The sequence below is a fragment of the Emydura macquarii genome, unplaced genomic scaffold (assembly GCF_026122565.2).
Source record: "Emydura macquarii macquarii isolate MOO-44397 ecotype Brisbane River unplaced genomic scaffold, CSIRO-AGI_Emac_v2 contig_670, whole genome shotgun sequence".
Taxonomy (NCBI): domain Eukaryota; kingdom Metazoa; phylum Chordata; order Testudines; family Chelidae; genus Emydura; species Emydura macquarii.
In genome coordinates this window covers 1505633-1561235 of record NW_027130807.1, presented here as the reverse complement: position 1 = coordinate 1561235, position 55603 = coordinate 1505633, and the positions used below count along the sequence as shown (strand labels likewise).

At 49.6% G+C, this 55603-nt stretch overlaps 2 protein-coding genes and 1 long non-coding RNA gene across 4 annotated transcripts; 2 read left to right on the top strand and 1 right to left on the bottom strand.

Moving 5' to 3' along the window:
• Nucleotides 1-9273: 9273 nt before the first annotated feature.
• LOC137148595 (uncharacterized) lies at nt 9274-11913 on the bottom strand. 2 transcript variants are annotated; one of them, XR_010918538.1, is made up of 3 exons: nt 11848-11913; nt 11217-11331; nt 9274-9457 (listed from the first exon to the last, which is right to left on the bottom strand). It is a non-coding gene; the product is annotated as an uncharacterized lncRNA (long non-coding RNA). The 2 variants fall into 2 exon arrangements; XR_010918537.1 differs by lacking the exon at nt 9274-9457 and adding an exon at nt 10479-10600.
• A 16601-nt stretch (nt 11914-28514) lies between these two features.
• Nucleotides 28515-31976, top strand: LOC137148637 (membrane-spanning 4-domains subfamily A member 4A-like). The gene is made up of 6 exons (XM_067541559.1): nt 28515-28602; nt 28926-29040; nt 29620-29730; nt 30008-30064; nt 30160-30309; nt 31782-31976. The coding sequence occupies exons 2-6, from the start codon at nt 28981-28983 to the stop codon at nt 31974-31976; spliced, it is 573 nt and encodes a 190-aa protein (XP_067397660.1). The 5' UTR covers nt 28515-28602; nt 28926-28980.
• A 5507-nt stretch (nt 31977-37483) lies between these two features.
• Nucleotides 37484-54226, top strand: LOC137148636 (membrane-spanning 4-domains subfamily A member 4D-like). Its single transcript, XM_067541558.1, has 10 exons — nt 37484-37630; nt 41924-42029; nt 43266-43383; nt 50516-50630; nt 50881-50991; nt 51475-51531; nt 52190-52345; nt 52724-52846; nt 53173-53255; nt 53990-54226. Exons 1-10 carry the CDS (start codon nt 37484-37486, stop codon nt 54045-54047), a joined length of 1074 nt encoding a protein of 357 aa, XP_067397659.1. The 3' UTR covers nt 54048-54226.
• The last annotated feature ends 1377 nt before the right edge of the window (nt 54227-55603 follow it).

The following is a 55603-nucleotide window of genomic DNA, read 5'->3' as shown; positions in this document are numbered from 1 at the left end:
TTGGAAGAAACTCCTGCCCTGAAAAACGTGTGGTTAAAAAATGTGCAAATTGGAAAGTTTTGCTTTTTCAAGTAGAATTGACGTTTCATTCAGAAATTTCAGTAAATTTACACAGTAAAAGGTGGTGGTGGTGGGGGGGAAGTGTGAAGTTGAAATACTTCAAAGTTATCAAAAGGAAATATGTTGATTGATCCAAATTGTGTTTTGTGTTTGTAAAAATTTTTGACTCTTCAGCCTCCGTTGGGACAGGAAAAATTTTTAAACGTAGAAAATTCCCCTGGAACGGCAAAACCATTTCCCCCACCCCCAACCCTTCCTACATGTGCTTCTGTCTGCCTAAGGTGCTTCAGATGGCCCTGATCACCATCCTTAACACCACCCTGGGGAGGCAGGGCAGTGCTAGTATCCACATCATACAGATGGGAAACTGAGACAGAGAGAGACACACGGGGGACATCTAGACAGCAGGGGAAAAGCTACCCTTTGACAGCGAGTCTCAGAGCCTGGGTCAGTGGATGTGGGCTTATGCTGCAGGATTAAAAATAGCAGGGTAGCCACTGGGGCTTGGCCTGGAGCCTGAGCTCTGAGACCTGACCTCCTCACCTGACCCCCCTACCCACCTCTCCCTGGCACTGTCGCTATGCAGAGATGCCCTGGACAGGCTGGTTCTCCCTGGCAAAAGGAGGGCAGGGTCTCTGCAGCCTCCATAGGTGGATGGAGCATGACTCTGGCACTTGAGCCAGCCAGCATCTCCAGTGCCCAATGCTGGCACAGCCCCACACTGCAGGTCACCTGTGTCTTGGCCCAGAGACAGCTGCATCCTTCATCTCCCCTCTCCTCCTCCGTCCCGGGTGCAATGTGTGAAATTTCCCAGGCCAGGCACAAGAGGCAGGAGAGATGGGAGGTGAGCAGCGGCCAGACCTGAATGGCAGGGACAATGAGACTATTGCAGTTCAGCCTTTGACGGGGCATCAGGAAGAGAAACTCCTCCTGAGTTCTCTGGGCGGCATCCACACTGCACACCGGTGTTAGCGGTAGGGAGGCAGGTGCAGCTGGTGCCACGGTGAAAAGAAGGCTGTGCTCACACTGCGGTGTGTGGCTACACATGTCAGGGAAGGTCCCGGCAGCTCCCCACTGCAGGAGCCTTTCACTGGGGTGGGGGAAAGCTCTGGTAGGGGAGAGCTGGTGGAGCCTTTTGCCTCTACAGGAGTCTTTCCTTGTGGTGGGGAAAGGCTCTAGCAGTGGAGAGGCAGCAGCACACTACACTGCTAAAGATCACTGTGTAGATGGGAGGGCTCTGCTTGGGTGAGTAGAGACCCGGTTATGGTGTGTTCTCACCTACATACCCACGCTCTTCAGCTGCGTCATTACTCTGCTTACCTAAGGCACCAGGTGGCCACTCACACATTCGGGGAATATCGGACGTTGCGTTACTTCAGGGAACGGCACGGGCCTGCCCCAGTGGGCATGGTGGTGCGTGCAAAGTCATGCCAGGGGGGTGCCATTTTTAAGAACTGGAGGGGCAGAGAGGGTTCCCCCATCTGATATCACGCAGAGCACGTCCAGTTCTGTCCGTACCAGATGGGGAACAAAGTTCTCATAAAGAGGATTGTCTGGTTTTATATTGGACAAGAGTCCTCCATATTAAGCCAGGCCGGCTCAGCTCCAGTGCTATTTATATCTGTGCTGGGAGGCTGCTCATGATTGTATTCTACATGCCCCCAAAAGAAGCACGCAGTGTAGATGCACTTATAGACTCAACCTTGCTTCCCAGCAGGGGGTGTCTCTTCAAATCACCATGAGCTGAGCTGGGATGGGGCTCAGCAGGGGTCAGACCTCCACCCTCCAACCCCCAAAGTGACACTGTTATGGCTGAGTCTGTATCATGCTACAAAGCTGGGACGAGGGGAGGAGGAGTATGAGGGAAACTGTATCCCATGGAGCGTGCAGGGGGCTGTGTGAGCTGGAAGGGCCTCAGTTTCCCCAAGTCAGAGGACTACTGGATTCAGTAGGGGTGTGTGTGTGTGGAGGGAGGGGGTCCCCCTGCTGGATCAGCCCACTGCTCTGTGCCTCAGTTTCCCCATGCATATGAAGAGCTCGGCAGAGGAAGGATTACTGTCACCCTGCAGCAGGCCCGTCGCTCTCCACATTCTCTCCCCTCCGCCTGCCACCCCAGAAGTCACGCCACAGAGGGGAGGGGTACGTGGCACGTGGCCATTTGACTCACCACAGCCCTGGCACAGCCCTCCGGGGGCGAGGGACAGGAGCAGGAGCCCTGCCAACATTATCACCAAATGCCTCATCATCCCTCCGTCTCCAGTCACTCCTGGCTGTGCTGGGACCTGGACTAGGAGCTGGTATTTATCAGCTGGAAGGAGGCGGGGATGCCGGGGTGCTCTGCCCACCTCCCCTGGCTTGCCTCACCCTGCTGCTTCCCTATAGCTGTCAGAGACATTGAGCAATGCCAAGCAGTATGGGCAGGTCCGTGCCCGACCTAGATGGACCTTTCCCAGTCACAATTCATACCCACTGTCTCCCAATGCCCTTGTTGACTTGGTGTCACTGGCCCCAGGTCACATCTCGCTGGAGGGCCATAGGACGGCGAGATCACAGCTGGCTGACACCTCTGCCCAGACACACTGAAGCCATGAGCTGCCCAGTGAAGTGACACACCAGTGTAACGGAGAGGGAATTTGGGCTTCTCACTTTTATCCCTTCCTGGTTTCCCAGCTCATTGTGTGCAGGTGGTCCTGGCTGCAGGTGGGGTTGAGGGGCATCAGCAGAGCTGTAGTGGGTAGCTCAGGGCTGGCGTGGCAGGGGTGACGGGTCAGGTTTAATGGGCATTGTCAGAGTTGGGTGGGGGCTCAGGATGGCAACGGGGTGGGCGGTTCTGTGGTCCAGGAATCCATTGCTTTCAACTGGGTTACCAGCACCTGTGAAATGCAGGCCCTAGGAGTCTCAAATGAAGCACCCATAACTAGTGGATGTTTGAAAAATTAGCTCTTGACCTTTCAGTGCCTCAGTTTCTGATCCGTAAAATGGGTGTAATAATCCCTTCCTCACCCACCAAATGTGAGCGGGAGAACTGATTCATCCATCTGTGCATAGCACTTTCAGAGCCTTGCCTGGGAGGTGGGGTCCAATGGTGTTGCCCATATAGTGCTGGCGGGATGCAGGGAAACAATGGGCAGCAAGTTTGCAAATAAACAAACTCCGTCTTATCACAAGGGGGTTGTGAACAGACATGAAGTCTCTTATGAAAGTGAGTAGGTTGTTTTTAATATTACCTGCAGTGGGAGTTGAGCCTACAACAACAAGGGCCCAGCGTATCACAGGCATACCAGCAAAACCCCTCCTGGCCTGAGTTAGCTTCTGTAGAAGCTGCAGAGGATGGGCCTGGAGCTGTGGCCGATGCTGGTAATGGAGACATCGTGGACAGCTGAGTGCTGCTGCCCCAGGTATAAAAGCAGCCAGTTGGAGCAACTTTTCCTCATGTAGCTATTTGCTGAGTGGGGAGTGGATGATGGAAGCTCCTGGGGGGCCATGGGCTTTCCTCCTCTTAGTCACTGGTGCTTGGGCTCAAAATGCTTCAGGTAAAGAGGCGGGTATGGGGGAAGTTAGGTGCAAAATGAGCTGCTTGCTGTGGTTAATCCTCCAGCTTTGTGGGGCCTTCCTGCTCTGTGCTTCAGCCTCACAGAGGGCTTGGTGTGGGGCAGAGCCAGATCCAGGTCCTGATCATGTGTCTCCTCAGAACTCTGTTGTGGGAAAGCAGGGCCTTGGGGTCTCCTGATAGAAATGTGTTCTGGGCACCTGCTCTGTGACTTATCTGCTGCCAGGGGCCTACAAAGCTTCACTTCTCCCTGGCTCATGTGGGAAACTCCCGGCTCCCTGCAGGTGCTGTGTGTGGAAGTTCCTCCATCTGACAGTCTATTGCTGTAGAACTCCCTCCCTGTACAACTACCATAGGGGTTAAATGGCCAGTCTCCTGTTGTGTAAAAGAGTGGAGGCTGCTGCTTAAGCCATCTGTGGAACAGAAGGGGCTCCAGCGGGCTGGTGATGGGAGTTGGGGAAACCGATATCAAGATACAAGCTGCAGAAAGGTGAGGTGATGTGGCAGGGGGTCTACACTGACAAATCAACTGAACCGCCAACCCCTTGACTTTGTCCCAGGCAGGATGAATAAGAGCGGTTCTTGGGCTAACGGACCTGCCCGCTCAAACAACAAGATCCAGCACGGCTTCCCCCAAGACACAGGAAGACTGCCACCAAAAATGCAATGAGACAATGCTGGACATCCCCTCTTGTGGTGGCCTGCTTGGAGAAGCGTCTTGCCCTCGAAGCTGAAAAGAGAGAGCAGGAAGGAAAAAGAACTTTCTACCAGCAGACAACTAACCCCCTAGGAAATGTCTGTACATATTGCAGGCACATCTGTGGTTCCGGGATTGAACTCCTGAGTCGTCTCCGGACCCATATGTAAATCCATTGCAGAGCTCATCCTTGAATTGAGGGATTGCTGGCGGCAGCTAACTTGGTGCCTCTGGTCGCATCAGGCATGTAATATATAAACTGCTACAGCTACTGCTGTAGAGCTTCCTGGTCCCTCCTCCACGATCAGGCGTAGATGACAAAAAGCAGCTGTCTGGAATTTCTGCTCTGGTGTTGGTAGACCCTAGTACTGCTGTGGCTCCAGTTTCCAAGCTCCTGAAACATTCTCCGGACTGTGGATTTATGACTAAAAGGAGCATCTGGGACTATGGGCTGAGGGCCTGCCGATCTTTTGGAAGTTACCACTGAGACTTTTGCAAGCCAACAGTCCATTCCATCACTGCTACCAACCTGGTCTATTAACCAATTATAACTTGCTGCTTTTCTTTTCTTAATAAATATTTGCATGGTTTACTCAAGGTTGCTTGACAGTGTGGTAGTTGGGTAAGTGTCTGATCCTTTGGGATTAGTAAGAACCTCCTATAGGGTGAATTGGGTTTTTAATAACCTCTCACTATATTAGACCTGTGTGCGTGGATAGGAGCCACAGGCTGATGTGCCTGAAGGTGGACTGGGTTTGGCTTCTGGTTAACCAGGGTGGTGCTGCAGGAGCTCTTTTGTTACTGGCTTGGTGAATCTAATTTTAGAATAAACCTCCAGCTTTTGGGGATTGTCTGCCCTATTTCTTGCAGTCTGCCCTGAGTGTGGCGTTCTCAGTGTCCAACCCAGTCACACAGCGTACTAGTGCCCCAGAGACTTTACAGGTACACAAACACATGTAAACCCATTCCACGGGACCAGTTCAGTCCAGCAGTGGGACTTCCTACTGCCCCATTGGCCGGACAAAGGGTTCAGGTGAGGTACCCTGACACTGACAGACTGGGATAAAGAACTTACATACCACCTTGCATGTCTCCTGATGTCAGCTGTTTGTTACCTCCCCTTGTTCCTGATATCTTGAACAAAACATCCCTCTTCATTATCTTGTCAAACCAGCCTATCTTGTATTAGCTGGGATATATTTACGTAAATAGCGAGTGCCTAGCACACTAGCAACAATGGGGCTAAGGTCATGTACGTGACAGTGAACTTGTAAGCATCTGCTTTAATACATGACCTGATGTTGGTTCACAGCCTCTGGTTCAAGCTTCAGCTCTTGCACAAGGCTCAGTGCTCCAAGCTTTCTCTATTACAGGGGCAATGTTGCACAGTCTCGAGTGCACTGCCAAGGTTCTGGAGGGCTTCATCAGTGGTGCAGTAACTCTACCCAGGGCTGGGCGCAGCACAAGTGCTGAAGCAGCTCTGTAAACGCTGGCTTGTGACAGGGCTTGGGTAACTCCTGCCTTCCTCAGCTGCCCACAAGTTCCTGCATTCACAAGAGAAGTGGGTACATGGGCTGGTCTAAGACAGAAAGTTACAGGCCATGGGAACTTGTGGAGCTGGAAGCAGTAACCAAGGCACACCATGCACTCGCTGTGCCCCAATGAGAAGGGACTCTCCTATCTCTGTCTCCATTTCCCACATCTGAAAAATTACAGACTATCTGCCTTCCACAGTGGGGAGCGGTCCTAGGCCTTTATTATTATTTTTCATATATGGTGAGAAGCTCAGGCCTGAACCACGAATGCATCAGGGCTCATGAATGTCTCAGCTGGCTTCCTCACCTCAGCTCTGCTGTCACCCCACAGCCAGTGGATGGGGGTGGCTCTAGATGCTATAACATGGAACTGGAGGATTCTGCTGGGGTTAACCCCACAAGTATGGGGGCATGGGGAAGAGGGAAGGGGCTACAAAATGGCTGCCTGCATAGGTCCAAAGGAGAGAGCTACATGCTGCCAAAGAGTGGGTGATCCTGGGAGTGGGGGAAGAGCCTAGGTAATGACTGTCCCTGCTCTGTTCCAGGACTGGGAATGTCTCCTCCTTGGGCCTCCAGCCCACCTGGGCCCCCTTCAGCTCCACCCTAATGCACAGACAGCGCCTGGACTTTGCCCTGGATGTCTATGACAGGGATTGCAGGTGTATTTAGGGGGCCTCTGGAATCTCCTGGGGAGTGTGCCTCCTTGGCTCCCCCCAGTCTAGTTAAATGGCATTCTAGGGGGCTCCTGGATGCAGGCCAGGCTTGTCAGCATTGCAAAGGAAGAAAACAGGACCAAGATTTTATGGGACAGATGTTTACTTTTAAGTCACTGCTGTGGTGTTCCCCAAATCCTTTTCTCTGAAGTTTTCTCTTATACACAGACTCAGTGCTTCCAAGTGGGCAAGTATTGCCTCTGAGGAAGGGGTTGTCACTAGTTTTCCCACATTTCTGGCTGCTGGCTCAAGCTGATGCTCTAATGTTAAGAGGAACCATGGCCCTTGTGGGTGGCTGACGACACCGCCTGCCAGAAAGGTTGCAGATGTAAGCAAGGTCTGAGTGTCTGAGTAAAGGGGGGCACATTATTTGCATGGGCTTTGTATCTGCATGAGTACAATTAAGTACTTAGCATAATTTACCTAGGTGCGGAGCATAATGGGAAATGGTTAGCAGGGCTGGGTTTGGGTTAGAAACCACTTTTGTGTTAACTGCTGAGGTAATGAAATGTTGTCCTTCAATTGTATGAAGAGATGTCAGCAAAACTGTGCTTAGTCTGTTATGATAGAACCCTAAACTAGACAGAGCTCCCCAAGAGTGGCAGGCCGATGTTTCAGCCTGGTGGAGGTGGAGGAGTCAGAGTCTCCTATTGGGATTGCAGGGGCCAAGTGAGAGGGCTGCCCCCAGGCAGGGAGTGACTCTGACCTCCCATTGTTAAAAGGTAGACTTAATGACTCACTTTGGAGTCTTTTGTTTCTTGAAAGCAGGGACATTTCCTGTATGACAGCAGAAAGTTTACCTATGAGCTGAAATCACTAAGAGCTGAAATCATTAGGAGCTGAACCAGTAGAGGATCTGGAAAACTTTGCCTGACCACTAACAGAGCTGAGTGGGCAACAGGCAACTCTGGTGGGAGGCTAGCACAGTCGGTGCCAGCCCAGTCAACAGGGGGGCCGGCACAGTCGGTGCCAGCCCAGGTCGGCGGAGGGGCCGGCGGGAGCCAGGCACGGTTGGTGCCAGCTCGGCCAGCAGTTGGCGGGAGCCAGGTGCGGTTGGTGCCAGCAGTCAGTGGGAGATCGGCGTGGTCGGTGCCAGCGGTGGGGGACTCAGTGAGGCCCACAGGCGATAGGAGACAGCAGCAGAGGGGGCCTGGACAAGCCTGTGTTGGACCGGTGCGGCATTCGGGGCGGAGCCACACCTGAGAGGTGGATATTGCAACTACAACAGTCAGTACAGGGGCAAGAAGGAAGGGAGAGGCGAAGGACATGGCCTGCACTCTGGGATGGGTTTGAGCTCAATGAGTTCATGAACTCTGTTTGCACTGTTTCCCAAACCAGTGCGGTGTCATCTCTGTTTTGCTATTAAAAGGTTTCTTTCTACACTCAGACTCCGTGCTTGCGAGAGGGGAAGTATTGCCCTTTGGAGGGCGCCCAGGGGATAGTGTGTAATTTCCCAGGTGACTGGGTGGGGGCTCGAGCCAGTTTGGTGTTGTATCATTTACAGGGACCCCTACATATAGAATCCGGCCCTTGCTGCTGCCGACTTGGTCTGGCAGAAGGGTTACACATATGGCACTCAGTGTAAATTCCTCCATCCTCCTCTGGCAGTAAATACCCTGAGCCATAGTGTGGGGAAGCTGTGTTCTAAACGTGCTCAGGCCTTCAGGACTGTCTAGCCTCACCTCCTAGTGAGTGGAGTGGGAAGCAATTCAGTGTGTGGATAAGCCTGGCTCAGCATTCCTTCTTTCTCCCCTTTCCATGTTGTCCTGGCCTAATGTCAGCTCCCTCATGACAGCATTGAGAGCGTTCAAGTGCTTGGAAAGCAAAGCCTTGGAGCAGTGGAGGAAACAGGCTAGTCTGAACTAAGGCCCCCTGCTGGACACCTATGGGAAATGACAGCGCTGGTTGGAATTTCATTCCTTTGTAACCAAATGTTACAGTGGGCAGGGTAGGGTGGGGGAAGTTGTTTTCCTAGGACCTTTAAACTAGAATTGGTGAAAACTCTCCTAGAAAATGGGGTGGTTAAATATTTTTGTGGGAAAAGTGTCACTTTAGCCAACTTCCAAACAAGCTTGTGATGAAAATGAAATACTTTGCTTTTCAAAAACCTAAAGCAAAACATTCAGCTTAGTGTGGCGGAAGGGAAGAAGTGTGGGGTTCTCATTTCCCTCCCTTTCTTCTAATTTTGGTAGGGGAGACTGGAGAATGCCTCAATTAACTGCTGGGGGGAGTGCTGCTCTTAAAATATTTGTTTTAAAAAACTCCCCTCTCTCACTGAAACACTTTAATGAAAATTTTTTTTTTAAAAATCTCATTCAACCTTGTGAAAAAGGTTGACTCCTTATCAGAATGGCCCTATTGGGTCAAACCTATGGTCCCTTTGGCCCTGTATCCTGTCATTTGACAGTTGCTAGGGGCCGATGCTTCAGAGAATGAACAGAACAGGGCACTTTAGCGCTGAGCCATCTCCTGTCGCCCAGTCTCAGCTTCTGGCAGTCAAAGATTTAGAGACACCCAGGGCAGCGGGTTGCATCCCTGACCATCTGGGCTAATAGTCTTTGATGGACCTAGCCTCCAGGAACTCTCTAATTCTTTGTTGAACCAAGTTACACTTATAGTTGTTTTAAACCTGCTGCCTATTAATTACATTGGGTGACCCCCTGCTTCCTGTGTTATGTGAAGGGGTAAATAATAGTTCCTTTTTCACTTTCTCCACAGCAATTGTGATTTTATAGCCTGCCATCTCTCTCCTTGTTCTTCTCTTTTCTAAGGTAAACCGTCCCAGTCTTTTGAATCTCTCTTCAATCCAGTCTCCATTTACATCTGCTCTCAGATGCCTGCTGTCTCCAGGCATGGACGCTTGTTTCAAACAGGCCCTGGTGCTCAAACCCCAAACGCAGTCCTAGAAGAAGGTTGATAAATTGGAGGGGGTCAGAGAAGAGCCCCAAGGATGATTAAAGGTTTGGAAAATACCTTGGAGTGGTAGACTGGAGGAGCTCAGTTTACTTCGTATGGCTACTGCAACCCATAGGTACAGTTTAGTCTCCCTCTAGTGGTGGCTAAGCTAACTTGAGCTTCAGCCTGCTGCAGCTTTGGCAAGGAGCTGGCTCATTTAGCACGGCCTGTAGACGTTCAGGTATTAAGAGCCAGAGATGACAAATTCAATCCCTTCTGCCAACAACTGCACCCAGGGGCAGCGCGGCGATAGTAGCTTGAAGAGAAGGTGATGGGGTGACTCAATAGAATGTGTAACCAGCTTATTGGGTCTGATGAGAAAGGGAGCCATGTTGGTTAAGAGGTAGATGAGAGATGGGGCAAGACTGAGGGGTGCTCCCCCTCGCTGAGCAGGTTGAGCTTATAATTGGGTGAATCCTGGGGGATGGTTGCTTGCAGCTCAGCTGGCTACCTCCCACTCCTTGCAGAGGCTAAAGCGGGATGCAGCACCAGCTCGTTTGACCTGTCCGCCTTGCCATAGTTGCAGACGGACCGGGCCAAAGCAGAGTGACACTGCAACCCCGTGAGCCCTGTCACAATGCTAATGTGGTTTGGGGGCCCTCTGCCATGGGGCCCAGGGCAAATTTCCCCTTCCCCGCGTTGTTGGGGAAAATTATTTCTGATTGTTTATGCGTTGTAAATAGGTTTAAATAGCCCTTTGTTAATGGATAAGAGGGCAACCAGGCCAGACTCCATGTTGGATCTCAAATCCAACATGGAGTCAGACGATAGAGATACTAAGACACTAATGCTTGGCAGGTTGCCAGCAAACCAAATCTGCCTGGAGACAAGACAAAAAGGCTGGAAGCCTATGATTTTGGTGCCAGGTGCCCAAGATTGGTGCTGTGTGCACCACCCAGAGAGCGGGAAAGATCCCAGCCCATGATTGGCTGATAGAAAGGCAGACCAAACTGACATAAGGCAGTGAGTGCCCAAACTCGGGGCTGTCCATCTGAGTGACAGTGTGGTGAAGGTACGTTTGGTGTGTGCGGGCATCGTGATTCAAGGATGAGAAGCAGACAACTGACCAGATCGGAAGGAACCAACACTCCTGGGAAGGAGCGAAGAACCAATAGTAAATATCTAGACTGAGGGGACTCAGGGGTTGCGTTATTGGTAGTTGGGCCAGGAGTTTACCCCCATTGAAGTTCTTGACTTCAGTGGCTTTGTGTTATTGGGTGTCATCACAATAAGTTACCCCTTTTGATTGGATACCAGTGGTGTGATTTGCAGTCTGACCCCGGTGATAGATCTGGAAGCCAGGGTAAAGAACATTCCCTGTAACAGCGGGATGCGAGAAATAATCTGCTTCCGACAGGACAGGGGATTTTGGGGCATTAACATGGGACAGCCCTTCTAACTTGAGAACTTGTTGGGCACTGATTTAATGTGCGAATGGCACCAAAATGGGAGAGTGCTTCACATGCACAGGTGGTGTACATGTCAGAAAGCAGGATGTGGGATGACTGGAGCAGGGGGGATTCAGGAACTATGTAGCACAGATTCACCAGGGGACAACACAGCAGAGCAGCTGCCCCCATTGGGCTAAAGTTAGAGTGTAATTAGTTTGGGGGCAGAGAACATCTTTTTGTCCTCTCTGTACAGGGCCCAGCACAGGGGGGTCCTAGATAAATAATTAAAGCCAATTGTAATGGCATGGGATTCACCTCTCGAAAGCACCCCCACCTCCAGCAGAGTGCATGTGCCCGCACACACTCACTGTCTCTAGTTGTGGTAAGTCTTCAGCCACTCAGCCCTCTGGCTGAGTCTCGCACAGTCTGTCTGCGAAGCAACACAAGCAAAACAAAGTCCTTCTGGGGCATGCAGTCCAACAGGTGCCTATCCCACTACCCCATGGTTGGAACATCTCTTCCTGCAGCCCTCCCTGCACTCAGTCCTTCAGACAGTCCCACCCCTAGCAAAGGGCCATACCCGTAGGGCTTTTTCACTGGAGCCGACACCTTCAGCATTTCTGGGCCTTTCTGGTCCCAGCTCACTAGCCAGGCTAGTGAACAGTTCAGGTCTCTTTCCTGGGGTATGTCACAGTTCAGTATTCAAGCCACTTCTCCAGTGGCTAATGGGTAATCCTAGGCCCACCCACTACTCTAGGTCCTAGCCCAGGAATCCTACAAATAGCAGCCACTTGCTGCTGTTCCTTTAACTAACCTGCATTGCTATTAAAATTCCCTGGGCCACTTCCGTGCAGCCCCTTCACCTTCTACAGCCTCACCTCAGGGCTTATAACTACCAAGTCCCAGCAGCCACCCAGGATCTCCCTCTTGCATGCTCAAGGCCTACCAGCAACTGCTCTGTCCAAGATACTTCACTCCCTACAGCCACCTTCACTCCTGTGGCTCTAGGTAGCAGCAACTACCTTCTGCTAGCCACTACGACCCCTTTTATATGGGCCTTCAGAGGCGGCGCCCAGATTGGCTGTTTTCCTGATTGGCTGTTTCCCACGCAGCCTTTCTAGGCCATTTGGAGGACTCATCTCCACTGCTTCTTTCTAGGTGGGGGTGTGATAGGACCACAAAGCCTCCAGCAGACAGTCTCTGAGCTTGGTATGCCCTGCGACACAGATTCATTCCCTTCACCAGAGGAAGGAGAAAGGCAAGCAGATTTTGCAAAAATACTCCTAATACTAATAGTCAGAAAGAAACAAACATTTCCCCTGCCTCCTCATGTGCTACTTTTAGGGGTTTTCAGTGTTTCAAAAATATTGCTTTGTTAGGCTGAGGAAAGGTTAAAAAAGGGAGCAAAGGCAGTGGTGGGGAATACTTTCTCAGTTCCCCTCCCCTTCAGTGCGGGCAAAAAAAAAAGGGGGCGGCGGGGAGGAAACTAGGGATTTTTTTCTTCTAAAATGAGATCAAAAATAGAATTTTTTTTTGGTACCCATGAACATTTTGGGATTAAAAGCCATATTTTAATTGAAAAGGAACTTTTTCACTAGCAAGTTTGACTGGCTCTGAGTCCCATTGCTCCCCCTAGCCTCCTCTCCATAACTTTTTTCCATCTCCCTAGGCTGTAATCTCAGAGTGGCTTAGGGTGGCAGGAGTGGGGATGCTTGGAGGGCAGGTGCCTATGGGAAGAGCCATTTCCAAAGACACAGCTCACAGTGTGGAGTCTCCTCTAACCCAGGTCCATGATCCAGGACTCTGACCCGTCTGGGTTCTTTCTGTGAGGAGCTGGTGGATACCACAGTCAGTAGGGCCCACAGCTCTAGCCTCTTTCCCTGCAGGCCCAGAGCAGTTTCCACCCAGAGCCAGAAGGAGAACACCCCATCCGCACTTGTGGCTGACTGGAGTGGGTTCGAATCTGGAACCTTCTGCACTATAAGCTGGGGCCATTACTGCTATGGTAAAGGACTATGTGTACAGGTTGTCCAGCTGTCGGAAATTCATCACCCTCCCCTGCCAACCAGCCACTATTGGGGGGCTCAGACCCAACTTCCCCTCAAGCAGTTTTAATATAATATAATATAAATTTTAATATATAGTGCTAAAACGGCTAATCCTAAAACGTGGAGAGATGAAGAGTTTTTAAAATGGAGTAATTTAAGATGTCAGGGAATTGGTATTAAATATTTTAAAAATGATGGTATTAGTAATTCGTTTTTAAAATATCCTTGCTTGGCCAAGTCCTCCTCTCTGATTGCGGCATTGCAAACGAGAGCGAATGTTTTTCCCACCAGGGAAGCTCTAGCAAGAGGACGGAAGATGGAGGAAGGGTTATGTAGATGGTGTGGTAAGGTCAAAGAGACAATTCCTCATATCTCTGGTCAGTGCATAAAAATGAAAGAAGCAAGAATTAAAAGACATAATAGGATAGTTAAAGCACTAATTGATAAAGTAGGAAACAAAGGATGTAAAATTTGGATTGAACCTTACCTTCATAATAAAGAAGGGAAGTTGAGAAAACCCGACCTCATTATTGAAAAGGAAGGAGTGGTAGCCGTTGTGGATGTCACAGTTAGATGGGAAGACAACGCTGACAGTGTGGAGGCAGCCCACATTGAGAAGGAGGCATACTACTCTGAGTTGGAGGAGGAGGTGCTGCAGCTCACTGGTGGGAAGATCATCCACTTCTTTGGATTTGTGGTTGGGGCGAGAGGTAAATGGAGTGAAAGAAATGATGAAATTTTTAAAATTTTAGGTATTGATAAATTTAAAAGTTTTAAAGAAAGTGTGTGCAGACTTGCTATGTATGCTACGACGGATATGTTGGCTCTTTTTAGCGATAAACAGTGAACCCGAACATTCATTTCGTGTATCCTGTGGATTTTAGATATATTTTAGATATAGATATATTTATTCTCCATATTTTACATTTTATCAATGGGCTTTAGTTTTCATACTATTGACCTGTTGACTATGTTTAACTGTCCTTTCATGTAATTTAATTTAATTTTAAAATTAATTGAATAATAAATATTACTTATAGGTTAGATCTTGATTTTAGATTATCTTAGCTACTGAATACTAGATTGGACGGCGGACTGGCCGCATAGTAACCAGGAAAGGGCAGGTATTTACGCCTGTACAAATCTATAAGAAGCCCAGGCGGCACTGCTGATGTGATCCAGGCAGAAGGAGTGGTTAGCTGGGTTGTTAACACCAATGGACTCCAATTCTCCACCAGCAGCGCTCTCCAGCCTGCCCTGCTACACCAACAGCCCTAACAACCTGCCACTAACGATGCTACGGCCAGTCCCTAGCCACGGAGATTCCAGGCCTGGGGACCGACTACCCAGTGCCCCACTGGCCAGAGCCCCAGAGGGACTGGTGACTCAAGGATCCCAGTGACTAGCACCACAGAGTAAAGGGAGGCTCCATGGTGAGGTGTTATCTGTGGTGGGGGTATGTGGCTATTGCGTGAGGCCGCCCTGTTGCTGTGCTGTGTGTCCAGATGGTTGGTGCCTGTCAGAGCCCCCCTTACTCACATTCCCAGTTTCTCTTTGCCTGGAATAACCTTCAAGGCACAGCCGTCTGTTGTAAAGGGTTTATTGCAGGAGCCAGGGACAGAGAATGGCAGCGTTTGGGAAACAGTCATAGGGACGTGAACACAAGACACGTTGCACGTTCATGACAGCCACTCCCACGCCAGCCCAGGCTGGCCAGGGCCTGGAGCTCAGTACCTGGAGAATCTGACCTCCAGCCTCTCCCCGTGGGAGACGGCGTAGCACCCAGCGCCTGCAACAAGAGGAGAGGAAAGAAGATAAAGGAAGCAAATGGGGTCAGTGGCCCCTCAGCCCCGGCCCCACAGCTCCACGCCAGCGCCTCCCTGGGTTGGTCTGTCTTCTCCTGCTTCTCCTCCCCTCTTTCTCTTGCGCCTCTCACCTTCTTATTCCTCCCTCTGTCCTGCCCCCAGCTCCTTCCCCCGTCACGCTGCCCCCCAGCCCCTGCTCTCCCCTGCCGTCCCACCTAGTTTCAGCGGGCTGCCATTGCTCAGGAGCTGCCAGTAGGTGCGCTGGGTGTCATTGGCCACCAGGCCCTGCACGGAGGTTATGTATGCGCCCCACACGCTCAGCGTGTAATTGAACCTGAGGAGAGAGAGAGAGTCCTGAAGGAGGCCTGGTTACCCTGCTTCATAGTCCCCCACGTCCCACTCCCGAAAGGTGTGCAACCCAGGACACAATGGGGCTGAACCCCCATGCTGTTTGGGGGGGGAACTGAGAAGCATCCATGTTGGCCTCTGCCTGAGCTGCGATCTCCCTACTCCCCTGAGACATAGTCCAGTTGAATGAGGTAGAAGAACCAGCCTTGATCCTCCTCCCCAGCCCCTGATGCATTAACCTGCCTCCAGCAAATTGCTGGCTATGGGAGCCATGCAGGATGAAGGTAATAGGGCCATTTCCTCCCTGTGATCCTAGGGATCCCTCCGTTCTTTCCATCTTTCTTGCCCTAGGAGGGCTGTGCTACCATCCAGCCTGCAATCCTCCACTGCCACCTACGCCAGTGATGGGTGCAGAGTTGCCAGACTGAGCAGGTACCTGAATCTGGTGGAGTCTTCATTCATGGCGTTTTCCATCACATTGAAGAAGAAGGAATCTCGGGGCACGGTGACACAGATGGAGTCACTGAAGGAGCGGTTTACGCCATCAACTATGGTGTAGGTGACGCTGATGTTGTGGAGGTGCCTAAGGGGCAGAGCGGCCATGGAGGGGGAGCTGTTGTCTGTGGGGGGAGGAGAAAGAGTGAAGAGCAGCCCCTAAACCTTTGATGGGGGTGAGTCGCCCACTGCAGGGACTCCACTCCCATGGGAGTCAAGCAGAAATCTAAAGGGAATGAGGAAGAGGCATAAAAGTGCAAGGGGAGAAAAAGAGACAGAAGCGAAGATAGAAATGATCTAGCTGATGGCCCTCTGCTCAGAAGATTAGCGTGATTTGAATGCTCAGGGCCTCTGGATCTATCACTCTCTACTGCTTGAGTTAAAGGCCATGGATCATTAGTTTGAGAGCTGTAGGTGACCGTAAATCTGGGTCATCCAGTCATTAGAAGCAGTCATGTTGCGTAGCATGGATTATGTGTAGAGCTGGTCAGGATATTTCAATGAACAATTTTTTCACTGAAAAATGCCGATTCCGTGTTGGGCCTGTTCAGGAAGCAGTGCTGGGTTGGAAGAAACTCCTGCCCTGAAAAACATGTGGTTAAAAAATGTCCAAATTGGAAAGTAGTGCTTTTTCAAGTAGAATTGACGTTTCATTCAGAAATTTCAGTAAATTTACACAGAAAAAAGAGGCGGGGGGCACAAGTGTGAAGTTGAAATACTTCAAAGTTATCAAAAGGAAACATTTTGATTGATACAAATTGTGTTTTGTGTTCGTGAAAATGTTCAATATTTTTGACTCTTCAGCCTCCGTTGGGACAGGAAAAAATTTTAAAATATAGAAAATTTTCCTATCATGGGAAAACCATTTCCCCCACCCCCAACCCTTCCTACATGTGCTTCTGTCAGCCTGAAGTGCTTTAGATGGCCCCGATCACCATCCTTAACACCACCCTGGGGAGGCAGGGCAGTGCTAGTATCCACATCATACAGATGGGAAACTGAGACAGAGAGAGACACTGGGGACATCTACACAGCAGGGGAAAAACCACCCTTTGACAGCGAGTCTCAGAGCCTGGGTCAGTGGATGTGGGCTCACACTGCAGGATTAAAAATAGCAGGGTAGCCACTGGGGCTTGGGCTGGAGCCTGAGCTCTGAGACCCTACCTTCTTGCCAGACCCCCCTACCCATCTCTCCCTGGCACTGTCACTACGCAGAGATGCTCTACACAGGCTGGTTCTCCCTGACAAAAGGAGGGCAGGGTCTCTGCAGCTTCCGTAGGTGGATGGAGCATGACTCTGGCACTTGAGCCAGCCAGCATCTCCAGTGCCCAATGCTGGCACAGTCCCACACTGCAGGTCACCTGTGTCTTGGCCCAGAGACAGCTGCATCCTTAATCTCCCCTCTCCTCCTCCATCCCGGGTGCCATGTGTGAAATTTCCCAGGCCAGGCGCAAGAGACGGGAGAGATGGGAGGCGAGCAGCTGCCAGGCCTCGATGTCAGGGACAATGAGGCTATTACAGTTCAGCCTTTGACGGGGAGTCAGGAAGGGAAACTCCTCCTGAGTTCTCTGGGCGGCGTCCACACTGCACACGGGTTTTAGCGGTAGGGAGGCAGGTGCAGCTGGTGCCACGGTGAAAAGAAGGCTGTGCTCACACTGTGGTGTGTGGCTACACGTCAGGGAAGGTCCCGGCAGCTCCCCACTGCAGGAGCCTTTCGCTGCGGTGGGGGAAAGCTCTGGTAGGAGGGAGCTGGCGGAGCCTTTTGCCTCTACAGGAATCTTTCCTTGTGATGGGGAAAGGCTCTAGCAGTGGAGAGGCAGCAGCACACTACACTGCTAAACATCACTGTGTAGATGGGAGGGCCCTGCGTGGGTGAGTAGAGACCCGGTTATGGTGTGTTCTCACCTACATACCCATGCTCTTCAGCTTACTCTGCTTACCTAGGGCACCAGGTGGCCACTCACACATTCGGGGACTATCGGACGTTACGTTACTTCAGGGAACGGCACGGGCCTGCCCCAGTGGGCATGGTGGTGCGTGCCAAGAAATGCCATGGTGGGTGCCATTTTTAAGAACTGGAGGGGCAGAGCGGGGTTCCCCCATCTGATATCACGCAGAGCCACGTCCAGTTCTGTCCTCGTAGCAGATGGGGAATAAAGCTCTCACAAAGAGGATGGTCTGGTTTAATATGGGACAAGAATCCTCCCTATTAAGCCAGGCGTGCTCAGCTCCAGTGCTAGTTATACCTGTGCTGCGAGGCTGCTCATGTTTGTATTCTACATGCCCCCAAAAGAAGCACGCAGTGTAGATGCACTTATAGACTCAACCCTGATTCCCAGCAGGGGGCATCTCTTCAAATCACCATGAGTTGAGCTGGGATGGGGCTCAGCAGGGGTCAAATCTCCACCCTCCAACCCCCAAAGTGATGCTGCTATGGCTGAGTCTGTATCATGCTACAAAGCTGGAACGAGGGGAGGAGGAGTATGAGGGAAACTGTATCCCATGGAGCGTGCAGGGGGCTGTGTGAGCTGGAAGGGGAAGTCAGGACTACTGGATTCATCCCCCCTGCTGGGTCACCCACTGCTCTGTGCCTCAGTTTCCCCATGCATATGAAGAGCTCTGAAGAGGAAGGGTTACTGTCACCCTGCAGCAGGCCCGTCGCTCTCCACATTTTCTCCATTCTCCCTGCCACCCCAGAAGTCACGCCACAGAAGGGAGGGGTACGTGGCACGCGGCCATTTGACTCACCACAGCCCTGGCACAGCCCTCCGGAGGCAAGGGACAGGAGCAGGAGCCCTGCTAACATTATCACCAAATGCCTCGTCATCCCTCCGTCTCCAGTCACTCCTGGCTGTGCTGGGACCTGGACTAGGAGCTGGTATTTATCAGCTGGAAGGAGGTGGGGACGCCGGAGTGCTCTGCCTACCTCCCCTGGCTTGCCTCACCCTGCTGCTTCTCTATAGCTGTCAGAGGCATTGAGCAATGCCAAGCAGTATGGGAAGGTCCGTGCCCCAGAGGAAGGCACAGACGGAGATGGCCAGGGTTGTCAGACCACTGCTCCCTCCACATGGCCTCGGGGTGCTGTGAGGAGTCAACTGGCACCACTGACCTAGATGGACCTTTCCCGGTCACAATTCATACCCCCCGTCTCCCAATGCCCTTGTTGACTTGGTGTCACTGGCCCCAGGTCACATCTCGCTGGAGGGCCATAGGACTGTGAGATCACAGCTGGCTGACACCTCTGCCCAGACACACTGAAGCCATGAGCTGCCCAGTGAAGTGACACACCAGTGTAACGGAGAGGGAATTTGGGCTTCTCAGTTTTATCCCTTCCTAGTTTCCCAGCTCATTGTGTGCAGGTGGTCCTGGCTGCAGGTGGGGTTGAGGGGCATCAGCAGAGCTGTAGTGGGTAGCTCAGGGCTGGCGTGGCAGGGGTGACGGGTCAGGTTTAATGGGCATTGTCAGAGTTGGGTGGGGGCTCAGGTGGGCAAGGGGGTGGGTGGTTCTGTGGTCCAGGAATCCATTGCTTTCAACTGGGTTACCAGCATCTCTGAAATGCAGGCCCTAGGAGTCTCAAGTGAAGCACCCATAACTAGTGGATGTTTGAAAAATTAGCTCTTGACCTTTCAGTGCCTCTGTTTCTGATCCATAAAAGGGGTGTAATAATCCCTTCCTCACCCACCAAATGTGAGCAGGAGAACTGATTCGTCCATCTCTGCATAGCACTTTCAGAGCCTTGCCTGGGAGGTGGGGTCCAATGGTCTTGCCCATATAGTGCTGGCGGGATGCAGGGAAACAATGGGCAGCAAGTTTGCAAATAAACAAACTCCATCTTATCACAAGGGGGTTGTGAACAGACATGAAGTCTCTTACGAAAGTGAGTAGGTTGTTTTTAATATTACCTGCAGTGGGAGTTGAGCCTACAACAACAAGGGCCCAGCGTATCACAGGCGTACCAGCAAAACCCCTCCTGGCCTGAGCTAGCTTCTGTAGAAGCTGCAGAGGATGGGCCTGGAGCTGTAGCTGATGCTGGTAATGGAGACTTCGTGGACAGCTGAGTGCTGCTGCCCCAGGTATAAAAGCAGCCAATGGGAGCAACTTTTCCTCATGTAGCTATTTGCTGAGTGGGGAGTGGAAGATGGAAGCTCCTGGGGGGCAATGGGCTTTCCTCCTCTTAGTCACTAGTGCTTGGGCTCAAAATGCTTCAGGTAAAGAGGGGGGTATGGGGGAGGTTAGGTGCAAAATGAGCTGCTTGCTGTGGTTATTCCTCCAGCTTTGTGGGGCCTTCCTGCTCTGTGCTTCAGCCTCACAGAGGGCTTGGTGTGGGGCAGAGCCAGATCCAGGTCCTGCTGATCATGTGTCTCCTCAGAACTCTGTGTTGTGGGCAAGCAGGGCCTTGGGGTCTCCTGATAGAAATGTGTTCTGGGCACCTGCTCTGTGACTTATCTGCTGCCAGGGGCCTACAAAGCTTCACTTCTCCCTGGCTCATGTGGGAAACTCCCGGCTCCCTGCAGGTGCTGTGTGTGGAAGTTCCTCCATCTGACAGTCTATTGCTGTAAAACTCCCTCCCTGTACAACTACCATAGGGGTTAAATGGCCAGTCTCCTGGTGTGTAAAAGAGTGGAGGCTGCTGCTTAAGCCATCTATGGAACAGAAGGGGCTCCAGCGGGCTGGTGATGGGAGTTGGGGAAACCGGTATCAAGATACAAGCTGCAGAAAGGTGAGGTGATATGGCAGGGGTCTACACTGACAAATCAACTGAACCGCCAACCCCTTGACTTTGTCCCAGGCAGGATGGATATGAGCGGTTCTTGGGCTAACGGACCTGCCCGCTCAAACAACAAAATCCAGCACTGCTTCCCCCAAGACACAGGAAGACTGCCTCCAAAAATGCAAGGAGACAATGCTGGACATCCCTCCTGTGGTGGCCTGCTTGGAGAAGCGTCTTGCCCTTGAAGCTGAAAAGAGAGAACAGGAAGGAAAAAGAACTTTCTACCAGCAGACAGCTAACCCCCTAGGAAATGTCTGTACCTATTGCAGGCACATCTGTGGTTCCAGGATTGAACTCCTGAGTCGTCTCCGGACCCATATGTAAATCCATGGTAGAGCTCATCCTTGAATTGAGGGATTGCTGGCGGCAGCTAACTTGGTGCCTCTGGTCACATCAGGCATGTGATATAAACTGCTACAGCTACTGCTGTAGAGCTTCCTGGTCCCTCCTCCACGATCAGGCGTAGATGACAAAAAGCAGCTGTCTGGAATTTCTGCTCTGGTGTTGGTAGACCCTAGCACTGCTGTGGCTCCAGTTTCCAAGCTCCTGAAACAGCTAGGATTCCTAGTGGCCCGTATGTGTGAATAGGGGGAGATGTGAGTGGCTGAGGACTGTTGAAAACCTAATGTGGGCCAGGTCGAGGGGTGGGGGAGCAAGGGAATTCACATCCCTTAGCCAGGTGTGCTGGCAAATCCCCAAGTGTGGACACAGCTATGATAACAGAAGAGAGCTCCTTTCAGCTTAGCAAATGTCATTGGGAGGGGAAGGTGCCAAATCCTCTTCTGTTGGCATAAACGCAACCCACACTAGCTGTACTGGGTGATATAGCTGTACTGGCAGAGCATTTGTAATGTAAATGGGGCCTGAGTCTCCATAGACCCTACATGTCTCCAGTGGACCATTGCAACTCAGAAAGCCTTTTAATCGCAGTTCAGACATACCCTGAGTGACCAAACATCTGTGGCAGGTCTGTGGCAGCTCTTTTAGGCTTGTAAAACTGCAGTGTAATGTTCAGGCTGGAGCACTGGCTCTAGGACCTGATGCTGTAGCTCCAGGCTGAATGTCTACACTGCAGTTTTACAACCCCACAGACTATGTACTGCATGCCTAATTTAGCTGACACGAGCAAGCCATGGTGTCTAATTGCGGTGCAGACAGACCACAGGGGCTCCAGGGACTCAGCAGCTGCTATGAATCTGCCAGGACTGTCTGGCTCAGTCTAATGAGATGGAAAGGACACATCGACCTCCATTATGGATTCTCTAACCCCATCACTGTTGCTCACCCATTCTTCTGCTGGCACTGGGCTGGTCTGTCTTGCCACGTTGTCACTGGCTGCTGCTCCCAGGGGTGATATCCGTGCACCCGCCTGGGCAGCAATAACCAGGAATGATCAGTTGGGCTTGGTGGGCACTTCCCCTCTCCTGCTAGCACAGATGTGGTAACGGGACCCTGGGAGGTGCCATGGCTAGAGGACGGCCTGTCAGGCACAGCGCAAGCTTTTGTAATGGAGTGGAAGGAGCACACTGGGTGACAGCTACTGGGAGCAACTGGAATTATGGCCCTGAGCCTTGTAGCGATGTATGTAAATATCCAGCGACGCTGATCGTGTCTGGGCTGCCGGGGTATCTACCCAGCCCTTCCTGAATCGCTGAACTCCTGCTCCGTGCCCTGGGCGTGGTGTAAATCCTGGGACAGGGTCTCTGGGCTGTCATGTCTGGAGGATGCTGTAGCTGTGAGTCTGTTAACCCCTCTCTGCCCCATCTACAGTGTCAGTGGTGTGTGGCAGCTCACGGCTACAGGTCATGGTGCCGGCGGATCTCTTTGGGAACGGCGTGCCCATCAGTGCCAGGGAGCTGACGCTGGGGGCTGGCTGTGCCGTGACTGCTGTTCGGCCGGATAGATTCCAGCTAGACTACCTGCTGTCAGCGTGTGGGGCCACCATGGAGGTGAGAGCAGAGACCAGTGGGAGATGAGGGGGTGGGAGGGTGTCAATCTCTTCCTGCTGAGTAAAGCCTGGTTTCAATCTCTGGAGGGCCCCCCAAGCCCTCTTACCCTGAGCATCACCCAACTTTCTGGGCAATGGAAATCCAGGTGTCCACATTCAATCACTCCACAGCTGGATGCTGAGCAGACTCACTGCAATGATGCTCCCCTTCAAATTTGGATACACCCTGTCCCATGTAGGAGAGGACTAACGGGATCTGTATTGGAGCAAGTCCTTGGCTCCTGGGAAGCCCAGGGCATTGGGCCTTTTGGTACCTGATGGGTAACCCACAGCATCTCGTATTCTGGGTGCAGCTAAACTGGGGGATGTCGGTTGGCTTGTGAATGTGTTCTCTCCATGTGCTGTCCCAGCTCTGCACAGGTAGCTGACCCAGCAAACCCTGATAGAACTACCCAGAAAGACCACAGACTTGGTTCAGCAGCGAAGGTACTCGACCAGGTTTATTGTCACTGAAGCACAGTGTGGTGCTATGTATAAGAAAGGGGACTATTTATATCACTGTTACTTTGTACAAAGTGTTTATATTGATTGTGTATGTCATGGAAGGTGCCAATGAAAAGCTTTTGAATTGCTAAGTATGATTATCTTGATTATATGCATGTATCATCTTGGTCTCTGAAGTTATGAATATTGCCTATGTACTTGTATTTTAAACATGTATTATAGTCCTGGGTGACACCCCTCAGATTTACATCAGGGCTAAACAGCTATGTGTTGATGGCTTAGTAAGGACACTCCACTCTCTCAATGGGCCACTGAAGAATCTCATCCTGCCCGGCATGCCTTTCCTGTGGACGCCTCAGACGGCGAGGAGCCAATGGCTACCCCTGTGATACAGCAAAACATGTAGGAGCATGTGATATGTTCTTGTGAGCTTGGAGTCCATCTTGGGCCAGTAACTTTGCATAAACCAGGGCTGTGTGCTTTGTTTGGGACAGTAAAGTCCCATGCACATGGCAAAGGCTATAAAAGATCCCTGAGACATCCCCATTCTGCCTCTTCCCTGCTCTCATTTTCTGGACTGTGGATTTACGACTAAAAGGAGCATCTGGGACTATGGGCTGAGGGCCTGCCGATCTTTTGGAAGTTACCAGTGAGACTTTTGCAAGCCAACAGTCTATTCCATCACTGCTACCAACCTGGTCTATTAACCAATTATAACTTGCTGCTTTTCTTTTCTTAATAAATATTTGCATGGTTTTCTCAAGGTTGCTTGACACTGTGGTATTTGGGTAAGTGTTTGATCCTTTGGGATTAGTAAGAACCTCCTATAGGGTGAATTGGGTTTTTAATAACCTCTCACTATATTAGACCTGTTTGTGTGGATAGGAGCCACAGGCTGATGTGCCTGAAGGTGGACTGGGTTTGACTTCTGGTTAACCAGGGTGGTGCTGCAGGAGCTCTTTTGTTACTGGCTTGGTGAATCTAATTAGAATAAACATCCAGCTTTTGGGGATTGTCTGCCCTATTTCTTGCAGTCTGCCCTGAGTGTGGCGTTCTCAGTGTCCAACCCAGTCACACAGAGTACTAGTGCCCCAGAGACTTTACAGTTACACAAACACATGTATACCCATTCCATGGGACCAGTTCAGTCAGCAGTGGGACTTCCTACTGCCCCATCGGCCGGACAAAGGGTTAAGGTGAGGTACCCTCACGCTTACGGACTGGGATAAAGAACTTACATACCACCTTGCATGTCTCCTGATGTCAGCTTTGTTACCTCTCCTTGTTCCTGATATCTTGAACAAAACGTCCCTCTTCATTTTCTTGTCAAACCAGCCTATCTTGTACTAGCTGGGATATATTTATGTAAATAGTGAGTGCCTAGCACACTAGCAACAATGGGGCTAAGTTCATGTATGTGACAGTGAACTTGTAAGCATCTGCTTGAATACATGACCTGATGTTGGTTCACAGCCTCTGGTTCAAGCCTCAGCTCTTGCACAAGGCTCAGTGCTCCAAGCTTTCTCTATTACAGGGGCAATGTTGCACAGTCTCGAGTGCGCTGCCAAGGCTCTGGAGGGCTTCATCAGCGGTGCAGTAACACTACGCAGGGCTGGGCACAGCACAAGTGCTGAAGCAGCTCTGTAAACGCTGGCTTGTGACAGCGCTTGGGTAACTCCTGCCTTCCTCAGCTGCCCACAAGTTCCTGCATTCGCAAGAGAAGTGGGTACATGGGCTGGTCTAAGACAGAAAGTTACAGGCCATGGAACTTGTGGAGCTGGAAGCAGTAACCAAGGCACACGATGTACTCGCTGTGCCCCAATGAGAAGGGACTCTCCCATCTCTGTCTCCATTTCCCCCATCTGGAAAATTACAGACTAGCCACCTTCCATGATGGGGAAGGGTCCTGGGCCTTAATTGTTTTTATTCACATATGATGAGAAGCTCAGGTGCAACGTACCATTGTAACCCCCCCCCCCCTCTTCTCAGAGCACTGCATTTCTCCTCTAGTGGCTGATCCACAGGGGCTTGCATCTGTTGCAGCTCCTTGCGGGGAGATGGATTCCTCTAGATATTAGATTCCTCTGTTCCTCCCTACTGCAGGGCTCCCTCACTGAACTTTGCTAATGGCCCGGGTGTCCTGTGTCCTGTATTGTCCTGCTGAGGAAGGGATGTGGCCGCTGGGTCTATCACACCGAGACTGAGTGTTCAAGCAAAGACCTGGGCAGCTGTAGCTAATACACATGGTTCAGCTGTGGGGATGAGCAACAGAGCAGAGCCTGCGTGGGGCCTGATGGTCCATGTGAGCTGCCAGTCACCTACACCAGTACCATGCACAAGCCACGCTGGTGTACATGGGGAGGTGAGGTAATAGAGAGTAAAGCTTTAATGCACTATGGCTCATGAATATCTCAGCTGGCTTCTTCACCACAGCTCTGCTTTGGCCTGGCCTAATGTCAGGTGTCTCATAACCAGTTTTAAGAGAATTAAAGCACCCTGAACAGAAAGCACCTGAGTAGGGGAGGACACAGTGTTGTCTTAACTCTACATCTCCAAAGGAATTCTATACTTCCTTCCTACCACCACTGCCTCAGCCCTGCTGGAGACATTTGAGATGTGACTGCTCTGGAATTTCATTTTTTTTGTAACCAAAGGTTGTGGGGTGTGTGTGTGTTTCCAAGTGGGTGTAAACTAGAGTTGATTAAAACTCTTCTGGAAAATGGGGGGGTTGTTAAATATTTTGTGGGAAAATTATCACTTTTGATAACTTCCAAACAAGCTGCTTGTGACATTGAATTTTCTGCTCTAGGTTTTTGAAAAGCGAAAAATGTCAGGTCATTTTGGAGGAGAGGAGGCAGTGAGGGTATTTCATTTTCCCCCTTTCTCCTTTTTTTTGGGGGGTGGGGCTGAGCTCCAGAGAAGGCCCCTGTACAAATACTTGCTTTCAAAAATGAAAATGAAATCTTTCACTTAAAATATTTTAATGAAAAACTTTAGTTTAAAAAAAAACCAAAGAATCTCACTCACCCTTTCGGAAAATGTTGATTCTTCATAAAAATGGTCACACTGGGTCAGACCAATGGTCCATCTAGCCTGGTAACCTGTTTTCCGCCTATGGCCTGTACCAGATGCTTCAGAGGGAATGAATAAAACAGGAGAATTTATCGAGTGATTCATCCCCTGTTCTCCACTCCCAGTTTCTGGCAGTCAGAGGCTTAGGCACACCCAGAGCATGGGGTTGCATCTCTGCCCATCTTGACTAATAGCCATTGATAGACCTAGCCTCCATGAATTTATCTAATTCTTTTTTTGAACTCAGTTATACTTTTGGCCTTCACAGAATCCCTTGCAATGGGTTCCACAGCTTGACTGTGTGTTGTGTGAAGAAGTACTTCCTTATATTTGTTTTAAGCCTGCTGCCTATTAATTTTGCTGGGTGACCCCCTACTTCCTGTATTATGTGAAGGGATAAATAACACTTTCATTTTCTCCACATCATTCCTGATTTTATAGACCTTGGGTATATTCCCCCTTATTTATCTCTTTTTCTAAGATGAACAGTCCCAGTCTTTTGAATCTCTCTTCAATCCAGCCTCATTTAAATCTACTTTCTCAGATTCCTGCTGTCTCTGGTCATGGATTCTGATTTCAAACAGTCTCTGGTGCTCAACTCCCAAACACAGCCCTAGAAGAATGCTGATAAATTGAAGGGTTTCAGGGAAGGATGGTTAAAGGATTGGAAAATGCCGGATAGTGATTGAGCTCTTCCAGTCTAGTGATTTATTAATAAACTATTTCTACTCATTATAGCACTCTGTACCTCTCCACATGCCCCTGCCCCTAGTGGTGGCTAAGCCACCTAGACGTTTGAGTCTGCTATATGTCTAGTAGCAGAGACTCAGCTATTAAGATCCCGAGGTTACAGATTCAATCCCTAATAGCAGTAGCTAGGGGCATCATTGTTTCCTTAGATTAAGAAAAGGTTATGGGTTAACTTGACAGAATACAATCAATACCTATATGGAGTACATAAACTTGATAATTAAGGGCTCTTCAGTCTAGCAGACAAAGACTCTATCAGGGTCTGACGGGTAGAAGCTGCAGCAAGGCAAATTCAGACAAGAAATAAGATGGTTGTTTTTTTTTTAATACTGAGGGTAATTCACCATTGGACCAACTTACCAAGGGCTGTGGTGGATTCCCAATCACTGTCAAATTTTTAAATCAAGATTGAATTAGCGCAGGTCCTTAGAAACAACATCCAAACAGTAATACATTCAGGGCTGTCCCATGGGCTAAGTAGGAGGTTAGACTAGCTGATCACAGCGGTCCCTTCTGGCTCTGGAATCTACTCTAGGTGAGTCATGCTGGCAGTGACTGTGGGCACTGTAACATGTGCAGTGGGTGGTGCGGATATGTCTCACTGAATTGTGTATGGGGCTGGAGCAGTGATTGTTCTAGGACTAGGAGAGAGAGGAGAGGGAGGATGGCTGCCAGTGGGGGCAGGGAGGTAGTCATTCACTTGTAGGATTGATTGTCCCCTCACCACAAAACAAACTCCCCCCCCCCCAAGGTTTACTGGTTGTGTGTGTGTGATGGGGTTACCTCCTAGAGATAAGCCTTGTAAATCAATGTGCATTTGCAGCAGCTTCCCCCCAGCTGAGTCCTCTGCTGGTGCCGCCTGGCCTGAAGGGGGCAAGGTCTGGGATTGAGACAGGTGGGAGGGAGGCTCTTGGCAGGCCACAGAGAAAGGACGCTGTCTATGGGGAAATCTGTTGGGGAAGCAAGGAGGCTGCCTGGGCCCTGGGTGTTTGTCTGGCTGGGAGGTGTGTTGGGTGGGGAAGGGGGTGCGGGGTGGACTCAGGAAATGGCCCCGTGGCTGGTTTGGGGGGAGGGGGCACTGTGGCATGGGCACAATGCCAGCCCCTGCCTCCTCAGTACAAAATTACCAGCCTGGGTGCAAATGTCTGAGCAACTATTCCAGAGGGGTGAAGGGTGTGTGTGGGAGGGGGGAGAGGGAGGAATGGGGTGCTCACCTCTAGGGGTGTGTGGGGGCAATGGGGTGCTTGTTTCCAGGGGTGATTGTGGGGGGCAATGGGGTGCTCACCTCTGGGGGTGGATGGTTGTGGGGAGATGATGGGGTGCTTGGGGTCAGCTGGGGAAGCTAGGGAGGTGGATACATCCTGGGGGGGGGGGGGGCAGCTCTCCAGGTGGTTGTGCTAATCTCTCCCTGAGGGCGGAAAGGTGGTGTGTGTGTGGGGGGGGCATTATCTCAATGGCAATGCCATCCTGACATGTCTTTCCCTGGTGACTCTCCCCAACACGTTCTTGTCCCTCTGGAGCTGCAGATCCCCTCACCCACCCTGCAGCCACTTGTCCCCGTCCCCTGGAGCCACCGAACCCCACAGGAAGCTGTTTGGCTTGGCCTCCCGATGGGCTCCCCCCCTTGGTCCTGAGCTGCTGTGACCTTCCCTGGGCTGGCTGGGAGCTGACAGGCCCCTGGCCATCTCTGCTCTCCCCCTGCGTGGGGAGCCTGGGACGCAGTAACTGCAGAGGGCAGCATGTGCTGGGCTGTGTTGAAAGCCCTTTCTCTGTGGTGAACATCCGCCAGTCCCCCAGGAGGTTGGGACATTTCCTGGCAGGCCTCCAATGCGACAAGGGGATTGGATCAGCCTGGGGTGGGGGGTTTGGGGAGCAACAGGAAAAACAGGCGTGAAGCTGGTGATGAGCACCCGCGCTGGGAGTTTGGAGCCCAGCTCTGCGCCAGGACAGAGCAACTCAGGTGAGTGTAGGGAGGGAGATGTGGGTCACAGGCAGGGCTGGGTGGGCGAGGGGGCAATGGGGAGGGCAGTAGATGGGAGGAGGAGTTTGGGGCTGGATCAGTGGAGGGGTGACTGCCCTGAGGGGGACAAAGGATGCTCTGGGACAGAACAGGACCCCTACCATTCATTCCCCCTAGCCAATAGAGTCTCTTACCCTGGGACCCCTAAATCTGTGCCCTTATCACGGTCTCCTCTCCTCCTGGGGGTGCCTTTCTCAAGGGGGAGGGCTCCCTGGGCTCCAGGTGCTCCTCAGCTTGACGCTACCCCATTCCTTCCTTCGCAGGCTCGTTCGCAGGCGTGCAAGGGGTTGATCCGTGTTACCACGCCCAGGAGCTGCCATGCCGGAGCTGGAATCTCAGCTGCACAGCTTTCTTGGGGTGCAGCCCAGAGTCTTTGGGGTGAGGTTTGCCCAGGGGAACACAGAGCTGGGGCTTTCTTCCCGTGTCTCCCCTGCCTTAACCTCCCTGCTGTTCTCTCCACCCACCCCCGGGGGGCAGAGCCCCCAGACCTGGCTTTGTGGGCCATGGACGTCCAACTCCTTTGCCCTCCCCTACCCCCCAGAGATGAAGGTGGCTCCCTGGGGGATGGGGAGAAGGTGGATGGGGATCCAGCAGAGCCACTACCTGCTCTGGGTATAAGGAGAAGCCAGTCTTCTTCCAGGCCTACAGCTCTGCCACCTGGACTCCAGTCGCCCATCTAAGGGTCTTGAGTGCTCTGGGTCTCAGGGCCCTGCACTGGGCCATAGGGCTACTCAGACTCCTTTCTGATAGGGCTTGAGATTCAGAAGCGTGAGGGGAAGCAAATGCCTATGTGGTTTATCAGCGCCAAGGCCCCCCCAGCCTGGCTCAGCAAGGTTGGCTTGTGGTCTCTGCATTCCAAGGGGCGTCATCCCTGCGCATTGCTATCTGCTGGGCATTATTTGTGACTGCCATGCTCCCAGCCCCTTGGCCAATGGCTGCAGCCTCTCTCGTTCCCAGGCGGTGCTAGTGGCGGTGGGGCTGCTGCAGGTGGCCTTTGGAACCCTCTTCGTCATCGACAACTGTGCTTACACAGACGCCATCGGCATCCACTTCTTCCCAGGAGTCCTGGTAAGAGAACGAGTTGTCTCAGCTACCCCTGCTGGCCCACCCGCACCCACCTCTGCCAATGCCCCTCAACCCCGACCCACAGTCCCCCTGCTGTCCCAGCCCTGGGCTCCCCATATACACAGCTCTGCTGGTGCCCCTCAACTCCAACCCATAGTCCCCTTCTATCCCTGCTGCCCCTCCCCGCCGCTCTGCTGAGGCCCTGCAGTGCCAGCCCTAGTGCTGAGTAGCCCCCCACGCCCTGACTATTACCTCTTGTGCTCTGACTCTTCCCCTACAGTTATTCTTGGCTGGCATCATTGCCATCACTGCTGACAGAGCACCTAGCATGGCCCTGGTGAGTGACCCATCCTGTTCCTCTCTGTCTCCCCTGCCCCCTCAGGTAACACAGGGGTCCCTAGCAGCATTGCCTACAGCGCTGCTATTTTCCAGGTGAAAGCCTGCCTAGTGATCCAGATTGTTGCCGCAGCTGTTGTCGTGACAATCAACTTCCTCTACGTGAGGGATCTGCTCTCCTACCTCGATTTCTACTGTGACTACCAGGACCAGGTCCAGAACTGCCGTGTGCGCGATCAGATCCTGGTGGGTTGCCCGCAATCCCATGCCCAGCCCTGCCTTGTTTTGGGAGGCCACTGACTGTTTTCTGGGGGAGGTATATGATCCGGGGGAATTCAGTCTCCATCTTCTTTTATTCCTGGGCTTCCGCTCCACCCCCTCAATTGCTATAGAGCTGAAGGCCAGAGTGGACCATTGTAATCATCTAGTCTGACTTCTTGCACAGCATGGCCAGAGAATGTTTTGTCTTGGGTTCTTATCTGCCCCCACGGCTGTAGCATATGCTTTAATGTATGGATGATGGGAAAGGCTAACTCCCATCATGCTTAAATACCTTTTGAGGATCTGGGGCTAAGTGACTTGCTGTAGATCATGCAGGACATTGATGGCAGAGCCAGGGATTCTTGGATCACCCTCCTTCTCCCAATAACTGGATGTTACCCAATAATTTCACCCAGTTCAACCCAATAGCTTGTGGTTGAACTACAGCATCTATCTTAGAATGAGATCTGGTCTCAACTTCAGCCATCCAAGTAATGGCGATTCCATCCCGCACCTTGGGAAACTGTCCTAGCAATCCAATGTCCCAAGATAGGCGCTTGCCACTGGAAATCTGTGGAGAATTATGAGTGGTTTTTTTTTCAAAGTCTTGCTCAATTCTCCTTTTTTCCCCTCTATCCCCACCCCAATTTGTATTGGAAATGTCGGGGAAATCTGTGGGATATCCCTCAGTGAATCTGACATGAATAGGTTGGTTGGCGTTTGGATTGGGGGTTATTAGAAATCAAGTTGGTTTTTATTTCAATCTTTTATCATTCTGTGTTTTCAAACCATTCTACTGGCTTTATGCAATGTGCATCTGAAGCTGCTTGTCAGTATTAGTGCAGCAAAGGACTCAGGAGAGCTGGATAGAAGAAATCTTGTGGTTCAGGCACTGATCTGGAAGCCAGGAGTTCTGGGTTGAGATCCTCAGTCTGCCACAAACTTTCTGTATGACCTTGGGCAAGTCACTTCATCTCCTGGTGCTTCAGTTCCCCATCTATAAAATGGGAATAACAGTCCTTCCGGTCTCTCAGCTTTTGCCTGTCTTGACTATCTAGACTGTAAAATCTCTGGGATACAGACCATCTCACATAATCTACTCCTAGCACAATGGAGTCCCAAGCTTGTAGGCCCTATTGTAATATTAAATCATAATCCTGTAAAGTGCCCGGCACCTATTAGGTGCTGCATAACTAATAAATGAATGATGACTATTAATAGTAAATATGCACACAGAGTGGAATTCCACAATGATGTATATTTCCCATAGTCACAGGCATCACTTAAAGGGGGCTGGATGAAGCTCTTAAGAAGATATTGCATCAGTATAGGGGACCATCCCCCACAGACTGCCTGTGGGGATGGATGTGGTGATGTAGTTGTGTTTTCCTAGCTCTCATTTCTGTGTTGATTCCAGGGAATTGTCTGTAACTCTCTGTCCTTGGTCTGTTCTCTAGGTCTACTGCACGGGTATGCGGGGCATTTCACTGTTCACGGCAACTTTGGGGTTGTGCCTCACCATTTCTCTGACAGTGTTTGGATGCAAAGCCATCTGTTACCAGAACTCTGAAGATGATGTGGTAATTAAACAGCAGCTGAATAAAAGAGAAAGGGAAGAGAGACAGAATGGGAAAACAGAGGATCTTTATTAAGCAAAATAGCATTAACTACAGACACACACAGCTCCATTTCCAGCTTTGTCTCTCTTGTTGACCACAGGCTGTACCCTGCTTGGAACTCTGCACAGCACAGACAGCAAGTGGCTGAGTAATACATGACACATATATTATATCATTACACAGACAGTGGGCAAGAAGAGGGAGAGAAAATGGAGGGAAGCCTGGGGTAAAGTTCCCAGGTACAGTGCCTTTATAGCAGGGCAATCAGGATAGGCAGGTGCTGGGAAGAAGCAGGATGTGGGCCCCAGAGTTGAGGTTTCATCACTGCTGTACGCATGAACTACTCAGCATGCTCTGTTTCATTTCATTTCCAGCCCATTGTTGCCATTAGTTCCTATGAGATCAAAGCAGATCCTGAGTGAGAGGAGCCTTCTTCCTGCCACCAGCCTGTGTGACATCACCAGACAGCTCCCCCAATGGAGATACCAGTGGTTCTTCTCTCCCCTCCCCTGAGCAAGTGCTGCTTCATAGTCCACGACTTGTGAGCAATAACCCATGGCAAGGGGTGGGGCCGAGTAACCAAATGGTGCAGGATTCTGGGGTTAGAGAACGGATTGCCAAGGGGAACAGTCTAAGGTGCCTAGCTGCTTGCCTAGGTAATGGCAGCCAGACCTCCTCCATATTATAGACTGGCAGATTCCCTACCAGCCCCTGCCCCAATGACCATTCCCACTGGTTTCTCCCCAGCTGGCAAATGGCCTGGATTCTCCCTCGTCAATAAATGGCCTCAGTTTCTCTACCTGGGTACAATTAAAAACTGTGTGCAGCTGGGAAAAATATAGGCCACTGACAAAACAGATAAGAATGCCTCCACACCTCTTTTCCCCCTAAGCCATTCAGCTCCAAAGGGGTGAGAAAGGATGGGATTATCCACCAGAACAAAGCCACTGGGCCATTTCCAGCCCTGGCCTATGGGGATGCCACTATGCTGACTTCAAAGGGAGTCTTCACCCATTTACATTTGGACTGAATGTGACCCATTTTGTCACCACGTCCTATGATGGTGTATTATCCCCCATATGGGACCTGTTAATATATGGCAGCACCATCAAAAGTGGGTGTATACAGGGATAATAGGGGTGGTGATACCTGGGTGAGTATCTCTTTAGGGGCAGACATAGGCATCAACCTGCTACTTGACCTGGGTTATTGCTAATCTAAAATGTTTCTTGCTTTCATTTTTAAACAAATTAAACATTTCATTAAACCCCAAAGTTCTCTCTATTTCTGGTGTACCAGGAAAATGATCTTCTATGGATGTCATGCCTTCCATCCAGTGGGATGTCACAGTTCTGACTTCAGAATGATTTGATACACTAGAGCTGAACAAACATTGGAATTTCCATCCTCTAGGAAGTTCTGACATTTTGATGTTTGTGTCCATCCACCTCAGACAAAAATATTAATTTCTCACCAAACACAAAGTTCTGAAAAATTTTAATTCAGAAATGCCTAAACCCTTCCTTTTGACATTTGCTTTTGAAATGTTGTGCGACACTTCAGCATCTGCCTTAGAGGCAGTAGCGCCTCATGGCAGTTATAGTTTGGGTGTGTGATACTCTTCTTGTTCTGTATGGGTTAAGTTCCCTGGTTGGACCACATTTACCATGATGCACCATGGAGCTTGGTTAGAGGGGAGACTGAGTTGCATCATGGGAAATATAGTCTGGCCAAAGTATGTGGCCCATGGAGGAGAATGGGGGAATGAAGCACTTGAACTACAGCTCCCATGAGGCACTGCAGTGCTGTAGGAAGATCTACTTTAATATTAAGATGTCTCAAAACAAAACTTTGGTTCAGTTCACCGAACTGAAATGTGTTGATTAGGATTGAACTCATCCAAAATTAAATTTTTCATTAATTTTTCCTGACAGAGCTGCAAAAAGTCAGCAAAAATAAAAAAATTTCCACAGAGAATTTAGATTTTGTAGAAACTGTCTGTCAAAAACCCCATGAAAATTCCTAACCAGCTGTAATATATACCTTTCATATGGGAAACCAACACCAAAGACTAAGGATATGATTCGGTCATTGTGGTTCCCACTGTCTCAGAACCTGTGAATTTTGCCATTGATAGGGACCCTGCTGCCGTGGAAACAGGACTAGATCAAAGCAAACTACCCAACTGTTAAGGCCTGAAAGCTGACAGAATTTTTTTGTTGCCATGAGCATAGCAGGAAATACTTTATTTTGTTTTTAAACCATGACTGGGCTGTGAATGATGCATAATTTTACCATGACAAAATTATATCTGTACCAATGGCACATTACTGGCACCCAGTTGTGCACTCCAAAATCAGGAAGAGCCAGAGTTTTAGATTGCGAGCTCTCCTGGCGTTAATTGTCTCTCCATCTGTACCTGTCCACCACGCAGCAGCAGGAAGTCCTGCTTTGTACTAGTGTATGTTACAGCAGCTCTGATGCTATGCTTCCATGGCACTAGGAAGCAGAGAATATCCATCATGTGATGCACTCTGGGATGTGCCAGCCTTTCCCCTGATCTTTCCCTATCCCAGGGGCTGGGAGCTGAGCTGGTGAAGATCCTCCATACAGCTCTGCTAACACCAAGGAGAGGAGAGCTGGGTATAAAGTATTCTCTGCTGGGGAGGATCTGGCTACAAAACCAACTGCCACAGGTGATCAGGCCAATTCAGAGCCCAGAGACACTCCGAAGCCTTCCTCCTCAGAAAAGCTTTTCCAGTTGTGAAGGGATAAATACCCCATCCTGGATTTGAAAGGGTTAATTGGCATGAGAAGTCAATTAACCCCATCTGGCTGCCCCTGCAGGCTGAATTAAAGATGAAGCCCAGCTGGGGAAGAAGCTGTGTGGTGACTATAAAGAAAGGAAGCAGAGATTAGAAGGCAGTTGCTGGGGCAGAGGGAAAGAATGCTATAGACTCTTTCTGGGGATGCAACACTAAGGAGATCAGGAGGGTCAAGAGGGAAGCCAAGGGGAAGAGCAAGGTAGCCCTGGGATCCTTTTCTGAGTAGAGAAGTTGGATAAGAGGCTAGGAGACACAGGCTGTGCTAGTGAGCTCTGATAATAGGGGCCGGTTCTGAACTTCCAGGGAGAGAACTCTGGGTGTTTCAACAGAGGAAGGGACAAAGTCTAGTTCAGGAAGGGCAGAAGCAGGTTTACAGTTGTACTTTCAGTGTGGGATTTTGGTGGAGGAGAGCCCTGAGAAAAGGGGAAGGCTAGGGGGAAATGATCTGAAAAAGAGGCTACTGTAGGGTGAACTCCAGAAAGGCAGTAACATGGAGGTTGATGGAGTAGACCTTGTGGGGTTGTAGGGTGAAGGTGGTGTGACAATCCCTGACATTAGGGGATAAGGACTTTTGAGAACCTTGGCATAAGAGGGTTTAAGGACCATGAGGTGCAGACCTAACATAAGGATCAGAAGTGTTATTTGTTGGAGTGGTGTTACTCAAAAAGGGGTGGAACTAAAACGTGATCTGGGCAAGTTGTGAGAAGAGATGGACCTGGGATTGGAGCAACCATGGACATGGGGTGCTAGAAACAAAAGAGCTGCTACACCCTGCCCAGCCCTGAGGGGCTGCACCAGCTGTAAGTCAACTCTTCCACACCAACATAAGAATAACACTTGTCCAACAATCAAAAAGCCTCTAGCCCAAGCGGGGTTTGGACCCTCTCAAGGGAGAGGTGCCCGAGGAGTCCACTAGGGACTTTGCTATTGCAACTGATTTTACATGGAAAGTACCCAGATATCGGGTGATTAGTGGCAGCATGAAACTCTAAGATAGAACTATTGTGAAGGATAATGGAATCCTCCTGGAGAATTAGTGGCATTGAATAAAGAACACATCATAGGAAGAATACATGATGACTTTTTAGGTGGTGAGGGGAGGATAGAACTGGCAAACAAAGGGAGGGCAGCAGAGGTATGATGCAGATCTCAATGCTGAGGGAGAGACCTCTGATAGCGGGGCCCAAAACCTTGTCAGCTGAGGGGATCTGGCTATAGAACTATCATCCAGAAGAGATCAGGCCAGTCCAGAGTCTGAGTCTTTGGGAAATGTTGCAAAACATTCCTCTTGGGGGAAGCCTTTCCAGCGTGAGTGGTGGTCCCAATACAAACAATCCCTTCTACTTCTAGCTCCCCTTCCCCTCAACAATAAGACCCTCTTCCCAGCAGAATTTTTGACCCCAAAAATAAAGGGCCAGTGACCCCATGAAATCTCCTAGGGACTTTGTTATTGTTTATTTCATGGGGACTGTGCTCAGATGCCAGAATGATGGGTGACAGAATAAACTGCTAAAATAGGAAAATTAAATATGATTCTATTGTCCCTTTGAATAAATCTATCTATAACAAACAGTAAAATGTATCTATGCCATGCCAAGAGCTCTGGATCACTGTGATATCAGCAGTAAATCAACCAATCACCACTCTTATTCTACAGATAATTTGCATGCAACCATTTTATTTGTTGCATAGATGGTGGTTGACTGGGCTCAGCTGCTACCATTCTTCAAAACCACTCACACAACAACACAACCAGCAAGCACACTAATCTGAACTAATCCCAAACATGTGTAGCCCCTCACTGTAGCACACACACATCATTCATCATCCACACAAATCTTCTAGCGCATCACAACCCATACACAAATCAGCACAGCCAGCACACACAAGAAAGTTGAGTAGTACACCTGAGGAGCATCACTAGGGAACAATAAGGGGCATTGATGAAAATATATCATAGTAGGAAAAGTTCAGCTTATGTCTACAAATATTAAATTTGTTAGTCTTTAAAGTGCCATAGAACTCTCGTTGTCATAGTAAGAAAAGTTGATGTGGATGGGTTGGTTAGAATCACACCATTACCCAACAAAAGGACCCTAGCAGAAATGATCTACAGCTTGGTGTAGCCAAGACAAGCAAGAGGGGAGGGAAAGGGAGCATTTCACGAGTGTAGGGAGACATGTTTGCATCCACTGTGAAATGAAGTGAGGACAGGAGTAAACAGTGACCCAGGGAGCAGACTGAGTGAGCCCTCAGAGCTGTGAGTTTTCAGGGGTTCTCAATGAACCCTATCACAAGGAGAGAGTTAGCAGTGAAAGCCCAATGCGGTGTGTTATGGCAGTGGCTCTTAACCTTTCCAGACTACAGTACCCCTTTCCAGAATCTGATTTGTCTTGTGTACCCCCCAAGTTTCACTTGACTTAAAAACTACTTGCTTACTACTTCAGACACAAAAATACAAAAGTGTCACAGCACACTATTACTGAAAAATTGCTTACTTTCTCATTTTTACTATATAATTCTAAAAAAAGAGATTGGAATATAAATATTGTATTTCCATTTCAGTGCATAATATATAGAGCAATATAAACAAGTCATTGTCTGTATGAAATTTTAGTTTGTACTGACTTCGCTGGTGCTTTTTGTACCCAGGGGTGGGCAAAATACAGCCCATGGGCCATATCTGGCCCGTCTAACTGTTCTGTCCGGCCCACCATGCCAGAAGCGCTATGCTGGAGCGTCAGGCTACTTTTGGCCAGTCGCTACCAGAACGTCCTGCTTCCGGTCATGTGGCTAGAAGCAGGAAGTTCGGGAAGCGACCGGCTGAGAATCACTAAGCTGTCCGACGTTCCAGTTGCCAAGGTAACTAGAGTGTTGGGCAGCTTAGTTTCTCGGACTGTCCCTACCCAAACTCCCTGCTTCCAGTGATGTTACTGGAAGTGACCCAGGCCCGTGAGGCTTACCAGAATTCATGGAGTGGCCCCACGCAAAAATTATTGCCCACCCCTGATGTAGCCTGTCGTAAAACTAGGCAAATATCTAGATGAGTTGATGTATCACCTGGAAGACCTTTGTGTACTTCCAGAGATATGTGTACCCCTGGTTGAGAACAACTGTTATGGAACCTGGGTGTTGAATATTTTGTTCCTTGCCTAATTGCCTAGGTTGCCATAGCAGCAGAGGTTAGTTTGTTGCCATAGCAATAGAGTTAGACTATAAGGGGCTAGCTCAGCCAGTCCTGGTTGGTTTTTAGTATTAGTTCAATAAAGATGCTCCCTGTGTTGTACCGCTCTGTGGTCCTGTGCCGATTTCTCTCTCTGAATACAAGCAATTAAAAGGAATTCAACATAAAAAAAAGTGGTGATGGAAGATGGGATCGACCTGTGCTGCACCAGCAAAACAGTAAAAGTCAATGTAAGAAAAAAACCTTTTTGCTGTTTTGGGGCCTGGGCTGTTTACACTGACAGTTCAAACTGAAACTAAAACAGGCTTTGCTTTGTTCTGACTGAAGTTAAGCAGACAGAAACAAAGCAGTGCTAGTGAATGGAAATCACCACCAATTGTGTGTGAATGACTCCAACACACATGAATAAAAGACACTAAAACAAAAGAAAGAAGGTGGGGGGAGGGGGGAAGAGGGGCAGCAATGGCTACATTTACAGGGCCCCTGGGACCTTTTGATGAGACTCTAGAGAATTGGAACTCATATACTGAGTATTTTCAGCTTTTTGTTATTGCAAATGAAATTACAGATGCAAAGAAGGTGCCCATTTTCTTAAGTGTTGTAGGAGCTAAAACTTATACTTTATTACACAGTTTAGTGCACGCTGATAAGCCAGAGACAAAAATCTTACAGTGACATTGTGAAACTCCTGGAGGCACATTTTTCTCCAAAACAGCTGGTAATTACAGAGAGATTTAGGTTCCACAAAAGGAATCAAGAAGGTGAAACAATTGTGTAATTTGTAGCAGCTCTGAAGAAGTTTGCTGTGCACTGTGAATTTAATGATGTGTTAAATGACACCTTACGTGGTAGGTTAGTGTGTGGTCTGCACAATGAAGCAATACAGAAGCGCCTGTTGACAGAGGCTCAGTTCACCTGTCAGAAGGCCATTGAAATTGCAATCTCTATGGAGCTGGCCACAAAGGAAGCCCAACAGCTCAGCGCATTGACCAGAGTGCATAAGGTGTCACAAGAACCTACCCACAAGACAGTGGGAGCCGGGAATGTTATCGCTGTGAAAAGCCGGGTCACCATGCATCGGAATGCTGGTGTAAAGACCTAGTGTGTCAACCATGCAGCAAAAAGGGGAACATTGCTGCATGCCTGCAAACAAAAGAAAGAAGAGTCAAACAGACCAGGCAAACTGGAGAAAGAGTAACCTGCTGTCTGGCAGACCAAAAAGGAAAATCTGCATGCGGTAAAGCAGATGTAGGATGATCAAAGTGACACCCAGTCAGAAGAAGTGCCACTCCATGTCTTGTCCATGGCAGTTGGCTCACATGAATATTGGGTAACCCCACTATTGGAAGGTAAACCTGTACACATGGAACTGGACACCAGCGCAGCAGTTTCGCTAGTCTCAGACCCTGTGTATAAGGAGAAGCTAAAGCATTTCCTGCTTAAGCTGACAAAAATTGTTCTGAAGACATATACTAGAGAAGCTGTACCCATGTTGGGCACAGTGTTATGGTGGATTTCAATGGAAAGACTGCTAAATTGCCACTGTTTGTGGTGGAAGGCAATTACCCAGCCTTAATGGGAAGGTCATGGCTTAGGAAGGTCCAGCTGAACTGGGCAGAAGTGCACAGGATGGCTAAAGAAGAAACAGGTCTGACAGCTGTACTAAAGAAACATGCTGCTGTTTTTGGAGAGGACCTGGGAAGCATAAAGGAATCACTGTGAAGTTGAACATTAAGCCTGACAGCCAACCAAAATGTCTGAAAGCCAGAACTGTGCCATATGCCATCAGGCCAAAGATTGAAGCGGAGCTGGAGTGCCTGGTCAAAAATGGAGTCCTAGTACCAGTTACCCACAGCCAATGGGCAACCCCAATCATTCCAGTATTGGAGAAAGATGGTTACATTCAGATTTGTGGGGATTTTAAGGTCACTGTTAACCTGATGTTGTGTACAGCGCAATATCCTCTTCTCCGTATTGATGACCTCTTCTTTGGCTTGGCTGGTGGACAAAAGTTCAGCAAGACTGATCTGAGTCAGGTGTATTTACAGATGCACGTCGATGAGAAGTCCCAAGAGCTGTTGACTATGAGAATGAGAAGGCTCACCTTAAGAACTTGGAGGCTGCCCTACAAAGATTAGAATAGTACGGCCTACGAGTCTGCAAAGACAAATGTGAATTCTTCCAGCCCTCTGTTGAATATTTGGGACATATCATAGACACTATTGGCTTTCATAAGGCTCCTGCAAAAGTCAAGGCTATTGTGGAACCTCCATCTCCTCAAAATGTAAGCCAACTTCGCTCTTTTTTAGGGCTATTGAACTATTATGGAAAGTTTATTCCACAGTTAGCAACACTACTAAAACCACTACATGAACTCCTTGGCCAGAACATGTGTCTGGAAGTGGACTGAAGCCTGTGATGTTGCATTTAACAAAGCTAAATGTGCATTGCTAAATTCAGAGGTTCTGACATATTTTGATCCGTCCTTACCTCTACAATTGGCCTGCGATGCCTCCCCTTATGGAGTGGGAGTGGTCATGTCACACATTATTCCTTCGGAAGAGGCTTTTGCCTCATGCACCTTAAGCAAAGCAGAAACTAACTATGCCCAAATCGAACGTGAAGCACTGGGAATCATTTTTGGAATTCAGAAATTTTACCAGTACCTGTTTGGATGGAAGTTCATACTTCTCACCAACCATCGACCTCTAACGTCAATTTTTGGACCACACACAGGCATTCCACCATTGGCTGCTTGTCGTATGCAACAATGGGCATTGCTGCTTTCCACACACACATATGAGATCAAGTATCAGAAATCCACTCTGCAATGCAACACAGATGATTTCTCAAGTCTGTCTTTACCAGTTAAACATCAAGATATTAGCCAGAAAGAAATCTTCTACTTTGAACAGTTAGAGAACACACCCATCACTGCTACTCAAGTAAAGAAAGCAACTGGCTTGACCCAGTACTGTCCCAAATTATGGACCTAGTGATGCATGGAACATCTCTATGGGTCTCTCAGGTCTCACCTCACCTTCTTAACTCCATCCTCTTGGACATGTAGGGATCAATCCATTCTGGTTGCTTGTTGTGGGGGATGTGCATCATAATCTCACCACTATCACAGATGTTAGAACAGCTACATTCATATCACTGTGGAATAGTGTGCATAAAAGAAATTGCATGAAGCTACTTTTGCACGAAGCTACTGGCCTGGTCAGTGTCATTGAAAGAGAAGGCAGGAGCTTGTACTTCATGTCAGAGTGTGAGGAACATACCTCAGTTGGCACCCCTACACCCATGGGACTGGCCTGAAAACCCATGGCAGTGTATTGATTTTGCAGGCCCATTTGAAGGAAGCATGTTCCTGGTTGTTGTAGACGCCCACTCTAAATGGCCAGAAATCTCTGTAATGCTGTCCACTACTGCTGAAAGTGCTATCCAGAAACTACATGAAATTTTTAGTCGGTCTGCTAGAACAACTTGTGAGTGACAACGGACAACAGTTAGTCTCTCAGGAGTTTGAAAATTTTATGAAAGCAAATGGGATACATCACATCGCTTCAGCACCGTATCATCCATCCACCAATGGATTAAATGAAAGGTTTGTGCAGACCATGAAACAAGCTTTAAGATCTGCAAGGGGACATTCGTCCATTCAAAAACATCTGGACACCTTCTTACTGTCCTACAGAAACACACTTCATGCTACGACCAAAGCGTCCCTGGCCTTTCTAACGATGGGATGACAGCTGCGCACTTGCTTTGAGCTGCTGAAACCCGCCAAAGCACGACAAGTTGTGCAAGATCAGCAGCAAAACCAAGCCATCAGACATGCACACAGAGCAAAAGATTGAACCTTTAGTCCTGGACAGCCTGTCCTAGCTCAGAACTATGCTTCTGGAGCAAAATGGGTCCCTGCTACAGTCATCACCCAAACAGGACCTGTTTCCTACACTCTCCAGGCTGCAGATGCTCTCACCTGGTGGCAGCATGTAGATCAGTTGTTGCCAGGTCATACATGTCCCAAGGACGCATCTCCAGTTGAACTGCCTGACCTCACTATTACAGGTGAGATATTGAGTCAGGAGTTGCCCGTTCCTGACTCCCATTCTTAATCCACCTCTGCAGCAGATACAGCCCCCTCCCAGTTCAAGCAGATACAACATCCTCACCTGTTCGAGCTACGAATCCTGAGCCCATCATTAGACCTGCACCAATAACACCTTCCGGTGCAAGAACATCAGAAGTCTGTCGTAATCCACCTAGAGAGAGAAGGCCTCCTCAACAGCTGGATCTTTAGCTAGGGCAAACCCACCTTACAGGGCAAAATAATCCTGGGGTTTAGCCGGGAAATGAAACTGTCTATCTTCATTCCCTAGTTTAATGATTGTTCTGTTAAATGGGCCTTTTCATGAAGGGGGGAAGAATATGTTGTGTATTTTGTGTCTTGCCTAATTGCCTAGGTTGCCATAGCAACAAAGCTTTGCTTGTTGTCATAGCAATAGAGTTAGACTATTAGGGGATAGCTCAGCCAGTCCTGGCTGTTTTTAGTGTTAGTTCAATAAAGATGCTCCCTGTGTTGCATCTCTTTGTGATCCTGCGCTGATTTCTTTCTCTGAATACAAGCAATTAAAAGGAACATTGGGGATCACCCACTCTGGCCATGAGATGGCCACGGGCCGATCCTGATCACAACGCAGAACCCAAAAATAGGCTCTGCACCATCCCTGGGTTTGGCCCATGGGCCTCACATGGCAGGAGTGAGGTTAAAGACTAAGCCCATCAGTGGGAGTAAGTAGCAATCACGTGTGCTTTGAGGGAATGGAGGATACACCCCTATAAAGTGTGTCACTGGAAAGGCTTCCCAAGAGATGTGCAAATAATCAATTTTTTTTGGTTCACTGGCCATACCAAAATAGTGAGTGAGGGGAGGGAGAATGCAGTTCAGATTGGACCCCAACAAAAATAATTTCAAAATTTTCAGCAAACCAAAATGTCAGTAAAAGAGGTCCAAAAGATTTCTCCTAGCTTTCCTTTCCAGGAGCTGGAAAGCTGCCCCTGCTCTGAGGCTAAGACTGGCGGAAGTTTCCTGAAGGAGGAATGGGGCTGGTTGGGGACTATGAGGTCACTCCCAGGACTCCTGGAGAGACTGATATGCTAAATATCTACATATCCCTGACAGAGGAGGGGGCTGGGGCAGCAGACCAAGCCCGATGTTGAAAGCCCCTTGTCTGTGGTAAGCGTCCGGCAGCCTTGTGGGAGGTTGGGACATTTCCTGGAAGGGGTGTCCTGGCTGTGATGTAGCAAGGAGGATCGGATCGGTCTGGGAGGGAAGTGGCAGGGGAAACAGGCACGAAGCGGGTGAAGAGCACCCATGCCGAGAGCCCGGAGCCCATGCCTGTGCTGAGATAGAGCAACACAGGTGAGTGCTGGGCAGGAAATGCAAGTCACAGGCGGGGCTGGGTGCATGAAGGGGCAATAGGGATGGCAGTGTATGTGGGGGGAGGGCAGTGGATAGGATGAGGAGTGTGTGGCTGAATCATTGGAGGGAGAGGTGGGGGGGGAGTGACTGGCCTGAGGAGGGTGAAGGACCCTCTGGGATAAAACAGGACCCCTGCCCTTCATTCCTGTGGCCAGAAGAATGTGTCACCCTGGGGACTCCAAATCTGTTTTTATCATTGTCTCCGCTCCTTCCATCTTGGCTCCTAGCTAAAGAACAGCCTGTTCCCCCTCCCTTGGGGCTTCCCCCACAGGGACCAGGCAGATACTCCCGGGGTGCCTCTCTCAGGCTGTACACTGCACCCTGCAAGCTCATTACATTTATCAAAGAAATTGATATGCACCAGCTCTGTCACTCCAGGTGAAGTCTCTACACACGCTCAATCCACATGCACTGCTTTAGATAAACAAACAAATAAGTTTATTGATTACAGCAAGATTTTAAGTGATCATACGCCAGAAAAGTATGAATCAAGGTTTGATCACAATTAAAGACAAATCGCATTCTAAACTAAACTCAACACGTTAGTGGTCTTTCAGTCTTTGGTGTTATCTTACCACACAGGCTGGTTGTCTCCTTCAACCAGCCCCGCCTCCCGCCCCATGAGCAGTTTCTCAGTTCTTGTTGCTTCATAGATGGATTCCGAGGGAGAGCTCCAGAGATACAAATGTCTCTGCCTTTAACATGTTTCCTCGACACTCCCTGGGGTCAGGTGATCAGCCCTGTCTGGCAATGGGCATGATTTCCCCTATGTGAGCCAAATGAGTGTCACTTTATCAGGTGCACAGGCCAGTCCATTGTTCCTGTGTGCATGCCTCTGGGAGGCGTGAACCCTCGCTTTGCTTGGTGTTTGCCTGGATCTATTCAAGCCATGTGAGACACACATTTGGGAACATGACATAGCGGATTTTCATAACTACATATGTATGACATTGCAGGAGACATGCTACCATAACAATAATGTTCAGTGTGTCATGAGCATTCCAAAAACACATTATATGACATACTTTGCATGAGACAATACACAGTTACACTATAAGGGTGAACATGAATGATACACAAATCACACCATAAGCATGTACATGGGGTACAGCGCGTCACACTAGGCAAGTTTGCCTTTGTGATAGATGGTATCTTACACCAAAAATCCCAATAATATTCAGGTTACTTTTCATCCCAAAGGACCACTCACATACCGCAGGTACACCACAGACAGCACGTATAGCCAATCCTATAATAAACTATCTAAAGCTTTATTAACTAGGAAAAGGAAATGAGAGTTATTTACAGGGTTAAAGCAGGTAAACATATATACACATAAATGAGTAACAGTGTTAAGTGACAGAAACTGCTGTAATATGCACACTTGATATGTCCTTTAGGGCTAACCCAGGCAAAGCAGCTGGGGATCCCTTGCTTGTGCTTAGAAATCTTGCCCTCCCAGAGTCCAAACAGCATAGACATCCAGTTTCTTCTTGTCAGGGATTTTTATTCCCTTCCTCCCAGACTTCAAGATGATGGGATGAGTTCACTGCACATGGTGGGGGCGAGGGAGTCAGGGGAAGGAATGCAGTTAAGAAAGTCTTAGTTCTTTGATGCTTCACAATGGCTCATTTTGTTTCAATGGGCCGCCTTGGTGGGCAGGATGCAACATTTTCTGTAGGAAGCCGGCATTTTACATTTGTTAATGCTTCTTTCCTGTTTGGTGAGTTACTCAGTTGCAGAGGTTTACAATGCAAACGCTTACTATCACCTTATGGCATTGGGTACAGACAAGTGAGATTAACACATGCAACGTCCCACAAGCATTTCATAAAGTCTAAACACTAGACACATTGTTATAAGCTTCACATCTATTTTAATGTCTCTAGCATGCAGATGAGCAGATGAGCTGATGTCCAGCTACGTACTGGTCAGTGTTCAGTTGAGGCCTATGGGCTTTGGCATGAGCTGGCACCTGGTCTGCCAGCGTCACAAGATCCATGCCAAGTTTCTGTCAAGGTCTGTTTGGGATCTCATGTGGTAGCGTTGGTTCCTTTTGATTTTTATTTCTGAAGGGTTGGAATGTGTTGCAAGCATGTCCTCAGTTTGACTACACCTGCCTGGCCAATGGACAGCATCTTGAACTCTCCTTTTACATAGCTTTGCTCCCAAATGACTCTCATGAATAGTAGCCAAGATCTCTTTTCTCAGATTTTTCGGTACTATGATTGTATCACTTTTAAAGACAATTTTTAAAGACATTTTGCACGCTTAGGTCCTCTCTATATGACCGATAAGCACGGATATCCTCTGGTACTACCGGTCTCTTGTCTGGCCCCCTTACCAAATAGTTTGCAGGACAACATCATTTGCAGTAGCAACCTGAAATTCCTTCAATTTCTGTTCAGAAATAGGCAAATAAAACTTCATTCAATGTAGTGCACATCAGCTTCCTGTGGACTTAATCCTTCACCATGAGACATGTACACTCCGGATAAAGCACCAACAATTGCTCATTCTTCCCCTGGTCTGTATCCAACTTCCAGTTGATATTTCTGGAGTGCCAGCAAGCATCTTTGAATCCTTGGTGGTGCACTGTACATTTCTGAAAATGGCCTCAAGACGCTCTTGGTCTGTTTCCACAGCTACTTTCTTCCCCCCATAGAGAAACAGATGAAATCGAGCACAGCCGAATATTATAGCCAGCATTTCTTATTCTATTTTGGCAGAGCTCTGTTGTGTAGTTGTCTGAGCTTTAGAGGCATAATGTGCAGCACTACAGCCCCTACATCGCTGGAGCTTGCATCCACTGACACAGTAACTGGTTCTTTTGACATGAAAGTACTTCAGCCCAGGTGCCATTGTAAGCAATGCTTTCAAGTGTTCACATGCCATCTCATGCTCTGGCATCCAGGTGAACTCAACATCTTTTTCCCAACAGTTGTCTTAAAAGAGTTGATACTCTTGACATGTTTGGGATAAACTTCTCAAGGCAAGTAACCATTCCAAGAAGTCTTTGCAATTCAGATTTGCAGGCCGGTGTGGCCATTTCAGTTATTGCAGCATTTGAGTTGTCAGGTTTTCGACCTTCTTTTGTCAAGGGAGGCCCCAAATATGTGATCTCTGTCAGAGCTAATTTGCATTGGCTCTTTTTCAGCCACAGGTTCCCTTTCATGACTCCTGTCTACAACTCTCCTGAGCCTTTCATCACGTTCTTGTCTGGTATTTCCCCACACCAACATGTCATCTATTTAACATACAGCATCTTCCAGACCTCCAAATGTCTGATGGATGTCTCTTTGGTACGCTTCAGGAGCTGAAGAGATGCCAAAAGGAAGTCTGGTGAACCTGTGCCTGCCAATGATGTGTTGGACATTCAAAGTCTACAACTTTTATCATCCAGCTGTATTTGCCTAAATCCACTGCTAGCATCCACGACATCAAAAGCTACAATTTACACTAAGTTACTTGTGATTTCTTCTACTGTAGGCAATTGAAAATGTTCCCTTCATATCACCTTATTCATATCTCTTGGATCCAAACATATTCTTATTTCATCTCCACATGGCTTGTCTTCAGTTACTACAGAACTGACCCATTTGCATGTTCTTGCGCTTTTGTTATTACTTGCAACTGTTCCATGCAGTGCAATTCTTTCTCTGCTTTGTCCTTTAACGTCACTGGAACTTCACAAGGTGCATGAATTACAGGTGGTAATTGTGAGCTCATTCTCATGGTGTGCTTACCTGGCAAGCACCCTAAACCTTTAAATATATACTTGCATTCTTTAAATATATTCCAGTTACCTTCTAGTTCTTCCTTTACCACATTGGCTCATACTGACTTATGAGAAGAGACTGAAGGAACTAGGCTTGTTTAGTCTGCAGAAGAGAAGAGTGAGGGGGAATTTGATAGTGGCCTTTAACTATCTGAAGGGGAGTTTCAGGGAGGATGGAGCTAGGCTGTTCTCAGTGGTGGCAGATGACAGAACAAGGAAAAATGGTCTCAAGTTGCAGGGGGGGAGGTCTAAGTTGGATATTATGAAAAAAAATTTCACTAGGAGGGTGGTGAAGCACTGGAATGGGTTACCTAGGGAGGTGGTGGAATCTCCATCCTCGGAGGTTTTTAAGGCCTAGCTTGACAAAGCCCTGGATGGGATGATTTAGTTGGGATTTGAGCAGAGGGTTGGACTATGACCTCTTGAGGTCCCTTCCAACCCTAATCTTCTATGATTCTATGACTCTGTACTAAATGGAAACCTGTCACAGCCTGTAAGCCCAGTATGGCTTGTGAGTCAACTTCCACCACCAAATTCCAGCAATGCTTTCTTATCCCCAATACTTGCAGTCCAAGTTGCATTTACCACATACTTTCAGTTTTCCCCCTGAATAGGGTATCAAGTGAATACTCAAGCTGTGAAGAGGTGGGGCCATTAAAATATTTTATAACTTGATGGGCATCACATTTGCATGCCCTTTTGTATCAATTTTAAAACTCACACTTTTGTAATGATTAATGAGCAAATCCTTATTCCACTTGCCCTTGTGTTATGCCAGGCACCACTGCTCACAGCTGCCTGCAGGTTCTGGATATCAGGTGAGGAATAAAAACTCGCCCACACCAATTAGGTGCACTTATCTTTAACCACGGCATACGCGCCAAACAGCAGAGGGAGACTCTAGCAAGCAACTCTACGAAGCAGGCTGCAGGGGATTAGTGCCACGCAATCCAGGTGGATTCATGGCCGAGTCTCATTGTGCAGTTTGCATTTCAAGCTTTTGTATGCAACATAACATATCAGCTCTAAGGTTCAGCTAGCATTGGCAAATATACAGCACGTGACCTCGCTTCCTAACTTTCCTCCTCTTTTGGCACCACAGACAAATTCACACGACCTTGCACAGTCTGTTTACCAGGCCGAGTTGCGCCTCTTATCAAACCGGTTCTGACCAGACCCGTCAAGCCCCTATCTCTATCCAACACGTCACAAACATCTTCCGCGGCCTACACCTTGGAAGGCTCAATACTCAGCAAACTGAGGGGTGGGCAGATCTCATGAGTACTCAGCTGGTGCTGTGTGGGCAAACATCCGTTTCCCCTAGGACTTTTCCTTTCCAGAGCTGTAGGTTTTGGCAAAATGATCGTGTTTGCCACATCTCTGGCATTCTTGACCATATGCCAGGCAGTTCCTTACGGCATAGCTGCAGCTGCATTTAGAACAGTTCCCTCTGACTGCTATTTTTTTCACTGCTCTTGATGACAGGCTTCAGTTAGCAGCAGGACACCCTCCAGTCCATGACTGCATGTCCGGTGGCTTACTAAAAGCAGACTTATGCTGCAATGTGTGCCCGTGTTTTTCCAGTTCGCCCAGCAGCCCATTCAATTGTTTTGCAGCCATTTCATCTGCACGACATGCATCCACAGCACACTCAAGGATTAGACAACCTCGCTCGCATGGAATCTGGCACAATACCACACAAAGGCAATCTTTAATGAGCGAGTTACGTAGCTCTCCAAAGTTGGAGGATTTTGCTGCCAGTTGTACATCAGTCACATGTTGGTCTATACTTTCCCCATCTGTCTGACTTCTAGTGCAAACTGGCTGCCTCCCACACCTGATGTTTCTTGACAGTGGACAGTATGCCTCAAACGTCTTCTTTAAGACCTGTATATTTTTTTTATCTGCTGTATCATCAAATGGAAAAGTGTTAAATACATCTCTCATTTCTTCACCTGCCACACCAAGAATTAATGCTGTTGGCAGCCACTCATCTTTTTTGTCTGTGCCCCTCACAGTGCCATACAGCTCATACCCTTGCTTCCCACACCCATTGCTCTTCACACAGCACACAGTTAACCTGTGGAACTCCTTGCCAGAGGATGTTGTGAAGGCCAAGACTATAACAGAGTTCAAAAAAGAACTAGATAAGTTCATGGAGGATAGGTCCATCAGTGGCTAATAGCCATGATGGGCAGGGATGTAAAACTGCTCTGAAATGTCCCTAGTCTCTGTTTGCCAGAAGCTGGGAATAGGCGACAGGGGCAGATCACTTGATGATTGCCTGTTCTGTTCATTCCCTCTGCAGCACCTGGCATAGGCCATAATCAGAAGACAGAATATGGGCTAGATGGACCATTAGTCTGACCCAGTATGGCCGTTCTTACGTTCTTCTGCTTTCTCTAGTTTTCTGTTGCATTTTCTTCAATTTCTAGCTTTCCTGTAGGCTTTAATTGGTCCATTGTTTTCCCAGATTTGTTCTCCTCTTGTCTTACTTTCAGTTTTGTTCTGACACCATATAATAGCTGTTGCCAACTTGCTACTGTAACATCAGAAAAGAAACTGGAGACTCTTTAAGTAACAGTAAACACTTTCCTGAGTTTGTTGCTGAGAAGTGTACTGGCTTGGATCCAGTACAAGCAATGCATTTCTGTTAAGAAGGGTCACTACATAATGCAGGGGTGTCAAACATCCAACCCGCGGGCCGGATACAGCCCACCAACCTTTTTGGTCTGGTCCCTGGCGGCAGCACACACTGCCGTGAGATCTCATGGTGTCGCGCACTGCCACAAGATCTGTGTACTCTGGTGGTAGCACGTGGAGCACTGTGTGCACGAGACGCAGCGCTCCAAAAGTGCCTAGTATTTCTATTTATGGTATGTATGGCCCACTTGAAGTACATTTAATTCAAATCTGGCCCGCCATAGCAAATGAGTTTGACACCCCTGACATAATGAATTCCCCCATACAGCACCATGGGTAACTCTGGCGTACTCTGAAGTTCCTGCTATTATTACATACTCTGAGTTATGTACATTTTGTGCCCGGTAGGTTGCTGGGCTGCTATTAGCAAGTCAGACTCTTTTACCAGATGTGGACTAGCTACAGAACTCCCCCTCCCAACAAGATACACACCAGGTGTGTTTGCTATAAGATCCTTTAACGCACTGCCAGGAATGCCTGTTGTGAGCTTAACTAAGGTATGTTGCACACGGTGCCACCTAGCAGCTGAACAGTGAAATACAGTTTAGCATTCTAGTGCACCCCATGACTAAGTCCCCGTTGCACCTACAGGGTTATCTTTCCCTCTCCAGAGCCTGTGAGAAGTTTGGTCCATATCGTGACGCCGATGTCGGAAGCAGGACCCCTGATGCAGCGATTCCTCCAGGGGCAGCCCAGAGTCCTGGGGGTGAGCAGCGTGCATGGAGGGTGGCCGAGGGTGGAGGAGTCTCAATCTCTCACGCCCACACGCAGCTGTTGCCCCATCCCCTTGTCGCTCCAGCCTCAGCCCTTCTACCAGCCCACACAGCACCTGCGGCCTTCGGGATCCTCTTGTCAGACAGGCCCCGGTGCCTGTTAGCCTCTGACTGGACACGGAGGCTGTCTCTGCCCCCCGCACATTGCTGCATCTCGATGGCGGGTTTATTTCCCATTTGCAGGCCCTCTTGCTGCTGGTGGGGCTGCTGCAGGTGGCCTTTGGTGTCCTCCTGGCCATCTCCCCCTGCGTCTATAGGGATGAGCTGCACATCCACTTCTACTCAGCAGTGCTGGTGAGTGACTGACCCGTTTCCTGAGCCTCCACACCCAGCTCTGCTGGTGCCTCTCAGTCTTGCTATCCCAGCCCTGGTCTCCTCACATGCCCAGCTCTGCCAGTCCCTCTCAGTCCTGACCCCCAGCCCCCGCTATCCCAGCCCCAGGCTCCCCACATATACAGCAGAGCTGATGCTCCTCCCTCCCAACCCACAGCCTCCCTGATATCCCAGCTCTGGCAAACCCCACAGCTCTGCTGGTCCTTCTCGGTCCTGACTCCCAGGCCCCCATTATCCCAGCCCTGGGTTCCCTCCCCACCTCCAGCTCTGCTGATGTCCCCCCATCCCAACCCACCACCTTCCTGCTATCCCAGCCTTGGGTTCCCCACCCCACTGTTCTGCCGATGCCCCTCAATCCCTACCGGCTCTCCCAGACCCTCGCCATCCCAGCCCCAGCTCTGCTGATATCCCGATTACTCTGTCTCATTCTCTCTTCCTCTCCAGTTGCTCTTGGCTGGTGTCATCACTCTGGCTGCAGACACAACCCCCAGCCTGGCCCTGGTGAGTAACTTCTTGCTGAAGCCTGGCCCCGGGCTGCATCAGGGCTCAGTCACCTCCCTCTTCATGCCTTGCACCAGCCAGCGATCCTCCAAAGAAGGGCTGTACCCTCTGGGCCAGTTGGGACTACCCGGCCCAAGGCAGCTCTGCCTTGCACTGGGGAAGTCTGTCAGTGGGCCAGGTGGGGAGAAGTGGAGGAAGCTTCTGGTGTGGGACGGGCCTGGAGCAGTGGCTGAGGTGAACCCCAGCAGTCATGGTGCTCTGAGAGGCAAATGTGGTACTCAAGGCCCAACTGCATGAAGGGAAGATGGAGCCACAAGCAGATCCAAGGGAAAGCCAGGATAGGGGGCAGCCCTGAGGAAGAAAGAGGTGATCTTGGTCCTGCCCTAAGGAGAGGCAAGACAGAGCCAGCTGGGAGGGAAGGGCAGGGCAGGGCAGGAGGCCGAGCCCAGTGTGAGATGAATCCAGAGATGAGCTGTGCTAGGAGACGGTCTCTTGACGGGGCAGCTCCCTTGTGTACTCTGGTTGGACTCATGGGGAACAAGCTGGGGTTTCAGGGCCACAGCCTTTATCAGTCCAGGAGCATTGGCGGTCTCCCCTTCCTCCTTTCCAGCACCCTGGTGCTTCCTAGTAGCGACCACCTTATCTCTCCATCTTCTAGGTGAAAGCCGGCCTCTTCATCTACATCACCTGCACGGTGGTGGTGGGTGTGATCAACTTTTTCTACCTGGTGGACTTGGTGTACGATCCCCGTAACCGGTACATCCGCTGTTCTTCCAGCGATGGGTTGTACTGCAGGCAGTTGCACCAGATCTCGGTGGGTGCCTGGTACCTCCTCCATGGAGAACTATAGAAGGGCAATGTTGGGGCAGCCAGCTGGCTGAGATCCAGGGTGGGGGAGCAGGGATGGGAGTTGAACGAAGGGATATATCTCCTGAGAACTCCCCTGGGAATTCCCTCCTGGGGTAGGTGTGGGATTCATTCATTCCTGGAATTCCTCCTCCTGTTGCAGTTTCCTGAGGCTTGACTCACTGGAATGGGACAGGGCATGAGAATAGACTGCAGGAATGCTCCTTCCCATTCCCACCGGGGGATGGGCAACATGAACAAACAGGGCTGTCTGGTCGTTAGTTCCTCTGATCTGTGCTGAGTCCGGGGGCCTTTCTGTGATTCTCCATCTCCTGCTCTTTCCCAGCACTATTGCACAGGCATGCGGGCCATCGTCCTGATCTTAACCTCCCTGGGATTCTTTGTTTCCATTTCCCTGGCTGCCTTCGGGTGTAAAGCAGTGTGTCGCCGAAACTCTGCTGCTGATGTGGTAACTACCCTGCTGCTATTGGGAGATGGGGGGGTGAGGGGGAGGGATTAATACAGAGAGCTGGGGGAAAGGGATGAAAGGGACACACCGGGGAGATGAGCAAAGATGGAGAGACCGTGGGAGACAGACAGATGGTGGATGAGTAGAGAAGAAAGGGTAGACTGAGAGGCAGACGGGAGCAGATGCTCCATGGGGTGTCTATGAAGTGTCTACGTCCTTTGCCTGGATAAGGGCAGGAAGATACCAGGGCAATCAACAGACAGGTCAGGGTGCAGCTGCCTTTCTGAGCCATCACCACTCATCCCATGACTTTGTTTCGCTCCCAGCCTGTCACCGCCCTGACGAATCCTCCCACTTCCCATGAGGCCACCGCAGAGCCCAAGCCTGTGGCGTCAGAGGGACCTGTGGCGTGAGTGTCCTCTGGTGGAGAGACCAGCAGCCCCCCTGCAGCGAGAGGCGTTTCTGTTTCACCCTCTCTGCCTTCCCTCCATCAGGCTCCCTCATGGAAAAAGCCCCCGCTAACTCGCGCTGTGTGTCATTCCAGCTCACGCGTCCCCTGCTGGGCGGCAGCGCCATTGCGCCACGGCGCAAGTGCCACGTGCAACTCCGAAAATCTGTTAATGTCCTGCAAGCCAAGGGCCTGTGCTGCCAAAGCCTGGGTAGGGATGGGGTGGCATAGAGCCATCCGATGGGCCCTGAAGATAGCTAACCGGACATAGGCTAGAGAGAGGCCCAGAGCCGGGCTCAGGTTATGGGTTCTCTCAGCCAAACTCTGAACCCGGCTTCATCCGTTATATGTAATTGATAACCGAAGGCATCTCCCTGAAACCTGGAAGGCTCTGCTTCATACAGCCATAGATTCTTAGACCAGAAGGCACATTAAATCTTCTAGTCTGACCTTCTGTATAACACATGCCAGAGCAGGTCGCTCAGTTACCCCTGCACAGAGCCCGATAACTTGTGTTCGGCTGAAAAGCAACCTCCACCAAGGCATCAGTCTTGATCGGAAGCCATCAAGAGATGGGGAATCCATCATTTCCCTTGGCAGTCTGTCAATCACCTGCACCATTAGAAATTTGTGCCTAATTTCTAATTGAATTTGTCTGGCTTCAGCTTGTTATGCCTTTCTCTGCTCGATTACAGAGCCCTGGTATTTGATCTTCCACAAGAATTCTACCGGGGGCATCTCCTCTTCCTTTAATGGGTGGGTCTATCAGCGAAGCTGCAGGCATGGATGGCGCTGCGCTGTGGCATGACGTGTATTATTGCTCCAAAGGAATGGTTATGGCGTTGCGGCTGACTGAGATGCGCTGCTGCCGTTCTCTGCAAGGTAGTTTCTTAATGTGTAGAACTCTCCCGGCTTTAAAAAATAAACAAACAATTCGGTGTCACCTGGTTTGTGGTTTGGTTGGTTTGTTCATCTCTGTGATGAGGTATACAGACCCCACGTGAGTGGGCTGTTGGGAGCCCAGTCAGCCCTACCCTGTGACACCTGGGAGGGTGTCAGGCTTTGAGGGAAGAGCTAAAAAGGGAGAACCCGGCTCCGTTGATGCCTGGCTGGGTAGGAGAGCAGATCTGGAGTGCTTGCTGAGGGAGAGACGGCTGGCGGAGGCCAGGAAGTGGGGGAAGATTGCTGCCTATTGGAGACTCCCCGTGGGGAAGGAAGCGTTTTTGTTTCTTTATGTTTAGTTTGGACTTTGGATACCCTGGAAGTGGTGGAACATTGACTAGCTAGTGGGCTGTGTCACCTCAGCCAGGAAGGTGCTGGAGGCTGGGTGAATCTGTTGAAGACCAGGAGGAAAACAGTGGCCGGGCCACCGCTTTGCTGTTCTATTCTGCAATGGGGCCTGCTGGGAGGGTGCACAGCCACTCTCCTGAAATCTTTCAGTGCTGAGAGGAAACGTGGAGCACTGGCCCATCAGCTCCAGTCACCTGCCCTGCCATTATCCTCTCTCCTCATGGAGAACTCTAAAGCCATTTCCACCCTGTTTCTGCCAGTCCAGCTGATTCTGCAGTAGCTTGGTTGTATGCAGCCCAGGGGCTGGTTGTCTGATCTCGCTGGGATCTGAAAGTCAGCAGAGTTTCATGCTCGGTGGAGGGTAAAATTATATTTTCAAAAAGAATTAAATTCCACAAACTGTTCCGAATGCAGAAGGCCCCACATGCCTGCTCCTTCCTAACCCTTACAGGCTGTTCACCCACAGCCCTGAGCCACCAGCCAGACCTCCGTCCAGTCACAATGTAACACCCCCATGCCTGAATTCTAAGGGACAATTTACCATAAGGAAAGATGATCCCAACCCTTTAAGGCCTAGAGTAGAATTCAGAAAGCTTTCCTGGGCCAGAGAGAATCTAGGCTCCTGATAGGAGCATCCAAATGTCGATCAGAACAATAGGTGGCATCATGACCATTTCTACCCGATTGCTCTAGGAGTTTGTGCCAAGTGAATCACAACAGAACCTGAGCGTTGGAGTTTCAAGAATACCCCTCACTGCATTTCAAAAGTTTGATGCTGATTGGCTCTGTAAGCCTGAGAGCTGGGGGGGGCTAGTCAATGAGGCCTCAAGTTTGGGTATGATTAGGCTGAAGGAGGCTGGAGGTGAGATTCCTTTCTTGGATTCCTCTAAAGTACAGGAGACATTGCATCTTTCTCCTACTGGGGAGAGGTGGTGCCTTCCAGGGACAGCAGGAAAAAGGGCAGAGATGTCTTAGACCCCCATGTATAAGAAGGAACCAAGTAGAGCTGGTGAAAACCA

Coding starts and splice junctions, on each gene's coding strand:
- LOC137148636 (XM_067541558.1), top strand. CDS start 37,484: ATGCCAGAAGCGCTATGCTGGAGCGTCAGGCTACTTTTGGCCAGTCGC. Junction 37,631..41,923: donor CCGACGTTCCAGTTGCCAAG/GTAACTAGAGTG, acceptor TACACTCTCCAG/GCTGCAGATGCTCTCACCTG. Junction 50,631..50,880: donor GGCAGCCCAGAGTCCTGGGG/GTGAGCAGCGTG, acceptor TCCCATTTGCAG/GCCCTCTTGCTGCTGGTGGG.
- LOC137148637 (XM_067541559.1), top strand. CDS start 28,981: ATGCCGGAGCTGGAATCTCAGCTGCACAGCTTTCTTGGGGTGCAGCCC. Junction 29,041..29,619: donor TGCAGCCCAGAGTCTTTGGG/GTGAGGTTTGCC, acceptor TCTCGTTCCCAG/GCGGTGCTAGTGGCGGTGGG. Junction 30,065..30,159: donor GAGCACCTAGCATGGCCCTG/GTGAGTGACCCA, acceptor GCTATTTTCCAG/GTGAAAGCCTGCCTAGTGAT.